This window comes from Euphorbia lathyris, chromosome 5 (assembly GCF_963576675.1).
Source record: "Euphorbia lathyris chromosome 5, ddEupLath1.1, whole genome shotgun sequence".
Taxonomy (NCBI): Eukaryota; Viridiplantae; Streptophyta; class Magnoliopsida; order Malpighiales; family Euphorbiaceae; genus Euphorbia; species Euphorbia lathyris.
Window position 1 is genome coordinate 38187375 of NC_088914.1, and position 72089 is coordinate 38259463.

The 72089-nt window shown below is 40.6% G+C and overlaps 3 protein-coding genes across 6 annotated transcripts; 1 reads left to right on the plus strand and 2 right to left on the minus strand.

The window, feature by feature from the left end:
- Positions 1-9417: 9417 nt before the first annotated feature.
- LOC136229711 (BTB/POZ domain-containing protein At2g04740) lies at positions 9418-14259 on the plus strand. Of its 2 annotated transcripts, none has more exons than XM_066018614.1 (5): positions 9418-10019; positions 11778-12540; positions 12806-12842; positions 12920-13053; positions 13709-14259. In XM_066018614.1, exons 1-5 carry the CDS (start codon positions 9545-9547, stop codon positions 14052-14054), a joined length of 1755 nt encoding a protein of 584 aa, XP_065874686.1. In that variant the 5' UTR covers positions 9418-9544; the 3' UTR covers positions 14055-14259. The 2 variants fall into 2 exon arrangements, with proteins under 2 accessions (XP_065874686.1, XP_065874688.1); XM_066018616.1 differs by having other exon boundaries at positions 11781-12540.
- A 270-nt stretch (positions 14260-14529) lies between these two features.
- On the minus strand, positions 14530-20647 carry LOC136229630 (fimbrin-5). Its single transcript, XM_066018543.1, has 15 exons — positions 20409-20647; positions 20162-20290; positions 19916-20086; positions 19560-19804; positions 19301-19472; positions 19170-19208; positions 18964-19032; positions 18739-18855; positions 18230-18441; positions 17428-17586; positions 17144-17343; positions 16465-16628; positions 16287-16383; positions 15980-16071; positions 14530-14926 (listed from the first exon to the last, which is right to left on the minus strand). The coding sequence occupies exons 2-15, from the start codon at positions 20246-20248 to the stop codon at positions 14753-14755; spliced, it is 1998 nt and encodes a 665-aa protein (XP_065874615.1). The 5' UTR covers positions 20249-20290; positions 20409-20647; the 3' UTR covers positions 14530-14752.
- Positions 20648-31267: 10620 nt separating this feature from the next.
- Positions 31268-33170, minus strand: LOC136231302 (fasciclin-like arabinogalactan protein 7). Of its 3 annotated transcripts, none has more exons than XM_066020637.1 (2): positions 32985-33170; positions 31268-32252 (listed from the first exon to the last, which is right to left on the minus strand). In XM_066020637.1, the coding sequence occupies exon 2, from the start codon at positions 32202-32204 to the stop codon at positions 31419-31421; it is 786 nt and encodes a 261-aa protein (XP_065876709.1). In that variant the 5' UTR covers positions 32205-32252; positions 32985-33170; the 3' UTR covers positions 31268-31418. The 3 variants fall into 3 exon arrangements, with proteins under 3 accessions (XP_065876709.1, XP_065876710.1, XP_065876711.1); XM_066020638.1 differs by lacking the exon at positions 32985-33170 and adding an exon at positions 32651-32784; XM_066020639.1 differs by lacking the exon at positions 32985-33170 and adding an exon at positions 32537-32558.
- Between the last annotated feature and the right edge of the window lie 38919 nt (positions 33171-72089).

Here is a 72089-nt window from a genome sequence, read left to right on the forward strand (position 1 = left end):
CCGGAACTTCCCCCACGTAGATCCTGCACCTCCTGAGTGATGTGTTGCTTCCACTCCTCTTCCTTAGCTTTCTCTTTCTAAAGCTGTTTTCGGATATAGTCCTGATAGTCATCCTCGTTCCCGAAGCGGGGACCAGTGTTCACCTCATTCTCAGCGCGCTTACTACCACTCTTGTTATCCTTCAACGCCAACTCAGCTAGCTGGACCAAAATTGCGGCCAACTGATCATTGATATTGTTCATAGAGTTTTCCAATTCGGCCACTTTTTCGTCGGTCGCAGACATACTGACTGAAGATTGAGTATACTCGGACGAAGATGATTCGGAAGCCACAACTGCCGATTCAGAACTGTCAATCTGTAGCTGATCAAACTGCCTGACTAACCGGTTACTCTCGCGAAACCACAACCGCTTAATGATGAAGTCTGCGCGAACGGTCATCCATTAGTATGTATGCATGATTTTATATGCATGATTCGTGGTGTGTGTGTTTATTTATTTACGGATATATAAGATAAGAAGAACAAACGTTAGTCTAATTACACGTATCACAACATCTCTCTTCCACCCTTATTCCTCCACACACTCGATGGTCCAAGTCTCTTTCCTAGGATTTTGGTTTGGGGCTCACATTGCGGTCCAAGGGACGCGTGATGCCGTCGATTATTGCGGAAAAGTAAATCATTCATCAGACAATACAATTCGTTTTGACGCATCAGCGTTTGGTGACTAAGATATCGACCAAGTTGGATTGTCTTTTCGGAATAACTCGTCTTTTGTCATTTTGCGAGACGCATTAGTTCAGGTTTTGACTCCCTTTGAATGCCTTTCGGATTTTAGACGTGGTACGAGTTATTCTTTCAGTTCAATCGTTCGTTATTGACAATGACTCGTTCCCTTTTATTCGCGTGGGTTCGTGTCTCGATTTTTGGATTACGACGGGATCTTTTGGATCTATCGAGAGACGTAACCACATGTTTATTTAGTGATGAAAGCACTTTTAAGGAACGGACTCATCGCGTAACGGGTTTGTTTTTAGCGTTAAGAATCCATTTGCTCGTTTTTGCTACGTGAAAAGACGGCGAGTCTTATTCGAGCGTACGATAATCTTTCGGCTAATAACAACTCTTTATTTCTTCCAATTTATGGGATATATCACCCTAGCGTGGTTATAGAAAATCAACGTTTCGTTTAATCGCATGCTTATTCGAAGCAGGGATATTACCGTTCTTTTTCATTTAGGCGCGAGTTAAGCAAACACGCAGATCGGGCCATATTTCTTGTAGTTTTGGTAACGGTCGAAATGATCGAGCCATTAGTTAAACCCACAGTCTCGTCCATATGGTGCAATCATGCGGTTTACCTTAATTCGGCTTTATGATTTTAAACGGCGTACATACCGGCTCGAGGCACGTATTTAACGGCATTGGTTTATTTTCTTTAACTACCCTCGAGATGGATATATATCGTAGATACAGAATGATTTTGGTCGTTTGTTTATTTTTGCTTTTCTTTTATTTTCTTAGTCACTTTTTGCGGATACGTCCATTTCTCTTTAGAACAACGCAAGGCATAACGTAAGAGCTCGTCTTTTATTCGGAAGGGACGGGCCACGTTTGCGAAACTCTTTACGTTACAACGGGGTCGTTCAAAATAGAAATGTTCTTCGTTTTCGTTTCGTCATGATTTCGCTTTATCCTAACGTATTTAAAGAATGCGAATGACGGCTATCGCTAATATAGTCTTTTGAGTCGAGATATAACTATCCTTAATATCAAAACGATTCGTACTAATACGTGCTTACGTCATAACGTATTTCCTGAACATGTGCCTTCTTCGGGACATGGAAAGGGACCAGGCGGGTCGCACAAGTTCATTCATACGAGACGACTAAGTCGTCCTTAGTTCAAATTGTTTCGATGTTTCGGGGTAGTTTGTATATCGGTTCAAGAGTATATATTAACGTATCGTTTCATTTTCTTTACATATTTTAGGATTAGACACGTATCATGGCAATTTGAAAATACGAACTGATTCATTTATCACATAAAAAATGGTAACGGGTAATCCTATGGCAACTTCTAAGGCTACTATATGCTGACACGGCTGATCGCGGGACCTCACAGGACCGCACAAATTCGCCCCTAACGAATGGTTGGGGACCCTTTGGCGCCTTACTGTAAGGGGGAACTTACACTAGCCTCTTTCGAGCGACGAATGGACTCTCGCTAGAGGTTTCGCGAAAATTACCCAAAAGGTTTGCAATAATGCTTATGAATGCATACGAAAAGAAATAATACGATTCGTCCCCGTTAAGGGCTTAATACACGCTTTCCGGAATCAAATTTCTCGCTTCCCCAGCAGAGTCGCCACTTGTTAGACAAGGTACCGCGGCCTAATCTCCCGGGCGGACCGGGGGGTGAACACCTCATGGCGACGTAAGCGGTGATTGGCGCCGAAAGCAACCAATCGTGGAATCAAGCTGCTCGGCAGGACCGGAGCTCGGAGTATGGAAGAGTCGCCACACATGAATGGGAAAATGAACACCGATCCCTTGCGGGAGACCGGTGAGGGTTCGGAAAACTTAGGTACGAGCCGAGAAGGCTAGCTCCTTTCCGGAGAAAGGCTACTAGGCACCCCGACATCGCCTGCTTATGAACCACCGGCCTCCTACTCAGCGTGTTAGGCGATAACGGACTAATCGCATATTTCTTTAAGTTTAAAATTCATTTGAAACCTTTTCTTTCTCGTTTTGAAAACTGTTTTGAGCATATATTATTGAAAGCCATTTTGATAAAGAATCACCCATTTACATCAGTTCAAAATATATAGGAGAGAGAGGGGGAGAAGAAAGAATTGATTTGTTTACAATGTGATTTATGCTTCGTATTACACACTAACTCTAAACTAAGCTCACTTCCCAAAAACGAGTTTATTTACATGGTTTGTACCTTAATCGCCGTTGGAACGATTTAGGTACGTTTCAAAACCCCGTTTAATGACGTTCACTCGAATCGCCGTTGGAACGACTCGAGCGTTTGAAAATGTTGAGATAAAAGCTTTAACAAGAAAACGTGATTACGCATACAAGTCAATTTATTTTGTTCAAAAACCATTTAGTTAGGAAAACAATTCAAAAACTCTATTATTTACAATTAAAAGCAATTTTAATTACAAGGTTCACTTAATCCGTCGTTGGAACGAATTAAGGTTTTAAAACGTGATGTTTTAAGAAATGGTTTAAAAATGTCAAGAAAACGTTATTTACACTTTAGGAATATCTAGAAAACTTTAAGTTTAAATAAGCAAATTAAACTCTCTTTTTGTGATTTTACTTTCCCTTTTTCACTCAATTAACCTTTAACATTATCGTAATTACAACAATAAACCAACTAAACCAAAATTCCTCAATTGAAAACCAATTTAAAACCATGTCCCCAAATGCCAAAAAGAATAAGGAAGAATATGTACATATATACATATATATATTTTTAGATAAAAATAATGATATACATATAACTTTGAAAACCAAGCAAAGAATACCCTATAGTATAGCTAAGTATATGTATAGTAATGAAAATAACACTAAGTATGATATATTATGATCAAAACATGTAAAAATGATGAGGCAAGTTCACAAATAAGAAAATAACCTTTGATTCAAAAACAATATTTACATCAGAACCCAAAAACCAATTAATCATCCCAAAAGTCACAAAAACTATACATATATACTTATATAATTTACAAAACCAAATCAATATAAGTTAAATTTCTAACATAACATAAATAGACATATAATATGTTGATAATAATTATATAAACCAAAAATATATTTATCAAGTATTTTACATAATTAAATAGAGATATATTTAAGAAGAAATGTCAAAAAGATAAGAAAAAGACTAAAACATGGGTATTTAAGGTTCCAGCAGCTTTACCGATGGAACATCCGTCGGTAAACAGCTATTAGTGACAGAAAATGTAGAATTACAGAAATAGTCCACAACTTTCCAGATTTATTCAAAAGCGTTAGATTAGATCTATTCTATCGTTTTGGACTTCCGAACTACCAAAAATGGATCATAGTCTATAACGGAGGTTCCTAAAACGACGTTTTTATTTTAAAACGTTATTTTGAAATATTTTTAAAACTTATAATTACAACGTTTTTAATACCCGAACTACCTTTGAATCGTATCACGGTTCGTATTGGGATATTAAAACGAGGTTTTTATTTTAAAACAAAACCGAACGTTTATCTAATACGAGACGAAAATTAAATAAATACGAAAAATTAAGTAAAACGTGATAAATAAATAAATAACTAAATAAATAAAATTATAACATAAAAATAAATAAATAAAGGAAATAAATTAAATAAAATAAAACGAGTCTAGTCCTCGGATAATACCTCAAGATCGGTATCTGACAGTCGAAGTCGGTCGATTCCACGAGTTGTGATTTTCCGGTTTTTTGTGTTTTTCGTCTTTTTAGTAAAAATTTTAACTTTTGGGAAATTTGGACTTTTTGAGAAAAAAAAATATTTTTCTCAAAAAAATTCACTTTCTCTCTCTAAAAATGTCTAGAGTGAGAAAGCTCTCCAAAATTCCTCCTCCCTTCTTGCATGGGGATCCGTGCCTTAAATAGGCAACGGGTCCCGGAAACTTTGGGCGTCGCCCAAAGCCGGTTGGGCGGACGCCCAACTTTCGTTGGGCGAACGCCCAACTATCGTTGGGTGTATGCCCAACTTCAGTTGGGCGCGCGTCCAACCAGCGTTGGGCGCGCGCGCCCAGCTGACGTTGGGCGTTCGCCCAACGAGCGTTGGGCGTCCGCCCAACGTCGCTGGGCGCTCGCCCAGCGGCTGCCGGGCGCGCTCGCCCAGCGGCCGCCGGGCGTGCGTCCCGCGCTGTCAGGCGTGCGTCCAACTGTCGTCGGACACGCGTCGACTGCCGCTAGGCGCTCGCACCACGTCGCTGAGCACTTGCGAGCCGTCCACTTGACGACTGCGACTCCTATTAACTTCTTCCATTTTTATTATATATTTTTGCTTTAAAACCTCCGGAACCAACCGCTTCGACCGTCTTGTTACAGGTTTTCATCATAGGTCCTCCGACTCGGTGTCTACAAAATGAAAACAAACAAAAAGAAGAGGGGAGGAGAAAAGTTTAGAGAAAATTAAGAGAAACGCAAATGTGAAATACTACAAATGTCATCATTGATAAACCTGTGGCAAAAATCAGGAGCGGAAGGCCATCAATTGATCATTGAAGAAGAGACTCCAAATTTTACCAAAGCATCAGCAACTCTATTTCCTTCCCTAAAGATGTGAGAAAACAGAATGTTCATCCTAGAGCAAATACTGAGACAGTGCAACCATTCTTGTCGAATACTCCAAGGAACATCCATGGAATGATGTCTAAGCAGATTAACAACGTACATTGAGTCTTACTCAACCCAAAGCGGATGCCAATTTTTCTCCCAAGCGAGTTCAATTGCGAAAATAGCGGCTCTCAATTCAGCCATATAAGCAAAAGAAGGAGGGGTAGAAAAAGCAAAACAACCCTTGGGAAAACCTCGATAGTTGCGAAAAATACCACCTGCTCCAGCCTCGCCAGGAGTGCCAAAAGCAGAGCCGTCCACATTGACTTTAACCCAGTCCGGAGGAGGTTTAAGCCAGTGGACCGGAATAATGTTGGGAGCAGGGGGCGGCCTAGGAGAAGCAAGAAGGCTGGATAAGATAACGATATCTCTCCGCGAAGAGCAAAAACCTTTAGAAAAGGCAAAGGACTCGCGAATCATTCGAAATAGCTTGATCTTCGAGTGCTAAATAGAAGGAGAAACATCTTTAAAGATTGCTTCATTCCGATAATGCCAGATTAACCAGATGCAAGTGATTGCGGCAACACGCCAGATTGAAGACACCTGGGAGCCAAAATGAATGCAACGGAGATTGCTGAAGAAGTGGATGAATTGGGAATGTCGAGGTAAAGAGCAGGCAAAATGAATCTCAAGGGCCCTCTAAAGAGAATCTGCAAAAGAACAACTAATGAATAAATGATTAATGGACTCAGCATCCCTGCCACAAAGAACACAGCAAGAGGCAATGGAGAATCCCAAGCACCGCAGGAGATCGTGAGTCGGAACCCGTCCATGCAAAACTCTCCAGAAAGTAAAGGAGCGAGAAGGGGGAGTGTGAGCATTCCAAATAAATTTATACCAGTCCACCGAAGAGGAACTGGGACTGATAACCAAATAGTATTCTTTGGCAGAGAAAATACCCTTTGTGGAGGGTTGCCAAGCGCAGAAATCAATAATATCTCTACCCCTGTGAATAGAACGAATACTGACTTGAACAACCGAAGGAAGATTTCCTAAACCAAGCCACTCCAAATTTACCAAAAAGTCATCAACAGAATTATAGCGCAAACGCTTTTCCTGATGATCGAGACCCAATCGGTCCGCTACCGAAGGAATTATCCACCTATCAGTCCAGAAGTTGAGCTTTGAAGATTGGCCAATCCACCAAAAGGCCTGTTCCTAAATGGATGAATAAACAAACTTACAAGAAGACCAAATCGAGGAAGGAGCAATGGTAGCTTTAGGCAAACCAGAGACAGCCAGAAATCTAGATTTCATCAGAGAAATAGCAAGACTGGTTCCTCGAATTAAATCCCAACACATCTTACCCAAGAGAGCCTCATTAAAGATCTTAAAGTCCTTAATGCCCAAACCTCCATTCTCCAAACTTTTGCAACAAGTTTGCCAGGGAACCGTGATTAGCTTCCTCTGATCAATACAACCCGTCCAAAGGAAGTTCCTAACACTTCTATTGAGCTTTTTCAACAATCCTACTGGCCACTTATAGATCAAGAATGAGTGAACCAGAGATCCAGTAATAGCAGACTTAATTAGAGTTAAACGCCCTACAAAGGAGAGAGAGCTTCCTTTCCACTTGCTAAATTGAGAGAGAAATTTGTCTGCAAGGCTGCTGAGATGACGAACCCTAGGAGCACCAATAAATAGAGGGACTCCTAAGTAACTGAAAGGAAGGGACTCCAAACGGATACCAAGACAATGAGCCAGACGAACCCTCCTCGGAGGACTCACCTGAGACCCAAAAAAGACAGCAGATTTATCCCAACTAACATGTTGACCGGAGATCTGACCATAGAGTAGGAAGAAATCCTTGAGAGAATACATGTTGTTTAAGGAAGCTACTCCAAAAATGAGCACGTCATCAGCAAAGAGAAGATGAGAGGGAAAAGAGAATTAGAGAGATTAGTACATAGGAGAATAACTACCCTCCTGTACCATTTTAGCAATCCAACGAGAGAAAAAATCCTCAGCAATGTCAAACAGAAGAGGAGAGAGGGGATCCCCTTGTCTAACCCCTCTAGAACAAGAAAAGTAACCCTTTGGAGAACCATTAATGATCACAGAAATACGAGCTGATGCCAGAATGTTAAGGATCCAATCCCTGAAAGTGAGAGAAAAACCAAAGGAATCCAGCACAGCTAAGAGGAAGTTCCAATCTAAAGTTTCAAAAGTCTTACGAATATCAATTTTTAAAGCCATGTGACCACCAAAACGTTTTCTGTCAAACATATTAACTCCCTCAGAAGATAAGGCAATGCACTGATGAATTAATTTTAATTATATTATTATATTTATCTATAAAAAGATTATTTAAATTAAATGTGAAAATAAAATAATAATATTTACTTTATATACTATATCTAAGAGTTCTACAGAATTTAAATTAATCCCTGAAATCTCTCTAATTCTCTGCATATCTATATATAATATAAAATATAATATAAAACAGTAACGATGGAGCTGATGTGTCACTTCCTCATTTTTTACTGATAAAAAATATAATATATTAACTTTAATTATATTATAATATTTACTTATAAAAAGATTATTTTATCCGTACTATATCTAAGAGTTCTACATAATTTAAATTAATCCCTAAAATCTCTTTAATTCTCTACATATCTATATATACTATAAAACAGTAACGATGGAACTGAGGTGTCACTTCCTACTTTTTTACTGATAAAAAATATAATATAATATATAATATATTAATTTTAATTCTATTATTATATCTATCTATAAAAAGATTATTTAAAGTAAATGTGAAAATAAAATAATAATATTTAATTTATATAGCACCTTTATGTCATTAATTGTAATTATTAGATTATATTTTTATTAATATCTATATATAATATATAATAATATAAAACAATAACGATGGAACTGAGGTGTCACTTCCTCATTTTTCACTGATAAAAAATATAATATAATATATAATATTAATTTTAATTCTATTATTATATTTATCTATAAAAAAATTATTTAAAGTAAATATGAAAATAAAATAATAATATTTAATTTATATAGCACCTTTATGTCATTAATTGTAATTATTAGATTATATTTTTATTAATATTTATATATTAAGATGAATCCGTGCATCGCACGGGCCAAAAACTAGTCTATATCTAAAAGTTATACATAATTTAAATTAATCCCTAAAATCTCTCTAATTCTCTGCATATCTATATATATATATATATATATATATATATATATATATATATATATATATATAATATAAAACAGCAACGATGGAGCTGAAGTGTCACTTCCTCATTTTTTACTGATAAAAAATATATTAAAAAATATAATATATTAACTTTAATTATATTATTATATTTATTTATAAAAAGATTATTTTATCCATACTATATCTAAGAGTTCTACAGAATTTAAATTAATCCCTAAAATCTCTCTAATTCTCTACATATCTATATCTAAAAGTTCTACATAATTTAAATTAATCTATAAAATCTCTTTAATTCTCTACATATCTATCTATATATAATATAAAATAGTAACGATGGAGTTGAAGTATCACTTCATTATTTTTTACTGATAAAAAATATAATATAAAATATAGGGTCCTGATATTTACAGCCCTAAGGGCTGTAAATAAGAACCTTAAAATTCTTATTATTAGTGCTATTTTTATTTTCCAATACCTAAAATTTGTTAATACTTTAATATTTAAATATTTAAATACATTTATCATAATATATTGTTATATTTCCAATACAATTAATTCTCTTTTTTATTGAAAATATAAGAAAACACATGGATAATTAATGCTTATATATAACCCTTAAGGTTGTATATATCATTTACCTAAAATATAATATATTAATTTTAGTTATATTATTATATTTATTTATAAAAAAATTATTTAAATTAAATGTGAAAATAAAATAATAATATTTAATTTATATAATATATTTACGTGATTAATTGTAATTATTAAATTATATTTATTTTCATATTTATATATTAAAATATATTTATATATTAAAATGAATCCTTAGGTTTGAAATTGGTGTTAGTTTTTCTGTGACACAAAAATCGAAGCCGGAGTCTGCAAATCATTCTTCAACTCCAAAAACAAAGATGACATAGTGTTACGTCTCCTTCAAGCTTAAGTACACAAGAAAGGGATAAAAATGCCCCCAACTAACCACCGATGGACCCTTGATGCAGACCTAGACGGAATCGACCTAGACGCGTCCGATTTCTCCTCCTCTCTCCCGCTCAAGAAGGTTCCAAACGGCGACGTTTTTGAGGCTTCCCGTGCCGGCGACATTGACCGCCTCAAATACTTACTGGAGTCGGGCGTGAATGTTAACGCCAGGGACCAGTGGGATTCCGTAGCTTTGTATTATGCCTGCTTGGCCGGCCATCTCGATGCCGCTAGGATGTTATTGGAGAGCGGAGCTATATGCTCCGAGCATACTTTTGACGGGGATAGGTGTCACTATGCTGCCTTGAATTTGAAGGTTCGGAAGCTTTTGAAGGCTTTTGAAGCCAGACCGCCGCCTTTGGGACCGCTTCAGGCGGCGTTAAGAGATACTTTCCTAGCTTGTGCGGCTAATAAGGATTACACAGAACAGGCTGAGCTTGGGGGTTTTCAAGTTTCAGGTGGTGCTTTATCTCCTCTTTTAATATTAGGCTTCTGTTAACTGCATTAGCTGAGGCGAATTTGCATGAATTTCTTAATTTACTCTTATTGGTGCCTTTTTATGTATGGTCAAATCACTAGTAGTTTACTGGTCTGGAGACTAGAGAGTAGAAGTTTGTGCATGCTCGGTGCTAAGAATATTCGAAATTAGAAAAATTTGATAGTTTCGATATTCATGTATACCAAATGGTGATTGTTGGCTTTCACTTTTGTTCCTGCTTTGTGCATAAGTTTCTGCTTTCCTATGTTAGAGTCTTTTTTTTTTTTTTTTTTTTTGAAAGTTAATTTTTTCATAACATATATTACTAGTTCTTTTTTATATTTTAAGGTTTTTCGAAGTATTACTTGTTTTAGTGTACATAAGAGCTTGCCAAAAATGCATAGGTAATATAAAACTTTATATAAAAATGAACAAATTCATAACCTTAAAAGACAATTAAAACCGGAGAGTAGTTCATGGAGGTGATAGCTTCAACTGAATATCTTGTCTTTCAGTGTAATGTTCATACTGGAATGTTTGTATACACAGCATAAAACTACTGTTTCTGTGTACCTTCTCGATATGTTGTATGTAACCTGAGAAAAGAGCAAAATCCTTAAAATGTTCTGATTGAGAAATAAATTTGAGACCATAATATGGACGATTTATACCAAATGGAAGGATCGGTATCAGTAAACAGATGAGGGAACAAATTTAGTTCAGAAATTATGACAGAGATGAAACTAATTGGTGGCTTTATTTGGCTATTAATGAGAATGCTGCCTGTTTAACTTTTAGGAAGAAGATGTGCAATACATTTTTCACCCTCCTTCTTTTATTGTGGGAAATAGAGATGATGGTAAGCTTCATATTTCATATGGAATATGGTTGTTAAAGGCGAGGCTCAAGGTCCTGCGCCTAATAAGTCCTAGGCGAGGCTCTGTTTAAAAGGCTCTCGCATTGTGTGCCTTGCCTGGGCTTAGCAGGCTCTTCTCAGGCGCTCCTCTTCTGTGTTTTGATTAATTATTAGGCTGTTAATATTTTTCAATGCTCACTTATCCTCCCACTTATCCTGTTCAGTAAAATTAAATCTAAATCGTTGATCTAATTAAAGAATAAAAGATACACAAAAATAGAAGGGAGGGAAGAAAAGTAAGAGACGTAAAGGAGAGGAGTTCCTTTTGTAGTGCGACGCAAGAAATCAACAGAGGTCTGCTTCAGTTCTAGCTAGTCTATGTTGTCAACGACACTTAACTTGGTGTTTTTGACGTTTAATATTATGTTTTTATGTGGGTTTGTCCTGTTTGTGTGGTTATAAGTGCCTTTTAGTTCATCATAACTCGTGCCTTAACTACTAATAGAGTATCAGTGACATTAATATCAAGTATTGACAATTAGATTTTGTATCTATTTTTTTTTCTTGTTCTGTGCCTTTTGTTCATTAGGCACGCACCTGAGCCTTGTGCCTAGGCACTAGGACCCCCTAGCGCCTTAGTGCTCCTTGCACCTTTAACAACAATGATATGGAATGCTACTGTCTTGTCAAGCCTCTGTCAAAGTTTTGCTTATGCAAATATATATGTTAAAATAACAACATCCTTCAATTCATATGTTGACGGCATGATCTAGAATGTCTTCGTTGATGCTTTTTAAGTAGCCAGACAACTTATTGTGGTTGTGAATCTCTTTTCTTCTCAGAAAAATATGGATGTGACATTTGATGTGTGACGTTATTCAGTAGGTGTTTCATCCAGTGTGATGTCGAATTCCAACCACTTCTCTCCGGATGTGACATTTTTTGTTCAGGGTAGGGCAATTGAAGCTCACAGAGTCATATTAAGTGCTCGGTCTCCATTTTTTAGGAGGAAGTTTGAAAATGATTGGAGATACCGAAGTGAAGTGAGGTTCGCTAGAGAGAAGTTGTCTTATCCTGCTCTTTACAGCCTCATCCACTTCTTCTATTCTGACAGGCTAGAAATTGCTGTTGATGACATGGAAGATCTTGTAAGAATTTGCAAAGTATGCAAATGTGACTCCCTACAAAGGATCATTGAGAAAGAATTGATTCATCAAAAATATGCAGATTACAAAGCACTGAGAGATTTGGACAACTCTCAGAAACGTTACATCTTACAGGGTGCATCACTTCCCGAGGAAGATCGGCTTCCTGCTGCCCTGCATCGTATCCTTCAGGCTTCTTTAGCTAAATGCACTGTGGACAAGAGCCTGGATGGTAGTGTTGATAGTTTAGCATACTCCTTTGGTTCATTGCAGATGAGAGATTCTGTAAATGATCTTGCTGATGTTTGTATAAGAGTGGGTAAGAAAAATTTTCGCTGCCATCAAGTGATTTTAGCATCAAGATCGGAGTACTTCAGAGCAAGATTGGCCCGAATGAAAGATTTTCATGAAGGGAAGGATGGGTTACCCATTGAAGCTCTTCTGTGTCTTGAAGAGCACGATTTGAGCTTGGAGACGCTGGAGAAAATGGTGGAGTATATGTAAGTGTTTTATGTTTCGTGTAGCATTCTGCTTAATCAAAATTATTTAGGAAGTTATCTTCTGGTTTATATGCACTGGTTGTGATTATGCCTCTCCTTACATTAGAGGTTTTCTAGTCCTAGAAATAGTTGATGCATCAACCAAATATATGTTGCTTAGTTGACTTTAGTTTGAGTTGTTGGAACTGCTATTTATAATTGAATTAGTTACCATAAATCCTGAATTAATTATTGGAGGACTTATTGTGAACCTTGGTTGGTCCAGGTATACTGATAGTTTGAAGGATATAGATCCAGATCAGGTATCCTATATTTTTTTATTTAAATGGCTCGTCCACAAGTTAATTTGTGTTCAATACCCACTGAATTAATTTTGCAGGCAGAGGAGATGTTTGATGCTGCTTCAAGATATCTATTATTTCCTCTCAAGCGTGCTGTAGCTGATGCGATATTGCCACACCTGGAAATGGTTTCACCTGCAGAACTGTGTCATTGGCTTATTTTGTCAGACATGTAAGCTGTCATTTCTTCTTTCCTTTTCGTGCTGAATAATTTTGATTGGTATTTTTATCTGAATATAGCTGAGATAGTTTTAAATTATTCACGACTTAGGAATACAACAGTTTCTGTGACTCTGCCCCGTGACGCTTCTTGTTAGTTATTCAGGTTTAAGTGAGGTTCTTCACTCCATGAGAGTTCTCTCCATGTGTTTATCTTAAAAAAATTCCCATTAATTATATATTCATCTGGGTTGAGTGATTAAATACCAAGGCCTTGTGAAGTGGGAGTATGGGGCCAATTTAGCCTATAAAGTAAAAAAATAAGCTTCCACACTCTGTGAAACTCGTATGAACCAAACCTCTCTTCTTTCCTTTTCATGATTTATGGGGGCAAGTCTGTTTGGCCAATAACCTGGAGAATCATGATGGGCTTTTTGAGACTTTATGGGGCAAATTCTCCTCGAGATTTAGTTTCGCAGGGCAAATTTGTTTTATCCTGACTGAGCTTAAGCTCCTACTCCGAAGTCCTGTACGTCTGTCTTGAGGAGATCAAAGATTCTAAATTCGTTCTTTCATACAGCTGGAAATTTGGACATGTCGACTGAATATTCCTTGTGATTAATGGATTTGTTTCGACCAAGTTATTAATAGCAAAACATCATGTGCAGGTATGGTGTGTGGAAGATCCGAGAGTACTGCCTAGATACGATAGCTTGCAATTTTGAAACATTTGCTGATACTCGTGAGTTCCGAGCAATGCTTCTGACGCTGCCTCCGCCATCTGGAGATTCTTCACTTCGCACTACAGCTCCAAGTGCTCCAGGAGCTGTTATAAATACTGACCAAGCAAATCTGCTTGATGATTTGCGAGAGAAATGGCTTGAGGCTGAGGCTGCTGAGCTCGACAAGAGAGATGAAAGTGCATTACTTTTTGACAAGCGGCTTGAGATGCTTATGGTTGTGGCAGAAAAAGAAAAATCTGATGCACCTACTGATGAAGACTGCTCAGAATGAATATTAATTACACCTTCAAATTTGCACATGAATTAGATGTCCAAGATATAGTGGTTGGACATTGTTTGGTGGTCATATCTATATAGCTTGTATGATTTATATTGTATGCAATTTTGTAAGTATAGTATACATAGTATAAAATGCTGAGTGAGTTGAGTCTTGCAGTGTCTTGGGATTTTTTCTTTTAATAAAAATTCATTTCATAGATAGTCTTATCAACCTTTCGTTATGCACTGTCTGGAAACCATTTATTTTAAAAAACACAATTCGATTAGAATTTCTAAATGATTTATAATTCTGGCAAATGATCTTATTTCTAAAGAAAATTACTAAATTCTCTTGCTTAATTTCTTCCAGACAAGGAAACTTGATGAGGAAATAAGATTGAATTTCTTCAAAATTCATCAAATAAGGGGTCAATGCTCCATTCCATGGATGCCAAACTTTCTAATTGTCGCATTTGCTATAAAGACCATTTCTCTTTCAATCAAAATTTATTTAGTGCAGCTGAGTGAACTTTCAAGTTACAAAAATAGGCCTAAGAAGAACAAGCTATACTTACAAAAAAAAAAAAAAATTAATTTACACGAAAAAATTCTGCTTCTGTTTTGAACTCTTGGTAACTGGATTGTTAGTTCACTCTTTTGTTATTGTAAAGGAAATTGATGGTGCATTTAGGACAGGACAGGACAGGACACTCAGCTTCCTTCAAGGGTTTCTACAGCAGCATCATCCATAGTCATATCATCCACAGGTTGTGAGGACGTATCACCACTATCGTCAATAGCAGATGAATCTGTCTCTGTAGCCTGTTGCTGCAGGCTCCAGTACATTATACTTGCTGTCAAGATAAGCATCATCTTCTGGTTTACCTGTTATAATCATACAATTCAATAAACAACATAAACTGGAACTGTCGATGTTGTTTAATGCTATGGTATCTTTTTCATATGGAAACTATCAAAGAAAATCAGAACTGCACATTGAAAAAGTTGATGGTATATGAAGATGCAGGATCTATGTCAGTGCAAGAAACACACAACTTAAGCAGTAATTTGATGTGTTGTTCCCAACTTGGAAACTACCTTGATCTGGTCAACTAAATGTTATATTGTTTTTCTTCTATTTTTTTTTTTATGCTTATGATGCTAAGAGCTAAGTCCATCTTGAATTGATTTTTCATTTCCTTCATTGCTGTCGATATGAAAATTTCTTTATGCCAATGCCTCAGCCTGACTAAACTAGAAAACGAACGATGCACCCTTAGTTCATTCCCAATGGTTACAACAATCACTCATCTACTAATTGACCTTTTCCACATCTTTGCGACACTCATTTTGTTAAGCATCATCACTGCCCAACATTTCTGTCATAAAGAACTCCCTTGCCGACTTACTTGGGAATTTATGGTCCAGTAAAATTTACAATGCATTTCTGTCTTTTTCACTTCTGAGAAACCTCCATTCCCTTTAACCTAACCCTGCTTCTCTCACTTTCCCTAAAGGACAGCCCGGTGCACTACGCGTCCCCGCTAAGCGAGAGCCCGGGGAGGGGTCCCACCACAAGGGTGTATTGGGAGCAAGCTTTCCCCTGCCAATATATATTTTTTTTGGCAAGAGGCCGCTCTTAAGACTCGAACCCGTGATCTCTCGATCACACAACAACAACGTTTACCGTTGCGCCAAGGCTCGCCCTCCTCTCGGTTTCCCTGCCATGCTAAAATTGCATCGCATGTATGTTCTTAGTTTTACTGGACTTCAAGCCTTATATAGAGCTTTGTTATCGTTCTAGCTTCTAATTAGCTGTATTTTTAAGATCTTTCCATCATAACTAGTATCATCAGCAAAAGTCGTGCATAAAGACATCATTTTCATTTTGTATTTCACTGCATTCATGAGCAAACAAGGTGAGATGAAGAGCCTGACCTCTATGATGTCCTCATGTAATAAGAAAATGGAGCACCCAAGCTTCCTGGCAACACTGATTATATAGGTAGCATTCAATTTCTTGTCTTCCTCTGCAATGTTAGTAACATGAAATGAGAGTTTGCCTTAAAGATTCATTTATATGTTACCAAAATAGCTGTGCAGGTCTCAGTTTAATCCTCTTTTATATGCAAAAACGACCTCAAGGTTAGCACAGTGTCTTGTTTTATATAGGGAGATTTTAAGGTGGGTCACCTCGAGGAAAAAAGAGAGAGAGAGAAAAAATGAAAAAAGAAGAATAACGTACCAGTTTCTCCTTTTGTAACCACAGACCAATTGACTACCCTTGGCTCTACTGAACTAAGAAGCTCAAGAAAGAAAATTCCATTTGATAGGGTTCTATCCTGAATAAGAAAATATGAGATGCTAGAAGGTGGATAATGTGATGGAATTGAATTGTATACAAAAGGGAACTTTTCATTTACCTTGAAGCTATCCATATGAGATTTTCGACCTGCTTTCTTCACTTTGGCGTTTGCCCAATTTAGGATGTCAGCGTCTGTAATTTCTTTACCATGGGAGTGGGAGTGAGATCTCAAGTTTCTCAGGAGTTGAAGCATGTTAAACCTCATTAGCTGCCATAAATATGCTGGGGTGTGAAAGAAGAGGCAGGAGTCAATTCTTTCCAAAATGAAGTCAAAAGCACTTGAATGCAACAAACTGAGAAAAAGAAATTCTAGAAACAAGAAGCTAAGGTGATTGTTAACAAAGTGCATCGCCATTGAAGCAAGTCATTTTTAACCAATCAATATGTTAGCAATGCAAAAGAGTTCCATATAATGATAGAGAAAGCAGATATTCTACTCCTCATGGAAACACAGCCACCCACCTGCTGCATAATCAAGGCATTAAAATATGGATGCATAGTTTGATCCAAGTTGTAGGCACCATTAAAACTAGAGAATTAAAAACAATATTGCAAAGAATTTAAGGGAGCAGGTGACTTCAAATAATAAATTCTAACTAGCAATGCTTTCCATCAGATATCCAAAAACTTGAAGAAGCATAACCAGCGAAAAGCTGTAATTCATTTATAGAACGTTGCAAAATTGTGAGTAGCATAAAGGCATTTTGATAGGATATTTAAAAGAAAGGCGAACTAACCTAATATGAGCTTCTTATTTCCCTGGACTATGTCATTCCCAGCAACATTGACAAGGGAAAAATTCAATTCCTTTCCTATTTTTATAACTTGGTTGCAATTCTCAACTTTTCTGAATGGCATTTTTATAGGAGGTTTAGTTGCCTGTTTCCAATTAACTGATCCAGATGAAACTTTGTCGAGCACTTCTAAAAGAACCCACCTGCATTAAGCAAGTGCTAACTGTCAGCCAAATGTTAACAGGGCATCTGAATAATTGCTCTGAGGAGAAAACTAAAAGGCTCACCCAGTTCTGACATCCTCAAAAACATTATTAACATATGTAACAATGTCAAGACTGTTAATCCACAGCCGGAAGCATCTCTCTTCCCTAGAAGTTTGGGCATCATCCTCCACCATCATCTCAGCAAAGGACATCTTATCATTGTCAACTTTTAATCCATTCCTGCATAAAATATAAAGATCGTATGAGCCAAATTTCATTCATGCATGTTGCAATTAGCGAACATCGACCTAAGTTTTTCATTTTATTTAATTCCCCAAATCTAGCAACTGGAGAAGATCAATCCAAAATAAGAAGACATGAATGACAATTGGTGTAATTTCCAAGAGAACAGCTCATGTAAGTTCTTCAATTGCTCATGGTAGTTCGTCATTTACACTTCCAGTTTGATTCTTCAAGCCTACATGAATGTGTTAACTAGAATATGTGGCCAAGTGCCTCTATTGTGCCACAAACTCTAATAGCCTAATTAGAGCCATTATATGGAATTCATATCGACATAAACTGATGTTAAAAGAAACGGCTCGCTAGAGATGCATGAAATTCTGATAGCACATAATCTGCAGTTTATTGAAAATAAAGTAATTCCTACCATAGAGAGATATTATCTATTGAGATCGAGAGGAGACAGATAAAGTTAAAAATATTAGATGATCTTAATAGATAAACTTATATAGAACTCAAATTTTGTAGCAATAAAGTGAATTCTAGAAGTAAGTATGGCAGAAATGTACACATGAAGAACTTAAAGGTAGTATATATGCAAGGAAAACATGCAATAAATTTTGTTTTTCTTGTCATTTACCTGTGCTGGAATACTTGGGCAACGAATGCAAGATTAAGATTGGCGGAGCCCTCAAGAATGTCTTTAGTAGTGAGGAATCCTTGGCAATCTAGTTTCTCTGCTTGATCAAGAACTAACTTTGCTCTCTCCATGGGAGTAGTAGCACCGGTTGTGGCAGGGCCACTCAGTTCTGGGGCAAGACTTTTAAGCAGGTGAATATAGGCCTCTCCATCCTGCAAGATGCCCACAGCACAGTTTCAACCAGAAAAAGGAAAAGATACAGTTCTAACTAAAGCACAAAATCTGTGCATAGTGCATACTATCGCTAAAAGCTACTGACGTAAACCAGACCTGAAGTTATTTAAATACTAGTAAAAGTGCAAATAATGAATGATTCTCTTTCTTGCTCAATAAGATACTTTGGATGTTCAATAATCTGAAAATGCAGGCAAACGTACTCAAACAAACTGACTTCTTCTGATTGACATCAAGCCACCAAGGCTATATAATAAAATAGTTAGCATCCATACCTTTACATCAGATGTGAAGTTTGTAACTTCTTTAGTGTAACCAGCTTTCTTTAAATGAAAATTCATCCACTTCAGCAAAACTTTTTCAGGGGCTAAATTCATAAGCTCCTCCACTTCCTGAAAGTTTAGTATATAATATGAAAATGGTAGCAGAGATAGATTCAACAATTCATACAAGATTTCTCACGTTTACAGAAAAAAATTCAAAAGAAGGCCAAACTAAACCTTGCTGTCATCTGCCAATTCCAAAAGTTGAGGAGTTTTCTTCAAATTAAGATCTGCTAACAATTGAATCTGAAGTTGCAACCACATTATTATCCCACAAGTTCAAAATATCCAAACTCTTCAGTTCTTATCAGACTATCATGATCACAAGGTTTTCAATCAATAATATGAATCTACATATAAAGGAAGAAACTAGAGTTGAGTACCTTGATAACTTGGGAAATCAATCCAAGTACTAGATGGGGCTGGAGAAAAAGGGAATAGAAGCCTTTAGTACATTGCAAACAGTAAAGATGAATATGGCACGATTCCAATTACTAAAACTAGTCTTGCTTACTCTAGCTTCAACAAGGTCCTGTGTTCCAATATTAACAACTGTACAGCCAATAGCTTTTGCCGAATTAAGGCCAAGGGTGTGGTTCTCATTCCTCTCCCATGGGTTAAGGTCCTTTTTTTTGTTAATAGCTCGTTCATCTATAGTCCCAGGGACGGCCAGATTAATAAGCTTGCTGCATAAAGCATAAAACATCATTAGTACATGCAAACTATGTCTTTCAAAACAGGATATAGGATCACCAAGGGGGCATAAAATATACCAGAGAAGAACACCATCTTTTATGAGATCAAATATAGCATTCGTATTTGGATCTAAAGGAAGATATTCCTTCAAGAATGAATCTTCCTTCAAGTAATTGTTAATGTGTGTAACATAGGAAGTTTTCTCGGATTCGTTAATGTTATGGCGAAAAGTGGTTGTGGATGCCTTGAGAAATGAGGAAGAATATCTTAGTTTTTTACCAACCAATTTTGCAGGTACTCTTGTTTGCACATTTAAATATGCCTGTCCATCAACAAAAAGATAAAAAAAGAAATTCATCAATTGCAAGTACCAAGAGTATCATATCAAGAACAAGACCAAAGCTGTTGCAATCTCTAAGCTTCAAAGACTAACCCGGAGGAAGGTTTCAAAATCAAATTCTTCTTCTGCATTGGTATAAGACTCAGCTAAAATAGCTTTAATCTCGGTCTCATTAAAAACCTCACTGAAAGGCCTCAATTTTACAAAAGCAGAAGGCAAATCCGCCACTTTGACTCGACCCACCTGATTCCTTGCAGATATAAACTACAACAGAGATGCAAAATCCATTCAGAAATTTCTATTTAACATAATTGAAAAGTGAACTCAAATTCCTAATACCTTAGACTTGAGTGTGCGTAACTCGACTTGGGTAAATTGGCCCTGAAGCCATGGATCAGAGACAAGAATACCCACATAACTAGACATCTTTTCCAATCCTTATCCTCGCTCGCTCCAGCTAGAATGAAACTGGTAGGAAACCCACATTGCGTAAACCCATAAGCTTGTTAGAATGCATATCATGGATTAATTGATTGATACTAATAATTGAGAAAATAATTAACCAAAAAAGAAAAAGAGTACAAACCCAATAAAGAAGACAATGATTTAGAGGCGGAATTAGCGTGTACATGCTACATATTAGATGATTCAGGAACGATGATCAGTCAGAAAGCGAGAAAATTACTGAAACCCAGAAGAGAAAATGCAAATACAGAGATGTATTGCAATTTTGGGTATTTGAGCGAAAAGAGGAGCTCAGTGATGTTAGGAAATCCAATGGATGGATGGAGTGAATAAGATGGAGAGAAAACCTCTTTGCCTCTGATACCCGCGAAAACAGGACTCTTATGAAATTAGTAAAATATTACCAACCAAATTTACATTTCTCACCTTTTCATTCTCCTCATTTAATTTCAACTACTTCAATTACTTGTCAATGTCAAAAGAGCACCCGTGGCCCAAGAACTGACAAACCTGTAATATATTAATAAACGAAAAATGAGTGTTTGAACAAGAGAAGAGGAATGAGAACAAACAAAAAGAGGAGTGGGGAGAAAAGTTTAGGAAAGTTAAGAAAAACGCAATTGAGAAATACTACAAGCAGGAGGAGCTGAAGGCCATCAATTGATCACTGAGGAAGAGATTCCAAACTTTGCCAGTGCATCAACAACTCTATTTCCTTCCCTAAAGATGTCTGAATGTTCATCCTAGAGCAAATACTGACACAATGCAACCATTCTTAACGAATACTCCAAGGAACATCCATGGAACGATGTCTAAGCAGATTAACAACATACATTGAGTCTGACTCAACCCAAAGCTGATGCCAATTTTTCTTCCAGGCAAGTTCAATTGCAAAAATAGCGGCTATCAATTCAGCCATATAAGCAAAAGAATGAGTGGAAAAGCAAAACAGCCTTTGGGAAATCCACGATAGTTGTAAAAAATACCTCCCGCTCCTGCCTCGCCTGGAGTGCCAAAAGCAGAGCCGTCCACATTGACTTTAACCCAGCCCGGAGGAGGTTTAAGCTAATGGACCGGAATAATGTTGGGAGGCGGAGGCGGCCTAGGAGAAGCCAGAAGACGGGATAAGATAACATCATCTCTCCGTGAAGAGCAAAAACCTTTAGAAGTGGCAAAGGACTCTCGAATCATTCGAAAGAGGGTGATCTTCGAGTGCTGAATGCCAGATTAACCAGATGCAAGTGACAGCGCCAACATGCCAGATCATCGACACTTGTGAGCCAAAATGAATGCTACGAAGAGAGCTGAAGAAGTGGATGAATTGTGAATAACGAGGCAAAGAGCAGTCAAAGTGAAACTCAAGAGCCCTCCAAAGAGAATATGTAAAAGAACAGCCAATGAATAGGTGGTTAATGGACTCAGCATCCCTACCACATAGAATACAACGAGAGGCAAAGGAGAATCTAAGATGCTGCAGGAGGTTGTGAGTCGGAACCCGGCCATGCAAAACTCTCCAGAAAGTGAAGGAACGAGAAGGGGGAGTGTGAGCATTCCAAACAAATTTATACCAGTCCACCGAAGAGGAACTAGGACTGATAATCGAATAGTACTTTTTGGCAGAGAAAATACCCTTCGTAGAGGGTTGCTAAGCGCAAAAATCAAGATCATCTCTACCCTTGTGAATAGTTCGAATACTGTCTTGAACAATCAAAGGAAGAGTGCCGAAGTCAAGCCACTCTAAATTAACCAAAAAATCATCAACAACAGAATTAAAGCGTGAACGCTTATCCTGATAATCAAGACCCAATTTATCCACCACCGATGGAATGATCCTTCTAACTTTTATATATATATATATATATCAATCTAAAATAATAAAAGTATAACTATTAAAAAATTAAAAAATTTACGGTATCACTTTTGGATTAATTTGACAAAATTTATCAAATTGTGGACTAAATTAGTGTTTAAAATTTATTTTCAACCAAATTGAAACTTATGAGAGAAAAAACGAGGGAGTCAATTTAGTCCCTTTATTTTATGTCATACCACTGGTTTTTTTTATATATAAACAGAAATCTTGTATTACCGAACAAATCAAGTACAATCATTTTAAATATAAGAAGAAGCACACCGAGAAATTTTTTCTACAAGAATTTCCAACGGAAAAAGAGAGCCCGTCCGAGCTGCTAAATAATGTGCTATTAAATTAGCTTGCTGTTTCTTATGAATAAAATCAATTGACAAAAAGGATTTTGTCTCCTCCAAAATATCCTCAATAATTACACCTATAGAATTAGCTACAACTTGGTCACCTCTTATCAATTTGATCGCAGATACAGAGTCAGAAGCCACTAACAGGGGCGGAGATGGGGAGGGGTCCGGGTCCGACCGCCGGAACCACCATGACCACGAGTAGTTTCAGTCCCCCTTGTCTCCATGAAATTTGAGGCGATGGTGGTTCCAGCCCTCTGTTTCCAAGAAATAATGATCGGGTGCTGAATTAGCACCCAAAATTGGCCTAGGTCCCGCTAAGCCTCTCTAAATCCAAAATTCTAATTTTTTTGGTCTATTAGGCTTCTCTAAATCGAAAATTTCAATTTTTTTGGTATGTTAGGTCCTCTCTAGATCCAAGCTTCTAATTTTTTGGTTTGTTAAGCGCTGCTTGAATCTAAATTTCTAATTTTTTTTTGACGTGTTAGATCTTTCTTAAATTCAAATTTCTAATTTTTTTAGCCTATTAGACGGTCTCTAAATCCAATTTTTTCTATTAGACATAATTTTTTTTTGATATGTTAAGAATTTTAAACACAATATAACTTAATTTTGAAAAGTTTTACATTGATACTTAAAAATTAGTTATTGACCACTCCGATTATAATCCATATGCATTTACTAAAAAAATTTGAACAGAAAAAAAAAATACACACCATGTGTAAAATCGGCCTCCCAACCAAACAATCCTGTATTCGCTACTGGCGACTGATATAGCACTAAATCCACAATCACGAGCAATCCGAATTGAATATAGAATCGATATCAACTCAGCGTGTACGGCCGACAAAGTTGTACCAATTGGCCCGTCCCTGACAAATTAACAAGACCATTGCAATCTCTTACAACCATACAAAAAGAACCCACAAAATTTCTGTTTGAAAAAGCGGCGTAACAATTTAGTTTATAATTCCGGAAAAATAGGAGGACGCTACAAATACAAATACATAGCAGCTCCATCAGCAAATGAATTAAATCCAGGATGCACAATATAATCAGCAGTGGCAAGCAAATCTCCTTGGCTATTGGACAAAAGACCCATCACCGCCATCGTCAAACACACGACCATGAACTGCAGCCATTGCATTGACACCTGCAAATTTAAACGACAAGCCTCCATATAAGCCAACATTAGATCACAACTCCAGCATCTCATTAAACCCAGCATTCCCGACCCATCGAGAACCCGACCCAGCAGGAAATGAACGACCAGAACCACCAAGCAACCCGCCACATAGCTAGTCAAAGAATTCTTTAACTGATGCAATTGATTTCAAACCTCCCAAACAAGGTTTTCCATGGATAACCTGATTCCGCATATCAAATGTAATAGATTACACCACAGAAAATCCCAAATTCTTCTTTTGATAAATAATGCAAAACAGCAGCAAACCAATTCAAAAAAATCAAATATTGGACCTTATTACGGTGCAGCATTCGCGTCGCCCACGTCGTGCACCAAGCAACCCCGCCACATAACTAGCCAAAGAATTCTTAACTTATGCAATTGATTTCAAACCTCCCAAACAAGGTTTTCTATGGATAACCTGATTCCGCATACCAAATGTAATAGATTACATCACAGAAAATCCCAAATCCTTCCTTTGATAAATAATGCAAAACAGCAGCAAACCAACTCAAAAAATCCAATATTGGATCTTATTACGGTGCAGCATTCGCGTCGTCCATATCGTGCGGGTGCACCCATAATCCGGTGGTTAATCAATTGCACCCCAGCGTGTGAGAGAGTCTTTTAAAACCCATTTACTTATAAACTAGTTAAATCTCTTCTTTCTTTTCTATGTGAGACGTGAATGCTTAATTTCATTTTATCTTCTTTCAAATCATTTTCGTTCACTTTTCAGCATCAATTTCTCATTCATCATTTGTCCGTTTTGAGTTTATAATATATTTTTAAAAAGACCTTGCGACATAGAATACGTTGATATATTTCAATTTATTCTGAATTTAATTTATTCGTTATATATTTAAGACTGAAATTAACAAAAAAAAAAAATAATAAACCAAAAGTTGTTTATAATTTATTTTGGATATATATAATATATAAAAATAATTTTAAATTAATTATATATATTTAAATATAAATATTATTTATTTATTTATTACGTTATCCAGTTCGACTAATCCGAGCCATCCGGTCCGACCAAGCCAGTGGCGGAGCCAGGATTTAAGACTTGGGGAGCTAATTTTAGTTACGTACTTTGTGGTAATTTTTTAAACTCCAGCCCGTCAGGGTTGGAATTTTTTTTTTTTTTTTGCATCCAGCATGATAATTTTTTTAGTATATGTTCAATGTTGATTTTCTAAACTAAAACACCTAAATTTTTGTAGTTTTTGTGTGTTGAGTGTAAAAAAATTAAAACTTCTAAGCCTAAAAGAAGTAGAAATATTTAATGTTTTATAAATCCAACATTAATTTCTTAAAAATTACATTTCGAAAAAAAAAACTTTAAAAGAGTTGTAGGGAAAAAAAACACTTGGGATAAATAAAAGCGAAAAAATGAGACTCAAAGGGTTTGAACCCATAACATTTTACAACAAAACAAGCCTCTTAACCATCTCAACATTCTGTTATATCAGTATAAACACGTATTAATATACTAAAATTAGGGGGGGCTATGAACTAATGGACATATTTTACTCAAGGGTGGAGTCGGTAGCCGGGGGGCCGGAGCCCCCCCGAGCTCTGGGCTGGCTCCGCCCCTGGACCAAGTAATCCGTGACCCAGTCATCAATCCGGTTTGATATCCGGTAACATTGAAAAAATCTAAGCCTGGTAATTTATAACCAGGATAAACCAAATTCGCATTCTTCCAATATAATCTAGTACCATGACAATCCTTAAAAAGATGAATTTAAGATTCAACATAATAACCACAGAATCGAAAACATCCCTGCAAATTAATACATTTCTTTAAAAGATTTGCAAAACATGGCAAAACATTTTTTTGCTGCACACCACATAGTATGAATAAACTTTGTCCGGACTTTAATCTTCCAAAGAGAACTCCAAAATTGATCCGTACCCACAAAACTACTCGCTTGGTTTGAGTTTAACCTCATAACTTCAATGACTATTTTATATCTCGATTTCACCAAATACTCCCCAATCTTTGAATGGATCCAAAATAGGGAATCAGAACCAATCCTTCTACTCAAAGGAATCCTTAAAATTGCAGTAGCAATATCATGTGTGAAATAATGATTAATCAAATCCTCCTTCCAACAAAAAGGATCAAAGTTAATCAAACAAGAAACCCCAGTTGTTAGAGTTGGATTCAAAAGATATAACGGCCGATTACAAGAAACCTTAATTGTTGGAGTTGGATTCAAAAGATATAACGACCGATTATAAGAAACCTTAATTGTTGGAGTTGGCTTTCCATCAAATTGACCGATCTTCCATCCTCTATTATCCAACGGTTTCTTTCATAAACAACATGTCTAGCCTTTAACATACTTCGTCAGATATGACTAGCACAAAAGCCAATTATGGCATCCATCACTCCATTCCTAGGGAAGTACTTAGGTGCCATTTGGTTCGCGGAATAGAATGGAACGGAATAGAATGGTTATTCCAAAGGAATAGAATAGCAAAGAATGGAATAGAAATTCTTAGGAATTACTATTCCTATGTTTGGTTGGTGGAATAAGGTAGAATGGAATAGATAATTTTTTTATTAAAAAGACAATATTATCCTTAAATGTAATTTCTTATTTCTTTTAAAATTTTAATTTTTTATTATAAATTGTTCAAATATTTAATATATATTATTTTAAAAAATATATAAAAAATAGAAAAGTGGGAAACACGAAAGACGAAAAATACATTAAAAACGAAAAAACAATAAGAACATGAAAACGGAAAAATTGTAAAAACACGAAAAAAGAGAGGTAAAAAAACAAAATGTAAAAGCGCAAAAAAAAAAAAAAAAACACAAAAACAAAAGAAAAAAATGAGATAAAAGTGGAAAAGGGTGAAAACGCGAAAACATATAAACGTGTTAACACAAAAAAAAAAACACACACACGCAAAATATGAAAAAACACAAAAAATGTGCAAACCGTAAAAAACACAAAAACATGTGGAAAACACGAAAATGTGAAAAAAATGAAAAACGTGAAAAAATCGAAAAACACGAAAACATGAAAAAGTGTTAAAAACACGAAAAATGCGTTTATAACGTTTTTTTATGTTTTTTCGTGTTTCCCAAGTTTTCTTGTTTTTTCCGTTTGTTCACGTTTTCGTATTTTTCACGTTTTGTCATGTTATTGTGTTTTATTTTGCATTTTTTCAATTTTTCACGTTTTAGTTTTTTGGTTTTTCCCCTTTTTGTTTTTTTCGCGTTTTTGTATTTTTCGTATTTTGTTACTTTTTCGTGTTATTCACGTTTTTCCATGTTTTTCATATTTTTTCATATTTTTGTGTTTTTAACGTTTTCATGTTTTGTTTGCGTTTTTCGCATTTTCATGTTTTTCACATATTGTCACGTTTTTTAATATTTCGTGTTTTGTCACTTTTTCGCGCTGTGTTTTTCGTGTGTTTGCTTTTTTTTTGCGTCTTCGTGCTTTTCGCATTTGTTCACGTTTTCATGTTTTTCGCGTTTTTTATTTTTTGCATATTCTCGTGTTTGTAACATTTTAACATTTTTCGTGTTTCATATTTTTACATTTTTTAACGTTTTCGTCATTTTTTCATTTTTCACGTTTTATATGATATAAATTATGGATCGACCAAAATTTATAAGATTTGGGAAAGTGATTAGAGAGAAGATTGAGGATTTAATGGAGGATAATTTTGTAAATTACAAAAATATAATATTAGGAATAGGCTATTCCTAACCTAAATTGAAGAATAACTATTCCATGAAATCAAGGAATAGGGATTCCATGGAATAGCTATTCCATAAAAAAATCAACCAAAGGTGGGAATAGCTATTCTATTCACCCTTTATTCCGCGAACCAAACGAGCCCTTAGTGTTTAAAAACCTATGAACAAAGTGAATTAGAGAATTCAACCATCCTCCAAAACAAGCATAGCAAAATTAAAAGAGTAAATATTCCTGAAACCCAAACGACCCTCTTCCTTAAGCAAACACATTTTATCCCAATAAACCCAATGAATCTATCTTTTTCCAGAATCACGATTCCACCAAACCGGGCCGTTATTTGCTGCAATTCATCATAGAAAGACTTAGGCAACAAAAAAACAACTTATTAAATATTGAGGGACCGCATGTGTTACACACTTAATCAAGACCTCTTTTCCCCTATACATTTTATGCCAATAAACCCAATGAATCCGTTTTGTCATACTACTGAATTTTATTTTGTAATAAACTCATACTGTATGGTAACAAGAACAAAAATATCATAATATTTTGATCTTTGTTATTCTTTAACATTTGATATTTTATTTTACTATTGAGTACTTAATTTTTTTTTTTGAAAATATGTACTTAAATATATTTAATACTTTTATTTATTACAAGTTGTACTTTTAATTATTTAAAGAAACTCAATGTATAAATTTAAAAATATCATATGTTTATCAATGGTTTGAGTGGTTAAGGGTCTCAAGTCGCTTAAACTAGATTTCGAGTTTGAATTCTGACATACATAGAAAGCTTTAATTGAAAGATGATTCACCTAAAGGATGACTGGCGAACTTCGAACTAACAAATCATAAAAAACTATAAAAAAATACATTTAGACTTAATGTATAAAATTGTTCAATACTGTTTCACCTATAATTAATTTTGGACTGTTGGGTAATTATATCACATAATTTGGTCCTAATTGGAGAAGACATGAAAGAAGGAGGTGCAAGAGCTATGTTAGAGCATGATGGAGGGCTAATTGTGCAATTTCGATCGAAAAGACAATGGGCCAATATGATAAATCTAACATAAGTTAAGGGGAAAGGTGTTATTTGTCTTTGAAATATGAAGTGGGCTGCCAAAGTAAAAGGAAAAAGAAGTGAGAAAAGAAGTGGCTTAGTGGATAGTTAAGGATCTTATTGGCTAACAATTAGATCTACGTGGAACAGTTACATAACTTCTTTAGTATTTTGGAACTTACAAGGAACGTGGCAGTTATAACATGAAGATAGTGGGCGTAAGCAGTTACGGACTCAAGAGAGAGAAACGGTATAAAAGGGAAAATGTTCGAGGAAGAAGGGACAAATGAATCAAACACACAAACTAAATAGAATTCAAACAATTCTTCAAATGGATTTTAGCTAAATACTTTTTTTCTCATTCTATTGTAAGTTCTAGCTTTAGTTACCTCAATTACTCAATTTCAATCTTTTTCAATTCAAGTTTATTTACATTTCTTGGCATTGTTTTCCGTTTATTAGTCTTCTAGATTCGGCTACTATTTTCAAACTTTTTTCATGCCTTTTAAGCTTTTTGCACATTCATCTGATTAAAAGTAAGATCTAATATAGGTTTTGTAGTTTTTTCACAAAATTACTGGTACACTCGTACATCAATCACAAAAGGCGTTAAACAAATACGTTTAACATTATGCAAATGAATTAATTTTGGACCAAATCAAAAATACAATAAATAAAAAACATTTCTTGTCAACTTCTATTTGTTGTGTGGTTAGTTAGAGTCTAAAATTGTTCTAGCTATACAATATTAAGTCTAACATTGAGCATTTTTATGTTATATTTAAATTTATTTTTCTCTAATAAACATAAACAACAAACGCTTTGTGAATCTTACTATTCATCGCTTTTCCTCACATTGTGTGTATTTTTATGATTATTCAACCTGATGGTGTCCAATGGTGGGGTCGTGGGGTATATGGATGGCTCAAAAACTGCAGAAGTACCTGACTTGAGAACTAATGAAATTCTTTGTTGGGCTTTTCTGACCCATGAGGAGTCCAATTAGAGTTAGGTCCATGCTTTAACCCTAGGAGTATATAAAGGTAAGTTTAAGATAGTTTTTGTAACCTAATTTTCGGCCACCACAAAGAAAGGAGAAAGTGAAAATCCATTATTCTTCCATTCCGTCCAGCCACACGAAATTGCCCATAGCCGGAGATTGAACCGTTGGATCATTGTGAATTTTGGACAGGAGCTTCCTAACACCTGTTCGCTTGTTTTCACCGGAGCGATCGTCGTTCAGAGGCTTGTAAGACCAGTTCGTATCAGGGGAAGATTGTAGACAGATTTGTGACTTCTTTGAGGTTCTTCATTTCTTTCGTGTTGTGATTGATTTCATACTTCTTGAGGGAAAATTCCAAGATTGTATGTTGATTGTGTATGCCTCTAGTGTTATCCAGTGATGAACTTGTGTATTGCCCATTATTATTTGATATAGTGGAAGGTTTAAGCGGACTACGGTCCCGTGGTTTTTACTCCTTGCATTGAGGGGGTTTTCCACGTAAAAATCGTGCTTGTTCTTTGTGTTTGTGTGACTGCCATTTTACTATCGTTGTTGCTTCGTTTGTGTTTGGTTGTTGCTCTACTAATTAGTTTCCTCATAGATTCATTCAAGTCGGGAAAGGATTAATAACGGAGGTTAATTCCGCATTATTGTTGTTACCGTTGTTAATCCGTTTTTCCCATCATTCTTGACTCTTGAGGATCCACAACCTATGTTATGTTTCAGAGATTTCAATGAGATCATATGTCAGTCCGAGAAACAAGGCGAAAGAATTCGAAATGATAAGGAAATGGAACCTTTTCAGGTGTGTTTGGAGGAATGCAATCTCAACTCAAAGATTTAGGGGCGGATGGTAATGGCTTCACTTGGTATAATCGACGTGCAGGGTTAGAGGCTATATGGGAACGGCTCGACCGCTTCCTTACTAATCCTGACTGGACGGACCTATTCCCCCTGCGACTAGAATTTCTCCTCTCCCCCAGATATCTTCAGATCAACCCGATCCTGATTAACTTATATAAATAAAAGCGAACAATGGCAAGGGGAAAAACCCGAAACACAAATAAAATGAAGTAAACAAGTTGCAAAAGCATTCAAGTGCATGAGAGAGTTCTAGCAACGGCAACACTTTGTAAATTGTTGCAATTCTTGTAATTCTTATTTGCTTGTTTAATACAATTGCTATTCTCCCAATTCTCTCAATCTTCCCAAGTGCTTTCGATTCTAACTTCCACAACTCAAAAAGGCTTACTCAGCCGATTTTGATAGCAAGCGACTAAGTGCCGGGCGGGTTGGAAAAATAGCCCCGTGACAGGTGGTATCAAAAGGGAAAGCTTTTAAAACCCTTCGAAATATAACTTTAGAGCTATTATCCAGTTTTGAGAATGATAAACTCACAAACATGAAATTCCCGAGAACCGAGCGGTAACCCGAACTCGTGTGTTTATGATCAAAATGACTCCGGAAAGTTAGAAAGATGATTCTAAATATGTTTAGAACCAACCTGTAGTAGAAATAGTTGAATTTGGAACCCGAAAACATTTTCTGAAAGTTTACAGTGACTTCAGAAATTTGAAATTCAGATGCACTAAATTCAATTCTTCTGTAATTTACAGGTGTTTATGTGTTTGGTGTTGTGTTTAAATCACTCAAAACATAAATTCAAATCCAAAATCCTCTTTTTCTTCCTTTTCTTTCTCTATTTTCTCAAAATCTTCTGTAAAAAGCATTGACCATAACCAAATACAAGCAATATAGCAAAGGAAAAAAAAAGAGATTGGATTGAGTAGAAACAGCAATAATAAATTCCATTACATAAATTTAGTGACATATAATCAAAAAATGGTTTAAAATCAAAGTAAATATACCAAATCTGGACATATCCTCTCAAAATAAATTAAGAATAATCACCAACGAATCACTTTTAATACTTTCACAAGAACAAGACCAGCACACCTGAAACTGCCAACACCAATTGACTCCAAATACCGGCATTCATGATTCTATATGAAGAGTTTGGAGTGGAAACACCCGGGGCATGGGAGTCTCCGGTCAGATCAGATGACGGAGCATCTGCAGCTGGGCTAATTTCAGGAGCTGGTGCAGGTGCAGGCATTGGAGGAATATCAGTACCAAAAATAGCTTCAGGCAACAACACCTTATCAACCTGATAAATTGCCACAGGTTCAGTCGAAAATACACTGCTGCTAACTTTAGTGCTAGTCCATCCTGAATCAAGATGCACAGTTCCGGACACATCTGTGAAATTCAAAGCGAATTCATTTGCTCCTGCAAATGTACTAACCGGGCTTATTTGGCTAAGGTTCTTGAAGTCAGACAATGAGTAATAATGGGGTAAGGCATGATAAAGCATGACTTGCTTGAGCTGTTCTTGAGTTAGGTTTGATAAAGATGGCTTCTTTAGAGATGAAAAGGCAGAGTTTTTCGGCACGAAAAGAGTAAGCCCTTCTTCTGTGTTGTTGGCTTGATTTTGGAAGGTGTCAATTACTTTTGTGGATTCAAGGTAGTTCAAGAAGGTGCCAAATGGGCCTGCTACTGACAGTAAACTGGTGAGGTTCACATATCCAGGTGTCGGTGCTGGTGCTGGTGCTGGAGCCGGAGTTGGAGGCAGGATTGGTGCTAGAGGACTAGCAGATTCAACATATGCTGGTGAAGTCAAGCAAAACAATACTGCAGTACTTAACATAAACAGCTCCATATTCTCAAAAGGCTTAAACACCAAATGTTTTTATAACTCTCCAAATTCCTGCAAGAATCAAATGCCATATTTGGTAATTAATGTCCAAGCAATACAATCTCTTAACCCATTGATAAACAAACAATTAAAAGTCCCTACTTTGAATTGACAGATTTATCAATTAGCAAAACAAAGATGGCAAATCTCCAAATTTAAGATCATACAACCAAAATAAGCAAAATTTGGGGAGGATCAAAGAGAGCCTAAACAGAAGCATCCATTTTATAGCTTCCAAAACCAGATCTTGTTGAACTCATCAATCAAAATTAAAAATTAAACACAGAATAACATACTAATTAGTTAAATTCAGAAAGCTTGGAAGGGCATCGAAAGAAAGCAATGGCAGAAAAAAATGTGAATGTGGAAAGTGGAGTGCATACAAGCAGGAAAAGACATCATTTTCATACCCTAATTAAGGTCCAATCTAATGCCCTAGCTTAAGATCCCCAATTGAAGTTCAGTGCTTCCTCTGTAGAGTGTGATAAAGAAAACAAATTCATATTGTCCTAAATATTAAAAGAAATAAATAAAGACAGCACACAATGTGCATGAAGACAAAGCAATAAAACAGATCTAGACCAGCTCATCCTACAACAACAGCTCCCACATGTTAAAGTAACAGTAAAGAGAAATAGCTATGAAGAAAGAAGATTAATTTAATTAAGAAAAGAAAATCTGAAGACAATTGAAAAAATGACATTATGATCGAGTTCATGAATAGAAAGATAGAATTGCAGTTACCTGAGTAAGAGGAATTCAGAGGTTGAGAAATTGCAATGGAGAGGGGGACAAAAGCGGCAGGCAAGGTTTATATAAAGATAGAAGAATTATGAATGCTAAAGATGAAAAGAATAAAAACTGAAACCAGCTGGAAAATCCTAAAGGTGTTAATTATATGAAAATACAATAATTATAGCATGGGATGTTGTTTTCAGTTTACCAGACTAAGGAAGGTTCTTTCTTACAAGGGAAAAGTGAAGTATGCTTTATTAGAAATCCTTCCTAATATTTATATATACCATAAATGCACTGTTTTCATAATGTTGGGTTGGGTGCCCTTTCTTAATCAATTTCTACAGAATTAGTTTTTAAATCCTTGATTCCCATCCTTGCACTCTACCCTAAACATTAGCTACCATTTTCTCAATTTCTCCCTTAATTATTATGAGAATTTAGTCTTGCAAATTTACTATATATTTTGCTTCATAGGATTTTATTTGTGGCATTAACTAACTTATGATCAACATATCCAACCTCATTCCCAGATACTCATAAAAGAAATACAAATAATAACCTCCTAAGTAGAAATAAAAAAAAGATCAACAACCAAAGAACATTCATTTCTAAATGAACACGAGTAATATGAAGTTGTTGAAGCCATTTAACGTCTACCAACAACTCAGCCTCAACAAACTTTGTATCATAAAAAATGATAATTCCACATATTGGAAGAAATTGATTTAAAAGGATAAAAAAATCCAAGTAAACGGGCACACGTGTAAATTTTCATGACAAAATTGAGGGAAAAAATGTTTTAGAGATCTTGAAAGTCAATCAACTGCCTGCGAATCAAAAAACTTTTTGATGAATTTCAAATTGGGTCCCATAACATTCACAAGACATGTAATGTTGATTAAGAGCGATTAATAAATGCTTCTCTAATGTTAGTCATTAGAAGGATGAAGATGATTTTAAACCTCAAACAAGATGCCTGTTTATATCGAATGAGACTCCATTAGCTAGAAGAATTCTAAGCAAGCTACCGTACCAGACTCTACGGTCGAATCAAAGAGGCGATTTGAATGAGGAAGTTCATTACTAAGTTATGAGTGGTGTCTAACATTGTTAATCCTATTACCATGTGATTCGGAAGATCACTCGGCCCAAGGACTAAAGAGCGAGAAGCCTCAAAGGTCCAAGGCAACTCACTATAAATAGAAGGAACCAAGAGAGGCAAAGGGATCGGGTAACATACTCTCTATCTCATTTTCAATAAATTAACAATACTCTCGAGCGACTAACTATCTTGATCGTCGGAGTGTTCCCAGGGACCGCTCCCCGCACAGAGACGACCCCCAAAAGCTCGGAACTCCCCGAAGAGAGCTCGGATCACTGTTCCGCATATCCTAATTATTTGGTGCGGTGAGCGTGGAATACAAGTGACCTCGGAGCCTCCAGCAAGATGCAAACGCCGACTGGGCCCGCCCCAACGGAGCAACTAGTTCTATGACGAACGTGGAACGAGACAAGGTTCCCACGAGACTGGAAGGCTCCTCGCCTATCACAATATTCGGGAACCGAAGACCCGAACGACCACGTGGCCTCCTTCATGAGAACTATCAACCTATATTCAAAAGACGAGGACATCATGTGCAAAGTTTTTCCCACCACACTCTCATCCAGTGCCCAAGAGTGGTATCGAGGACTGGCTCCCGAATCAATTTACTCGTTCGACCTACTAAAAGACCTTTTCCTCTCCCGTTTCGCCGCGGCAGCGAAGGTAAGAAAGATCAGCTTGGACCTCAATGGACTCAAGCAGCGGGCAACCGAGCCACTGCGCAACTTTCTTTCCAGGTTCCACTACATGGCCTCTCAGGTAAAGGGCCTCAACCTAAAGGTAGCTCATGATGCCCTAGCAAAGGGAACCTCGTGCGAGCCCCTAAAGTAAAAGTGCTTCAGAAAGATGCCGCGATCCTTCGAGGAGCTTATGACCATGGCACAGACGTTCGTCCGATATGACGACTGCGATCGGCCGGCAGGGTACGAGGAATCAGAAAGGGACAAGGCCAGAGGAGATGTGCGCAAAGAGGAAAAGAGCAGACCGACCGCAGAAGCACGAGACGAAGGCCGGGCACGCAGGGAGGCCCCCATACCTTTCCCAGCGCGGGTCGAGCGGGCAAACCTTGAGCGCAGGGGGACCGATCCCGTGGAAAGGAAGTACATTATGCTACTCAAAACCAGCCCCGCCGTTACGCACACCTGACTCCACCGGCAGACAAAGGCAAGACCCATGTCGAGAAGGAATACTGCAAATACCACAAATCCTCTGGACACTCTACGGAAAACTGCTATCAACTACAAAAAGAAATCAAGCGGATCACAAAGCAAGGTGCGCCACCAAAAACCATCAGGCAGAGGGAACAGAGCCCGAAGCAACGCGACACCGGCCGAACAGATGAGGTAAAGCGACCAAGATTCCACGGAGAAATCCATGTCATAAGAGAGGGAGCACCGGCACTCTGTCCGCATCTGGAGAACTCCCGAAAGAGGAAAGCAGCTGATCAGAACGCTACAGCCACCACTCCGGACCAGCCATTCGGAGGCCCTCGTGGTCACCATCAACATCGCCGGCTTTAAGATGCATCAGGTACTGGTGGACACAGGAAGCTCGGTTAACCTGCTTACCTGGAGAGTGCTCCGTACTATGAAGAATACTCACACGGCCCTCCGTGCCGAAACTTTTCCCCTGGTTGGTTTGTCAGAAATAGAAGTCCACGTGAAGGGAGTCATCTCTCTGTCAACAATCTTTGCCGAAAGCGACCAACAAATAGAGGACACCGTTGAATGGGTGGTAGTGGACATCCCCTTGGCCTATAACGCCATTATCGGAAGACCTCTGCTGGCTAGCCTCAAAGCTACAATTGATATCTCCGACCTATGCTTAACTTTACCGCATCGAAGCGGCAGAATCACCATCCAAGGAGATCGCATCCTAGCCAAGAAACTGCAATGGGAGGCGACTCAACCTCGGACGACACTCTACCTTGAGGACGGTCTGATGGATATGAGGGGGTACAATCCCACACCGATTGAACCGGTCAGCGACTGCCCCATCGGGGAGAACAAGACACTAAAGATTGGGACCAAGCTTCCACCTCCTCTGGCCAGCGAGATAAAGGCCGTCCTATCGGAGCATTCAGATGTATTCGCATGGTGCACCGAAGACATCACAAGAGTCTCACCTGAACAAGCAACTCACAGATTGAACATCGACCCTTCCGTCGAACCCCTAAAGAAGAAGAAACGGGTACAGGCGAAGGACAAGAAAGCTGCCGTCAAGGCAGAGATCGAGAAGCTATTAGCTGTAAAGTTTATTCGTGAGGTCCACTATCCGGATTGGCTTTCTAATGTTGTACTTGTAAAGAAAGCCAGCGGAAAGTACCGCATGTGTGTAGATTATACGGATGTTAATAAAGCATGCCCCAAGGATTCCTACCCGCTGCCCAACATAGATCAGCTTCTAGACCAGACAACCGGTCGCAAAATCTTGTCCCAGTTTGATGCCATCGCTGGTTTTTAGCAAATCCCTCTGGACCTGGCCGATGCCGAAAAGACCTCCTTCATAACGCATGAAGGCATGTATTGCTACAACGTGATGCCTTTCGGGTTGAAGAATGCAGGAGCAACATATCAGCGACTAATAGACAAGATGTTCACTCACCTCATCAGTAAAACGGTTGTTAGACGAGGTGTCGCGGCCTAATCTCCCGGGCGGACCAGGGGGTGGACAACCTCATGGCGACGTAAGCGGTGATTGGCGCCGAAAGCAACCAATCGTGGAATCAAGCTGCTCGGCAGGACCGGAGCTCGGAGATATGGAAGAGTCGCCACCCACGAATGGGAAAATGAACACCGATCCCTTGCGGGAGACCGGTGTGGGTTCGGGAAACTTAGGTACGAGCCGAGAAGGCTAGCTCCTTTTCGGAGAAAGGCTACTAGGCACCCCGACATCGCCCGGTTATGAACCACCGGCCTCCTACTCAGCATGTTAGGCGATAACGGACTAATCGTATACTTCTTTAAGTTTAAAATTCATTTGAAACCATTTTCTTTCTCTTTTTAGAAACCATTTTGAGCATATGATATTGAAAAGCCACCTCAGTAAAGAATCACCCATTTATGTTTATACATACACAGAGAGGGAAGAAAGAAATGATTTATTTACAACCGTATTTAAATGTTATGTTGTGTGTCTATTCTACACTAACTTATTTCCTCAAAACGAGTTTTATTTACATGGTTCGCACCTTAATCGCCGTTGGAACGATTTAGGAGCGTTTTAAAACCTCGTTTGATGAAGCTTACCCGAATCGCCGTTGGAACGACTTGAGTATTTGAAAACGTTTGAGATAAAGAACATTTTAATAAGAAAACGTGGTTAAACATACAAGTCAATTTCATTTTGTACAAATCCTTTAAGAAAATGATTCAAAAATCTATTATTTGCAAAGAAAACGATTTTAATTACAATGATCCTTTAATCCGCCTTTGGAACGGATTAAGGTTTTAAAACGTGGTGTTTTGAAGACGATTTGGAATATTAACAAGAATGACTCTATTTATTTACATTAGAAAAAAAACTCATTAGTTTAAATAATTCAATTGAAAACTCTCTTTTCGTGATTTATTTTCCCCACTTATTTAATGGACTCTCTAATTGTTATAATTACAACAATAAACTTATTTTAACTAATATTTACACTTAAATAAAGCCCATTTGAAATATGGACCCATGAATTGGCTCAAAGGGTAAAGAAAATAATTTGTACATACGTATATACATTTAAATCAAAAATAGAATATAAAATAAGAGTTAATACAAAAGAAGCTATATGTATATATAAAAATAATAGGTACAATATATCTATACTTTGAAAATGTGAAAATAATAAGTAAATCCTAATAACTAAGAAAATAATTCTTATCCAAAAATAATTTTATTCAATAATCACTAAAATAACCCAAATGTTCCAAAAACTATACATATACATAACTACTATAGTTTTAAATACCAAAAATACCATATGCTAATATATATTAATTATTTCTCAAAATACCAAATAACTAACATTTAAAACATAATCCAAATTAATAAAAAGGAATACATATATATACTTATACTTATATTGTAAAATGGAATAAATAATAATATACAAATATTCTAGAATGATTATATATGCTAAAGTTCTAAAATAATTTGAAAAACATATATTACATATTTATATATATGTACTAAGGATTAAAAGTTTAAAAGTTAAGAAAAAGGGACTAAAATGACATTTTTTACATTTTGGCAGATTTACCGACGGAAAATCCGTCGGTAAACAACATTTAGTGACAGAATAGGTAAATTACAGCAGCACTCCTAAATGTTTCCAGATTTATTCAAAAGCTTTAAATTAAATCTAATTCAATCGTTTTGGGTTTCCGAACTACCAAAGATGGATCATAGTCGAAAACGGAAATTCCTAAATGACGTTTTTTATTTCAAAACATTATTTGAAAAGTCTTTTTAAATTAAAAACTTGTAATTACAACGTTTTCGATACCCGAACTACCTTTTATCGGATCACGGTTCGTATTGGGACATCAAAACGAGGTTTTTTATTTTAAAACAAAACCGAATTTTATTTAACACGAAACGAAAATTAAATAAATACGCTAATTAAATAAAATGTGACAAAATAAATAAATGACTAAATGAATAAAAACTATAGCATAAAAATAGAAGAAGAGAATAAATTAAATAAAATAAAGAGTCTAGTCCTCGGATAATACCTTGGATTCGGTATCTGACAGTTGAAGCCGATTGATTCCACGAACCACGAGCTCCCGTTTTTTTATAAAAAATTTAGTAAAAATTGAACTTAGGAAATTTAGAGATTTTCAATTTTTAGGAAAAAAAATGTTTTTTCCTAAAAAAATCAACTTCCTCTCTCTAGAAAAATATCTAGTGTGAGAAGCTCTCTAAGGATTCCTCCTCTCTCCCCCCCTTTTTTGCATGGGGATCCGTGCCTTTTATAGGCAAACGGGTCCCCGGACCAATGGGCGACGCCCAAAAGAAATTGGGCGTCGCCCATTGGGGTTGGGCGGCCGCCCAACAAGAGTTGGGCGGCCGCCCAACATTTGTTGGGCGATCGCCCAACAATCGTTGGGCGATCGCCCAACGGCGTTGGGCGCCCGCGCCCAACCTCCATCGGGCGTTCGCCCGACGTGGTTGGGCGCCCGCCCGACGACCCTCGGGGCGTGCCTCGAGCCATCGGGCGTGCGCACCCCGCGGCCGCCGAGCGCGCGTCCCGCGCCGCCGGACGCTCACACGTCGCGGCCGCCGAACGCGCGCTTCGCGCTACCGGGCACGTGCGCTCAGCGGCCCACGAGAGCGCGCCCCGTGCCACTGGACCCGGGCATTGCTCGGACGTCGAGAGCGTGCCACTTGCGGTGCATCCGACGGACGCCGAGCGCACGTCCCGCGCCGCCGAGCGGGCATTCGACCATTGTCGTCCGCGTGCCGGATGCCGCTAAGCACCCGCGCCGTGCCGCTAATTTTCCTTCGCTTATTATTCTTTATATATTTTTCAAAACTTCCGGAATCAATCGCTTCAACCGTCTTGTTTTCAGGTTTTCGTCACAGGTCCTCCGACTCGGTGTCTACAGTTGCCCCTACTTTTCTATTTTGACAGTGATGTGTGTGTTTCGAAAACGTTTTTTTGCTAACGCAACACATGCAATGTAAAACATATAAAAGTAAAAGACACGTAAAGAGTAGGAGGGAGCATACCTGACCTTTGCGCTGCGCGCTCCGGCGTTGTTCTCTGATTTCTTCAGACTCTGCTTTGGGTTGCACCGTGCTGCCTCTGAATCGGCTGCTGGCGAATGTCCCCCTTTTCGACTCCGGCCTACGTTGGCTGACTGCGATGAGAACGGCTCTAAAGCGATTTGGTCTACGGCGGTGGGGATGATGGCTCAATAGCTACCCTAGTCTACAATCTTCGGTAAAAAAAAACGGCTCAAAAGCTACCCTAGTCTGCGACTGCGAGGATGATGGCTCAATAGCTACCTTAGTCTACAATCTTCGGTAAAAACGGCTCAAAAGCTACCCTAGTCTGCGACTGCGAGGATGATGGCTCAATAGCTACCTTAGTCTACAATCTTAGATAAATATGGCTCAAAAGCAACTCCGGTCTGCGACCATGAGTCAGATGGCCCAAAAGCAACTCCGATCTGCGACCGTGAGTCAGATGGCTCAAAAGCAACTCCGGTCTGCGACCACGAGTCAGATGGCTCAAAAGCAACTCCGGTCTGCGACCGCGAGTCAGATGGCTCAAAAGCAACTCCGGTCTGCGACCGCGAGTCAGATGGCTCAAATGCAACTCCGGTCTGCGACCGCGAGTCAGATGGCTCAAAAGCAACTCCGGTCTGCGACCGCGAGTCAGATGGCTCAAAAGCAACTCCGGTCTGCGACCGCGAGTCAGATGGCTCAAAAGCAACTTCGGTCTGCGACCGTGAGTCAGATGGCTCAAAAGCAACTCCGGTCTGCGACCGCGAGTTAGATGGCTCAAAAGCAACTCCGGTCTGCGACCGTGAGTCAGATGGCTCAAAAGCAGGGATTGTTTCTGGATTTTCTTACAACACTGTTGTCTGTATTTTCTCACTGGAGCTTTCATCTCGGAGGTTCAATGGGAACGTGTTTTAGTCTGAAATGATATAGACTAATGATTTGTTCTTCTGTTGACTGTCGTCTGTATTTTGACTGGTGTCGCTGTTTTGTAAAAAATGACTGTGGTCTAGAGTTCATATCTTGACAATGTTGGTCGCTGTCTGGGAAAAATGCAGGCTGAAATGGACTGCAAATCGGAGGTCTGTGCACCTAGTAATTAATTATTTACTTTACCTTTATGTCAAATCGTACTTTTTTCACTATTTACGGGAATGTCATTCCCTTTTCCTATATAAGGTGGTGGGGTTTCATTTCAACCCCACACCTTCTCTCTCCTCTTTCTCTCACTAGACTTCAATTTGGATTATTCTCGGGATGGATTTAGATGAATGGGATGACACTAGAGGCATGGACGAGGTTTACGTAAACCTGGATAGAGTGGATACCTTTCACGACCCTACGACGCATTTGAGCAGGACACGCTGCAACGAGGTAAGTAATTTCTCACTTTTATTCGATTCGAACTCTAGGCTTTAGCATTCCTATACGAACATGATTTGCATGCTAACCCTTAGACTGCCTTAGAGGACTTTAGTTAGAAAACGTGAATTCCTTTATTTACAAGTAACACATGTTTATTTTTGTAAGAATGCGCGCTATATGCATGTGAATAGTGACACTACGAATTTATGCATGCTAACAGTAAAAACGACGTGAATAGTGCACGTGAATAGTGCAAATGAATAGTAAAAACGTGAATAGTAAAGACTTAGCTAATGCACGTGAATAGTAAAAAACGTGAATAGTGCACGTGAATAGTAAAACGTGAATAGTAAAAACATGAATAGTAAAAACTTAGCTAATGCACGTGAATAGTGAAAACGTGAATAGTAAAAACTTAGCTAATGCACATGAATAGTAAAAACGTGAATAGTGCACGTGAATAGTGAAAATGTGAATAGTAAGAACTTAACTAATGCACGTGAATAGTAAAGCCTAATCTATGCTCCTCATCACCGCAGACGAGGGTGGATTAAAGAATTGACTAAACCTTACATGAATGACCCTACAGGAGAGATTTTTACAGAAAATTGGTCCTAACTGACCGGATGTCTCTAGGTTAGAAAATGAAAGAATATCTAGTCTTAACACGTTCTTATCAATTGCATGCTTTAGGAGCTGTATTTAAATTTTCTTATCTTGTTCCTTTTTAGTTCATTGAGATTTCGGGGACCACCGCCGAGGTTCACTCGTGGTATGATAGGCTAGGCGCCGCGGCGAGAGCCCGCGTGCGTGAGTTGGGCTTCGAGCCCTTTATTGCAGCGCTGCCCCGCACCAACGGGGTATGCGATCCTTTTGGCCTACGGGCCTTGTGTGAGCGGTGGGTTGATTCGACTCACACCTTCCACCTTTCCTTTGGGGAGATGACTATCTCGCCTCGAGATTTTTCGCTATTGACCGGATTGCGAGGGAGCAACACTCCCGTCCCTTTCCATTTTGGTATGATGCGACCGCGGGTCGACCCTGCTAGGCTTGCTGCCTTGATTGGACCGGGAGTTCGTCTATGCGCCAAGTCTACTCCGGCGAAGTTTGTTTCCACCGCGAGCCTCTTGAGTAGACGAGATTTTTGCGAGACTGACGGTACTGACTTGGCGGTTCGTAGCTTCTTGGTATATGCTCTGAGTGAGATGATTTTCCGCACGAAGGGCGGGAAGGTACATGCGGGCCTCATTCAGGCGCTCAGCGATTTGGATGCAGCGGCTTCCTACGATTGGGCGGGGGCATGCTTAGCCTTTCTTTACAAGTTTTTGGATCTGACTTGCCGGAAGCGCAAGGACTTCGGTGGTTATACCTTTGCTCTGCTGGTACGTGACGCCTTCTTGACTTATCCGTCTTATCTTCTTCGCATTTTTCACACTCCTAGTCCTTATTTTTACCGCAGGTGTGGGCGTATGAGAGACACATCCTTCCCAGCCGATCTCGATCTCGACCGAGAGTACTGAGGCCGCCTTTCATGACTCAGTGGAGGGATTTTGACTTGAGCGCCGAGAGGAGTCGGACAGTGTCGCGGCTTCTGGATCGGATCGACTCGCTGACCCTCACACAGGTAGATTTTGCCTAATCATGCTTGGTTTTTTTTTGTTTGAGTCTTTCTGACTTTCTCTTTGTGCACTTCTTTAGATTAAGTTCCGATGGGATGACCTCGACTTCGGCCCTGGTTATACATATGTATCGATGATCCAGGAGCAGCAGTATGTGCTCACCGGCCCCTGCGTGCGGGCGTGGTATTTAGGGGATCGAGGCATCACCGGAGTTAGGGACGCTCACTGGACGCCGGACGAGATCCCCGTCTCTATGTTCGTGGTGCGGACCCTGCCACTATCGGTCATTCGTCGGGACCTGACCCGTCGGTATGTTGGTAGAGCGGTGTGGATTCACGCCGGGGGCCGTGAGGCTTACTTGTCTACTTTGCTGAGCGCGAGGGATGCCCCGGCGGTGGCGATGGAGGTGGATCCGGTGGTAGATGTATTTTCGAGGGAGGCTATCGCGGCAGTCTTTAGTCAGGAGGAGGTCCCGGTAAGTGATTCCATTCCCTTTTTATTTTACCCCTTTTATTCATGAGATGTTCAGAGGTTTTATGGTGTGTTTTGTTTGCAGGAGGGATCCTGGAGGAGTGCCCACTTATCTGATTTCTTCGCCGGCACTCGGGCTCAGACGCCAGTGTGCGAGCAGCCCTACTATGTTGGCGAGTCCTCCAGCGCTGCCCGACCGGAGAGGTCTTCCCTAGGCGTGCCTATACCAGACTATGGGAGAGATTATACTACGATCTGCTATGACGAGTCCGGGGCACCTTACGCGGGATTTGAGGCGGCCCCTCCTATCTTCTCCTCGAGGGTCCCGTTTGATCCCTCGGACGCTTCTCTGACCACGAGAGAGACTTGTACAGATTACGTGGGGCTGTCTGGTTATCTCCGAGACCGCCTCAGCTTGCGCTGCACCGATCACCTGGTATGTATCATTACCGTACTTTAGTGTAGTGAAATGTATGCATGTATGTATGATTTATGTTTTTGCCTATGTTGCCTTTTATCTGTTCTTTTTTTTTTCTTTTTCTGTAGAGTGATCTGCATGCCCACGAGCGGAGACAGAGCGAGCTAGTGCGGGAAGCTGATGCCCGAGTTGGTCATGTGTATCAAGAGAGGAACGACCACTGGTCGGAGATGATGCGACGAGAGACTGAGGGTCGCCTTACCATCGAGGAGAGGGCGCGTGATGAGTCGATCAGACGCCTTACTGCAGAGGAGAGAGCACGAGCTGCTGATGAGAGAGCACGAGTTTCTGATGAGAGAGCGCGAGTTTCTGATGAGAGAGCGCGTGCTGCCGAGGAGGCACTATCTGTGGAGCGGGCATCACACCTGAGAGATTTTGAGAACTATTGGGACTTTCCTCCGTATTAGGCTCGTTATGTATTGCTTTGTAGCTTTCATTATTGCTTTGTAGCTTTCATTGTTGCTTTGTAGCTTTTATTAGGGTTTCTCCGATGTATAGCTGATGTATAGGGAGTGGGGTGGATAGTAGGTAGGCTTTTTGTGAAAAGTAGGACAAGAAATGTATAACCCGTGATTCATATTACCATGCATTCGGTAGATTATAATGATTCCAATCATTCTCGTCAAATATATTCATGCCTCTATTTATTTACAAACAACAGAAATACTTAGTCTCTTATACATTGTTTTTGTAATTGCTCAAGTTATAACTATTGTTACCAGGACCCGCCTTTCGGTTTTCGGATCCCGGCGATTTTTCTCCTCCCCTTTTACTATCCCGGAATTTTTAAATGAGTGCCCTTTCGGGTTTTCACCCATTGGGATTTCCCTTATTGTTGTATAGGTCGCCCTTTGCAGGTTTTCAACCCATCGGGAATTTTTCTTTATTTTTCTTTTTTTTTTTTACGAAAAGTATTTCTTAAGCCTATCCAGGTTGGTAGGTTCGGAGAATTCCATGTCGTCCATTATGGTTAACTTCACCGCTCCTTTGCTTAGTATCTTTTTTACGACGAATGGTCCTTCCCAGTTAGGCCTGAACTTCCCCCTTGGGTCGGTGTGCGTCACACGAATCTGTTTCAGCACCAAATCTCCTTCTTTGATATAATTGTACGTGGTAAAGGGCTTCCATCCTTTTCTCATCAACTAAAGCCAACTGCTCATATCGCCTCTTCACCCATTCCGTTTCGGGAATTTCTGCTTCCACTGCGATTCTCAACGATCGCTTTTCGATCTCAATCGGCAGGACTGCTTCTGTTCCGTATACCAAGGAGAATGGCGTTGCCCCAGTCGAGGTTCTGATTGTCGTGCGATAAGCCCACAACGCGAGTGGGAGGTGCTCATGCCAGTTCTGATGTGATTCCACCGTCTTTACGAGAATCCTTTTAAGGTTCTTATTAGCTGCTTCTACTGCCCCATTAGCCTGTGGACGGTACGGAGAAGACCTGTGATGTTCAATGCCATATTCTCGAAAAAGATTCCTTACTTCCCCCTGAAACTGGACTCCGTTATCCGTGATCATGTGATGAGGCACTCCGAACCTGGTGATCAAGTGTTTTTTAATGAACTTTCTCATCTGCTTGGATCCCAGTTTGCTAAACGACTCTGCTTCTACCCATTTGGTGAAATAATCGATGGCGACTGCAATAAACTTATGTCCATTTGAAGCATTAGGCCTTACTTCGCCGATGATGTCAATGCCCCAGGCAGCGAATGGCCAAATAGGTGCTAGCACATGTAGTTCCATGGCCGAAAGATGACTGCAATCGCCGTGGATTTGACAATCGTGACATTTCTTTGCATACTCGTTACAATCTCTTTCCATGGTGAGCCAATAGAAGCCTTGTCTGATAATTTTCTTAGCTAGTACTGCTCCTCCCATATGGGCTCCACAAATTCCCCAATGTACTGATTCCATTGCCTCGCGGGCTTCTCCCGCATCCAAGCATCTGAGTTGTAATCCATCAACGTGCCTTTTGTAAAGCAAGTCGTTGTGGATGACGAACTGACGAGCTAGCCTTCTAATCACAGCTTGATCCTTAGGTTCTGACTCTGCCGGATATGTCCCATCTTTCATGAAGTTCACGATATCGAAATACCATGGTTTTTCATCTGTCCCTAACAGCATTACGTCCTCGTAACATGGTTTGTGAGATCTTCTCAATACCAACGGCTTCGAAGCAAGGTTCCGGGGGTTGTCCCAAACTGACACCAAAGTAGCCAAGGCATCCGCCGCCTGGTTCTGTGCTCGAGGAATATGATAGAAATGACATTCCTTGAATCTTTGTGCCAACCCTTCTAGCTGATCTAGATATGGACGTAGTCTTTCTTCTCTTACCTCCCAGTTTCCTTGTGCCTGTTCAATGATCAACTTTGAGTCCCCCCAGATTTCGACATATGACGCTCCCAGTGCCGCTAATGACTCTAAGCCATAAATGCACACTTCATACTCAGCCATATTATTGGTGAGAGGGAAGGATAACTTCTTGGCCATCGGGATCCTTTCTCCTTCCGGTGAGGTAAGTAGTACTCCTACTCCAGCTCCATTCGAATTAACTGCTCCGTCGAAGAACATTTTCCACGGTATAACTTCGATTGCGTTCAAGTGCTCATCGGGGAAATCATAACTTATCTCTTCTTCCTCTGCATTCAGGGGCTGGTTGGCCAGAAATTCTGCCACGGCCCTCCCTTTGCTAACCTTCTTCGTCACATATTCTATGTCAAACTCGGACAAAAGTAACAACCATCTGGCTAACTTCCCCATCAAGGATGGAGTTCGGTACAAATACTTCACGGGGTCCATCCGAGAAATAATGATCACTTTATACGATTGAAGATAATGCCGTAGTTTCTTTGTCAACCATACTACTGCCACACATGTCTTTTCGATCATGTTGTACTTGAGCTCGTACTCCAGGAACTTCTTACTCAAATAATACACCGCGTGCTCCACACCGGTGTCTCCCTCTTGAGCCAACATTGCCCCAATAGATCGCTCCTTAATCGCTATATAGAGGAGAAGCGGCTTTCCTAGTTTAGGCGGTCTCAGCACTGGCGGATTAGACAAATAGCTCCGGACGCTCTCCAAAGCTTGCTGACACTTATCATTCCAAACAGCGGGTTGGTCTTTCCTTAGCAACTTAAAGATTGGCTCGCAGATTGCGGTGAGTCTTGCTATGAACCGACTGATATACTGAACCTGCCCCAGAAACCCTCTCACTTCCCTCTCATTTCTCGGCGCCGGCATCTCCTGTATGGCCTTCACTTTATCAGGATCCACCTCGATTCCCTTATTTCCGATTACATAGCCTAAGATTTTCCCTGACAAAACGCCGAAAAAGCACTTCTTCGGGTTTAGCCTTAGCTTGAATTCTGCGATTCGGGCCAAAAACTTCTCGAGCGCGGCAAAATGCCCTTCTCTTGTCTCTGATTTGCCCATCATATCATCCACGTAGACTTCTACCTCCTTGTGTATCATATCATGGAACAGTGCTGTGGCCATTCTCTGGTAAGTTGCCCCGGCGTTTTTCAAACCAAACGGCATTACCCTGTAACAGTATGTCCCCCACTCAGTTGTGAATGAGGTTTTCGCTTTGTGCTTTTCGGCCATCTGAACTTGCATGTAGCCCATGAAACCGTCCACATTCGTGTGTAATACACTTGACGCTGCGCTGTCGATCAATACGTCGATATGAGCTAATGCGAACTCATCCTTGGGGCATGCCTTGTTAAGATCTCTATAATCAACGCACATTCTCACTTTGCCGTCCTTTTTTGCGATGGGCACCACATTTGCGACCCAAGGGGGATAGTCGATTACTTCGATGAATCCTGCTTCTAACTGTTTCTTCACCTCCTCTCTGATCTTATCTGCCCATTCTGGTCTCATACGTCGGAGCTTCCACTTTACGGGCTTCGCTTCGGGGTAAGTTGGAATGCGGTGGGTTACGATTGATTGATCAATTCCAGGCATGTCTTCGTATGTCCAAGTGAATACAATTTCGTATTTTTTAATTATTCTCTCAAATTCTTTTCTCTCCTCAATAGTTAATGCTTGAGCAATTTGTATAAGTTTAGGATTTTCATCCGTACCAAGATTGAAAGTTGACATTTCTATTGTATTGATTTCAAATGCAGGCATGTTATATGAATGAGAATGCATGGAATGATCATGATCGACATCAAGCAAGTAAGCAAAATCAGAATTCATTTCATTGATAGCATGGGTGATTACATCATCTGACTCAAATAAAGCAGTAATACAATTTTCATCATTAGGGTCCTCGGGTTTCTCATGAACTTTGGAGGTACTAGGCTCGTCCACCGCTCCCGCAGCTGCTTCAATAGTAACGACCTGCTCCTCGGCATTCAAGTCTAACATCATAATCTCCTCGACAAAGCAGCTCGCTTTTCCACTGCCCCAGTCGGCCACATCATTGAAGATTTCGAATCCCGGCAGAATCTTTCCTTCTGTGCTAGTCCATGCCTCGGGGGTCCCTGAATACGCCTTTCCATGCCCCTCGTTCACGAAGTACTTCCTTAGGCCCACTTTTCCTTCACCACTTACATTGGACGGACCTCCCTGCTCATAACCCAAACCCCTCCGGGTTTTCTGACTCTTAAAATCCGGAAATTCTGGCAACCCCTGATGGTGTGCTCCTAAACCCATTCCTGGGATGAAACCTCCCTTCATCATCTTTACCACATCGGTGGTCATGCTGGACTCATAAATCCCGGAGGCTTGGAATCCGGAGAAAAGTTGAGGCTCAATTCCCAATGCTGCCACCGAGCTCAATTTCTCAGCTCTGATTGTCACTATCTCCTCCCCGAAGGGGAATTTAATCATTTGGTGGAGCGTGGAGGGCACACCTCCCAGCTTATGGAACCAAGGGCGTCCCAACAGTACAGCAAAGGTTACCGGTATATCCAGCACGGTGAACTCAGTTTCTTCTTCATGTGGCCCTACTTTCAACTTGGCCTTGAAGACTCCCTCAATGTGCCTACGGTTGTCATCATACGCTCTAACCATAGTTTCAGAGGCTGTCAGGTCTCCTCTCTCCACTCCCAACTTCGACAAGAGTTTCAAAGGACAAACATTAATGGCTGATCCATCATCGACCATCACGCAACTAGTCTTCTTTCCGTTAATTTCTGCTCGGATATACAAAGGCTTATTGTGAGCCTTCCCCTCTTCTGGGAGATCCTCGTCAGTAAATGTGATCTCAGTCTTCTTTCGGGCCATAATTGCCCCTACTAGCGCTGCCGGCTCAGTATCGGTGGAAATAACCAGATTCTGCAATTCTTTCATCAAGTTCTCACGATGGTACTTAGAATGGCATAGAACTTCCCAGACTGTAGACTTAGCTTGTGTCTTCTTCAACTGCTCAAGAACTTGGTCATCGGGCTTAGGAGCCGACCCTTCCCCTATCTCAGTCTCTACCATTGGTGCCTTTCCCTCGGCCACACGACCTGATCTCGTTATTACCGCAATTTCCGGCTCATCATCCGATTCGTCCCAAATGTTAATAGGAACCCTTCGATTGGCATCCTCCTCGTCCGAGGAACTCTCCCAAATGTCCACGACCATTAAATCCATGACGTGAGGAACACTCGGATTCAGGAAAAAGGGATCCGCCGATCCGTACAAAGCCCAACCTATCAACTCATCATAGTCACGGAGGGACACCCGGCTCATCCTCCTTGCGGCCAACGGAATAGCACCTCGTCGTATGCACATAAGCTGCACCTTATCGCTCATTGTCTCATTACACTGCTCATAACGGTGCCTCCACCTTCTAGCATAATCCACAAAATGTTCCTCGGGGAATTGCCTAATCCTATCCAGATCATCCAGGGATCCCGTCCATGGAATGTACATTTCATATCTCGCCACAAAGGCACTTCGGAGCGGTATCCAATGACCCATCTCCTCCTCTGATAGACCCTGATGCCACAATAAGGCTTCACCCATCAAGGTTTCCGGAAAATGTTCATGCAACTCACACTGCGGAAATCCGGCGTCATACATATGATTGCGAAATATCCTCGCATGCTCCACAGGATCCTGGTATCCACCATACCTAGGCATTGCTAACACCGCATCAGGTGTTTGGTAAGACGGGGAGTCAGGGGTTTGCTCTGCCAGCATCCATACTGTATACTCCTTGATAAATCTTTTCGTCATTGCTGCCCAATCGGTCTTAACATACATCGGCAGCGACATGTACCACATTAACGGTTCACCCATCAACGAATTACAAAACAAGCTAGTGATCTCTTCTTCTTTAAAACCCAAGGGTGCCATAGCCGACAAGTAAAAATGAAGGTGTTCCATAGGATCCTTATTGCCATTATACTTGCTAACCCTCGGTAGCGGACGCTTGATAGGTCCAATCTGCATTGCGAAGCGCTCTGCGGCCCTGTCCTCGGCTCTTTGGTACTTTTCTAAGAATAAATCTGATAATTGATCCCAATCATGCTTGCAAGAGTCGGGTAATGAGTGGAACCATTCCAAAGGCTCGCCTACCAGCGAATGATGAAACCACTGAGCAATCTCATCTACTCCGAAGGATTCAATAAACATGTTGTGCATATATTCACGCAAGTGCACCTCGGGATCTCTTCCTCCACTAAACAAACTCAAATCTGGCACAATAGTCCGAGACGACCCTTCTCCGGTCTCTTCAGCACTATCCTTATCATATGGTGCTCCACCATCTGACCCTTCTTCCATCGGTTCATCCTCTCGTTCCTCACCCAAGAAGGACACATACAGACCTTTTCCCACATTGCTTTTTTCGACGGAGTCCAACAACTCCTCTACATCTTCCTCAAAGGATTCCATCACTACAGTTTCTGTCAAACCAGCTCCGATCACGCTCACCCTATGATTAGGCAATGGATTGCGCCTAACGGAAGGGTTTGCTGATGAAGGATCAGCTATCTTCTTCTCCTCAATCAAATCTTGGATTTCGTGTTTCAGCCTCTCGCAATTCTCAATCGTATGACCATCACTGCTGTGGAACTCACAGTACCCTCTAGCCTGAATCTGTGGAGTAGGTTGAGCTTTGTTATACGGGGTAAGAGCTTTCAACAATCTCTTTTTCTGCAGACGCTCGAAAACTTTAGCATAGGTCTGATCGAACTTGGCGAACCGCCTCTTTTCAATAGCATTAAGATCAACCACTTTCACTGCTGCGGATTCCGTACTCGCGCTAGGCCCTCCGGCACTATATCCAGACTTCGTCCACTTGGTATAAGCTTTCTTCGGCTCCCCATCACCTTCGATAGTCAAGGCACAACTATACATCTGATTGAAATCCGTAAACGGCATATACCGTAACTCATTCTTGATATACGGCAACGTGTTGCCAACCACCATTCGGATCTGATCCTGCTCGAGCGGCTTTTGTTTCATCACTGCGGCCTTAGCCCTCCATCTTTTCACAAAATCGGAAAAGGATTCCCCAGCCTGTTGCTTAGTGCTCTCTAGCTCTTTCAAAGTGACCTCCATCATGGTGTTAAAGCTATACTGAGCGATGAATGACTTCGCTAACTCCTTCCAATCCCTCTTTGTCACCATTGGTAACGCATGAAACCATGTGAGGGCAGCCCCCTCTAGGTAGGTGTTAAACAGCCCTAGGACCTGATCCTCCGTCAGGATCATGTGCTTCATCACTGCAACATACTGATTCATGTGAGCGGTGGGATCTCCAGTTCCATCGAACTTTTTCATGTCAGGGAGACGAAATTTCAGAGGCAAAGCTGTTGCCGACAAACAATTCTTCAAGTTATAGAAGTCCTGACTTCCGGAACTTCCTCCACGCAAGTCCTGCACTTCCTGTGTGATGTGTTGCTTCCACTCCTCTTCCTTAGCTTTCTCTTTCTCTAACTGTTTTCGGATATAATCCTGATAATCCTCCTCATTCCTAAAGCGAGGACCATCGTTCACCTCATTCTCAGCACGCTTACTACCACTCTTGTTGTCCTTCAGTGCTAACTCAGCTAGCTGGGCCAAGATCGCGGCCAGCTGATCATTGATATTGTTCACAGAATTCTCCAATTCAGCCACTTTCTCGTCGGTTGCAGACATACTGACGGAAGACTGAGTATACCCAGACGAAGATGATTCAGAAGCCGCAACTACTGATTCTGAACTGTCTACTCATAGCTGATCAAACTGTCTGACAAGCCGATTACTCTCGTGAAACCACAACCGCTTAATGATGACGTCTGCGCGAACGGAATCCATTAGTATGTATGCATGATTTTATATGCATGATTCATGGTGTGTGCGTTTATTTATTTTACGGATATATAAGATAAGAAGAACAAATGTTAGTCTAATTACACGTATCACAACATCTCTCTTCCACCCTTATTCCTCCACACACTCGTTGGTCCAGGTCTCTTTTCTAGGATTTCGGTTTGGGGCTCACATTGCGGTCCAGGGGACGCGTGATGCCGTCGATTATTGCGGAAAAATAAATCATTCACCATACAACACAGTTCGTTTTGACGTATCAACGTTCAGTGACTAAGATATCGACCAAGCGGATTGTCCTTTCGGAATAACTCGTCTTTTGTCCTTTCGCGAGATGCATTAATTCGGGTTTTGACTCCCTTTGAGCGCATCTTAGTTTTTAGACGTGGTACGAGTTATTCTTCTAGTCCAATGATTCGTTCCCTTTTGTTCGCGTGGGTTCGTGTCTCGATTTTTGGATTACAACGGGATCTTTTAGATCTATCGAGAGACGTAACCACGTGTTTATTTAGTGATGGAATCACTTTTGGATTTTATTTTAGGGAACAGACTCATCGCGTAACGCGTTTGTTCTTAGCGTCGAGGATCCGTTTGCTCATTTTAGCTACGTGAAAAGACGGCGAGTCTTATTTTGAGCGCACGGTAACCTTTCGGCTAGCAACAGTTCGTTGTTCTTCTCAATCCTACGGGATATATCATCTTAGTGTGGTTATAGAAAACCCACCTTTCGTTAAATCGCGTGTTTGTTCGAAGCGAGGATACCACCGTTTTCTTTCCTTTAGGCGCGAATTTAAGCAAACACGTATATCGGGCCATATTTCTTGCAGTTTTGGTAACGGTCGAAATGATCGAGTCGTTAGTCAAAACCCGCAGTCTCGTCCATATGGCGCAATTATATGGTTTGGCTTAATTCGGCTTCGAGATTTTAAACGGGGTATACACTCGTCCGAGGCACATATTCAACGACATTGGTTTATTTTCTTTAACTACCCTCGGGATTGATATATATCGTAGTCTCGGAATGATTTTGGTCGATTAGTTCATTTTTCTTTTCTTTTATTTTCTTAGTCACCTTTGCGAACACATCCATTTCTCTTAAGAACGACCCGAGGCATAACGTAAAAGCTCGTCTTTTATTTGGAAGGGATGGGCTACTTGTGCGAAACTTTTTACATTACGACAGGGTCGTTCAAGACAGAAATGTTCTTCGTTTTCGTTTCGTCGTGATCTCGTTTTATCCCAATTTATCTAAAGATTTGTGAATAACGGCTACTGTTAATATAGTCTTTTGTATCGAAATGTAACTATCCTTAACACCGAACCGATTCATACTAATACGTGCTTACGTCATAACGTATTTCCTGAACACGTGCCTTCGTCGGGACACCGAAAGGGACAAGGCGGGTCGCACATGTTCATTCATACGAGATAACTAAGTCGTCTTTAGTTCAAATTGTTTCGATGTTTTTAGGGTAATTAGTATATCGATTCATAAGTATATATTAACGCATCGTCTCATTTTCTTTACATACTTTAGGATTAGACACGTATCATGGCGGTTTGAAGACACGAACTGATTCATTTATCACATCAAAAATAGTAACGGGTAATCCTATGGAAACTTCTAAGGCTACTATATGCTGACACGGCTGACCGCGGGACCTCACAGGACCGCACAGATTCGCCCCTAACGAATGGATGGGGACCCTCTGGCGCCTTACTGTAAGGGGGAACTTACACTAGCCTCTTTCGAGCGACGAATGGACTCTCGCTAGAGGTTTCGTGGAAATTACCCAAAGGGTTTGCAATAATGCACATGAATGCATACGAAAAGAAGTAAAACGATCCGTCCCCGTTAAGGGCTTAATACACGCCTTCCGGAATCAAATTTCTCGCTTCCCCAGCAGAGTCGCCACTTGTTAGACGAGGTGCCACGGCCTAATCTCCCGGGCGGACCGGGGGGTGGACAACCTCATGGCGACGTAAGCGGTGATTGGCGCCGAAAGCAACCAATCTTGGAATCAAGCTGCTCGGTAGGACCGGAGCTCGGAGATATGGAAGAGTCGCCACCCATGAATGGGAAAATGAACACCGATCCCTTGCGGGAGACCGATGTGGGTTCGGGAAACTTAGGTACGAGCCGAGAAGGCTAGCTCCTTTCCGGAGAAAGGCTACTAGGCACCCCGACATCGCCCGGTTATGAACCACCGGCCTCCTACTCAGCATGTTAGGCGATAACGGACTAATCGTATACTTCTTTAAGTTTAAAATTCATTTGAAACCCTTTTCTTTCTCTTTTTAGAAACCATTTTGAGCATATGATATTGAAAAGCCACCTCAGTAAAGAATCACCCATTTATGTTTATACATACACAGAGAGGGAAGAAAGAAATGATTTATTTACAACCGTATTTAAATGTTATGTTGTGTGTCTATTCTACACTAACTTATTTCCCCAAAACGAGTTTTATTTACATGGTTCGCACCTTAATCGCCGTTGGAACGATTTAGGAGCGTTTTAAAACCTCGTTTGATGAAGCTTACCCGAATCGCCGTTGGAACGACTCGAGTATTTGAAAACGTTTGAGATAAAGAACCTTTTAATAAGAAAACGTGGTTAAACATACAAGTCAATTTCATTTTGTACAAATCCTTTAAGAAAATGATTCAAAAATCTATTATTTGCAAAGAAAACGATTTTAATTACAATGATCCTTTAATCCGCCTTTGGAACGGATTAAGGTTTTAAAACGTGGTGTTTTGAAGACGATTTGGAATATTAACAAGAATGACTCTATTTATTTACATTAAAAAAAAAACTCATTAGTTTAAATAATTCAATTGAAAACTCTCTTTTCGTGATTTATTTTCCCCACTTATTTAATGGACTCTCTAATTGTTATAATTACAACAATAAACTTATTTTAACTAATATTTACACTTAAATAAACCCCATTTGAAATATGGACCCATGAATGGGCTCAAAGGGTAAAGAAAATAATTTGTACATACGTATATACATTTAAATCAAAAATAGAATATAAAATAAGAGTTAATACAAAAGAAGCTATATGTATATATAAAAATAATAGGTATAATATATCTATACTTTGAAAATGTGAAAATAATAAGTAAATCCTATAACTAAGAAAATAATTCTTATCCAAAAATAATTTTATTCAATAATCACTAAAATAACCCAAATGTTCCAAAAACTATACATATACATAACTACTATAGTTTTAAATACCAAAAATACCATATGCTAATATATATTAATTATTTCTCAAAATACCAAATAACTAACATTTAAAACATAATCCAAATTAATAAAAAGGAATACATATATATACTTATACTTATTATGTAAAATGGAATAAATAATAATATACAAATATTCTAGAATGATTATATATGCTAAAGTTCTAAAATAATTTGAAAAACATATATTACATATTTATATATATGTACTAAGGATTAAAAGTTTAAAAGTTAAGAAAAATGGACTGAAATGGCATTTTTTATATTTTGGCAGATTTACCGACGGAAAATCCGTCGGTAAACAGCATTTAGTGACAGAATAGGTAAATTACAGCAGCACTCCTAAATGTTTCCAGATTTATTCAAAAGCTTTAACTTAAATCTAATTCAATCGTTTTGGGTTTCCGAACTACCAAAGATGGATCATAGTCGAAAACGGAAATTCCTAAACGACGTTTTTTATTTCAAAACATTATTTGGAAATTCCTTTTAAATTAAAAACTTGTAATTACAACGTTTTCGATACCCGAACTACCTTTTATCGGATCACGGTTCGTATTGGGACATCAAAACGAGGTTTTTTATTTTAAAACAAAACCGAATTTTATTTAACACGAAACGAAAATTAAATAAATACGCTAATTAAATAAAATGTGACAAAATAAATAAATGACTAAATGAATAAAAACTATAGCATAAAACTAGAAGAAGAGAATAAATTAAATAAAATAAAGAGTCAAGTCCTCGGATAATACCTTGAATTCGGTATCTGACAGTTGAAGCCGATTGATTCCACGAACCACGAGCTCCCGTTTTTTATAAAAAATTTAGTAAAAATTGAACTTAGAAAATTTAGAGATTTTCAATTTTTAGGAAAAAAAATGTTTTTTCCTAAAAAAATCAACTTCCTCTCTCTAGAAAAATATCTAGTGTGAGAAGCTCTCTAAGGATTCCTCCTCTCCCCCCCCCCTTTTTTGCATGGGGATCTGTGCCTTTTTTATAGGCAAACGGGTCCCCGGACCAATGTGCGACGCCCAAAAGAAATTGGGCGTCGCCCATTGGGGTTGGGCGGCCGCCCAACCTAGTGTTGGGCGATCGCCCAACAATCGTTGGGCGATCGCCCAACGGCGTTGGGCGAGCGCCCAACCTCCATCGGGCGTTCACCCGACGTGGTTGGGCGCCCGCCCGACGACCCTCGGGGCGTGCCTCGAGCCATCGGGCGTGCGCACCCCGCGGCCGTCGAGCGCGCATCCCGCGCCGCCGGACGCTCACACGTCGCGGCCGCCGAACGCGCGCTTCACGCTACCGGACACGTGCGCTCAGCGGCCCACGAGAGCGCGCCCCGTGCCACCGGACCCGGGCATTGCTCGGACGTCGAGAGCGTGCCACTTGCGGTGCGTCCGATGGACGCCGAGCGCACGTCCCGTGCCGCCGAGCGGGCGTTCGACCATTGTCGTCCGCGTGCCGGATGCCGCTAAGCACCCGCGCCGTGCCGCTAATTTTCCTTCGCTTATTATTCTTTATATATTTTTCAAAACTTCCGGAATCAATCGCTTCAACCGTCTTGTTTTCAGGTTTTCGTCACAGGTCCTCCGACTCGGTGTCTACAACGGTACAAGTATACATCGACGACATGGTCGTCCTGAGCACTGATGAGAGCGAACACCTGCGTGACTTGGCGGAGGTGTTTAAGATTTTCAGGGATTACAACCTCAAGCTGAACCCGGAGAAATGTTTCTTCGGTATTCGTAGCAGCAAGTTCCTTGGTTGCGTGGTTTCGGAAAAGGGTATCGAGCCTAATCCCACAAAGATCGAGGCGATCTTAGAAATGGAAGCACCACACAATTTACAGGGAGTTCAGAGGATCAACGGGAGGGTTATCGCCTTGGGACGATTCATTTCCTGCTCGACACAATGTTGTTTGCCTTTTTACAAAGCAATCAAGAAGGAGCATCCCTTCAAATGGTCTACGGACTGTCAGGCGGCATTCAACGCCATTAAAACTTTCCTCGCCACGCCGCCACTGCTATTGGTACCAAAGCAGGGACGGGACATCCAACTGTACTTCACTATCACCGATGAAACTGTGGCAGTGGTCTTAACTCAAGAAGAGGGTACGAAGCTCTATCCGATTTACTTTTTGAGCAAGGTCTTGAAGGGTGCAGAAGTCTGATACTCCGAGGTTGAGAAGGCTCTGTTCTCCATAACGCAAGCATCCGAGCGTCTTCGGCCATATTTCCAAGCACATACGGTTGTGGTCAAGACCAATTATCCTCTCAAGAAGGCAGTCCAGAAACCGGAAGTCTCCGATCGAATCACCAACTGGTCGGTTCGACTGTCACAGTTTGACATATGTTATGAACCTCGCACGACAATCAAAGCTCAAGTGCTGGCCGATTTCATTATCGAATTCACCGGGTCATCTACTAGCGACCTCACAATGGCAAAAGCTCACAACAGCGACCTATGGACCATGAGTGTGGACGGATCCTGCGGCCCGGGACGGGCAGGCGCAGGCATTGCCATTCAGGGACCTAATAACCTCCGACTACGGTACGCTGTGCGACTCGACTTTCCAACCACGAACAATCAAGCAGAATATAAGGCCCTGATCGTGGCTCTTCGGTTAGCCAAAACAATGGTAACCGGACACCTAACAATGTATTTAAACTCCAAACTCGTCGTCAGCCACGTCAGCGGTACTTACAGAGCAAAAGACCCGATGATGTGTCAATACTTAGCCCTCGCCAAATCCCTGCTCGAGGATCTCAAGAACAAAGGAGTAACCTTTACCCTTACGCTCGTACCGCGAGAGGAGAATGAAGAGGCAGATGCCATTGCCTCTCTCGCAGCAGGCGAGCAGTCCCGTGACCCGCATACCCTTATAGAAACTGCTGTGGCCCCAGCCATCAGCACAGAATGCTCGTTGCAGATCGACACGGCAGATGCAGCAGCAAGCGGCTGGAGAAGTTCGATAATCAGATATCTAGAAGATGGAACACTACCGGAGGATTGGACGCAGGCATCCCTCGTGGTTCGATGTTCCTGGCAGTATGCAATGCACGATGGCCTACTCTATCGAAAGTCCTCCAAACACCCTTGGTTGCATTGCATATCCGAGGAGGAGGGAGATCACTGTCTAAAAGAGATACATCAGGGCGTGTGCAGCTCGCATCAGGGCGCTCGGTCCATCGCAAAGAAGGCCCGATTACAGGGACTTTACTGGCAGACCATGGACTCCGATGCAGTCAGTCTAGTGCGCAGATGCCAAGCATGTCAAGTCCACGCAAATACTCATCACGCGTCGGCGGCTTCCCTCAAGGGCATCGTCACACCCTGGCCTTTTGCAGTATGGGGAGTTGATCTACTTGGCCATTTTCCAATTGCCTTGGCACAAAAACGCTTCATAGTAGTCGCAGTCAATCATTTCACAAAATGGATTGAGGCGGAGGCTATCGCCAAGATAACCACCGACAATGTTATAAGCTTCCTGAAACGAACAATAATATACCGATTTGGAGTCCCTCATTCATTTATCACAGACAACGAGCGACAGATTGACTGCACTCAATTTCACGATTTCTGCAACGAGTGGGGCATAAGAGGTCGTTACACCTCAGTTGCGCATCCTCAGAGAAATGGGCTCACTGAAGTAAGCAATCGCACGATCCTACACGGTATAAAAGCACGCCTCTTTGACAAAGGACAAGCATGGCCCGACCACATTCCAGAGGTATTATGGTCATATCGCATAACCCCGCACTCCGGCACAGGGCGAACCCCTTTTTTCTTAACCTACGGAGCGGAGGCAATGGCACCCTCCGAGATCATCCTTCGATCTCCTCGACAGATAACTTTCGAACAAGTTGGCAACGACGCAGAACTTGCTGAAGCCGGAGAGCGATTGGAGGAAGAGCGCCTTAACGCACTGCTCCATATCACGACCCATAAGCAAAACTTGGCACGATATCACAACAAGCGGGTACGACCCCGCACTTTCCAAGTAGGGGACCTAGTGCTCCGAGATGCAGCCGCCGCTCAATCTCTACTCGCCAAAGGAAAGCTAGGGCAGACATGGGAAGGGCCCTATGTAGTCGACACGGTCCTACACAACGGGGCCTACAAAATCGCCTCCCTGGACGGGACGGTCTTTGACAATAGCTGGAACATCCAGACACTGAAGAAATATTATCAATAAGCTCCTGTAACCTGCATCATGAATAAAAATACATGTTTACAGAACAAAACGTTGTTCCAAGGCTTCTCAATCATCTCGAAACGCCTCTTCGCAAATCGTGTAGACAACCCCATGTTGTTACCGATTAACCAGAACGTGAGCTACCCAATGAGGTCCTTGCAACGAATAACTCAAAACGTTGTTCTGAGGCTTTTCGATCATCTTGAAATGCCTCTTCGCAAATCGCGTAGACAACCCCATGTTGTTACCGATTAACCAGAACGCGAGCTACCCAATGCGGTCCTCACAATGAATAACTCAAAACGTTGTTCCAAGGCTTCTCGATCATCTCGAAATGCCTCTTCGCAAATCGTGTAGACAACCCCATGTTGTTATCGATTAACCAGAACGCGAGCTACCCAATGCGGTCCTCGCAATGAATAACTCAAAACGTTATTCCTAGGCTTCTCGATCATCTCAAAATGCCTCTTCACAAATCGCGTAGATAACCCCATATTGTTACCGATTAACCAAAGCGCGAGCTACCCAATGAGGTCCTCGCAACGAATAACTCAAAACGTTATTCCTAGGCTTCTCGATCATCTCGAACGCCTCTTGGCAAATCGCGTAAACAACTCAATGTTGTTAGCAAGCTACCCGACGAGGTCCTCGCCACGAATAACCCAAAACGTTATTTCAAATTTTCTCAAGCATCTTGACCGCCACATGAAAACGCGGGATCAACCCGATTTTTCTTTCCGAATAGAAATTGATAAACGAGTATACATTTGGAGAAACAAGCAAGAGGCATCGTAAGATTCATGAAATCATAAGTAGTTACAACATATCAAAGGAAAGCACAAATACAGAAATTTAAGAACACATTCATGCGAGCTGCACGTTTACACGGTCTGGGTTGGGGATAGCCTCGCCATCCATCAAGTCCTGATACACTGCTCGCTAGTCAACACATTCATCAGTATTATGACCATTCCACCTATGATACAAACATGCCTTGCTGACATGGGTCACGCGGTGGTTAGGGTTAGCCGGAACCGGTCCAAGACAGCCTTCCCTAGCAAACTCGAGAAACACCATGCTTCGAGGCTTCAAAGGATCGACAAATGTCGGACCATACGGACGAGTCGGTGAAGCATGACGCCCCACTCGTCGATACTCCATTTCATGAGGAAGATTAGTTACCCTCTCCAGCTCGTCGGCAAGAAGTCTCTTAATCCAGGAAGGATGAGGATTTAAAACAGGAGCAACTGTCTCATCAGGATTAAGGTAGCCGATCCCTTCTTGCGACCAGATTTTCTTCTCAGTTGAAGAAAACGCACTTACAGCTACCTCGCAGGAATCTGTCACCGACCCAGTATAAGGCATGGAGCTCTCACTTTCCACAGTCCTTTTTTGAGAGCTTGTACTCCGCCTCATCCACACCGGGGAGTCATATTGCACCTTTTTGTCCAAATCATGATCATCCTTCGGCGGACAATACACATAAGGGTGAGGCATCGCCGAGATCGCTTTCTGCACCTCAAGCACCTTAGCGGAATCTACAATATCCCGAAGCGACATCGCACGAAATTTGGGGTAAACAAACACCTAGAAATACAAACGAGCAAAGCAAGAAGCACACCCCATGATGAAGAACACAAGCAAAAACCGACTCCTATTTATAGCAAGAATGGACAAGACATGACAAATACATCACACAACCTCAGATCAAATCAACATACAAGATAGATGATGTTTAAAAATAGCTGCCAAAAGATCACAAAAGATTCAAACCGTACGAAAAATTATTACATCTTTGAACCAAAAAGCACACAAAAAAGGAGTAGGCTATCTCCATCTACCACTATTTTTTCTTAAATCGGCCACAAAACTCAACGGCTTTCGCCTGGGTAGCTTTATCGTACACATCGGGCGAGAATATGACCTCTGGAGGAACCTCATATCCGGTAGAGTGAGCAGCGGCAATAAGCATCATTCGGTTCATTTTTATCAGTTTGTCCTCGCGCTGTCCCGCGAAGGCACACAGATCAGCAACTTCCTTTCGAGCCACCTCAAGTTCCCGCTTGAGCCTCTCGTTCTCCTCGAACAACAGAACAGCTTGCCTAGCTCTCTCCTCGACCTTCTCCTTCACTCAACGAGTCCATAAGATGGCCACCTTAAGCAAAACCTTTTGAGAATGGAGCTCCTCAGCATTGCGTGCCAACCTCTTCGACAGCTCCACTCGGCCCCTTCTCCACTTTCAACTACTCGGTTAGCACTGCGATCTCGCCCTCACGACATTCCAACAACTCTCCGACGGTAACTAACTTTCCATTCGCCACTTCCAGCTCGTTCACAGCATTCCTTAAACCTTGCTCCATGTCCTAAAACAGTTGCTCATCGTTAACACACATGTCAAAAACCGTGTTAGCATTTTGAATGGCCTGCATTTAATTGCACAAGTCAGGGTACGATCATTAAGAACAAACCTAAACGAGCATATCAGAAGAACTTACCACACCAAGCGCCGACAGAGTTTCCACACCCAGGTTCATTTTGGACACGCCTTCCATTCGGTGAACTTCCCTGGGCACCCTAGCAACACGAGCCATTGCACGCGCCAGCTCCGACGATGCATATCAGAGTGCACCGACAAACCCATAACATACTCCCGAAACTTGGCGATCTTTATGTCCATTCTTTTTACCATCTCTGGGTGATCACCCACCCGATCCATGATATCCACTGAAAGCTCGGCCCCGCCATTAGTACACGCTCGCTTAGAGCCCTCACTTGCCCCAACAACATCGTCACCAGCGCACATCTTTTCACCCTTAGCTCCAGCAACTCACTTGCCTTTATCTTTATTATGCTTCCGAGTAAGCACCCCCTGCATCTGGTTCTCGCCCTTTTCCTGTTCGGCAGCAATCACCTCCGCACCTTTCGCATTCTCCTTCTCCTCACTTTCCAGCACGGGCATACATTGCGATATGACAGCAGACACATCAGTATCCTCGTGCGTAGAGAGCACCCCGCCCATGCTCTGAACCACTTGGTTCGTATCTTCTAGAGAAGAGAAAGAGGCCAAGGAACCCGATGCACCGGCAAACGCTTCCTCAGCAGTCTCCAGGCCAACACCAAACTCATTCGGGTCAAAGTCCATACTCACACGAGGATCACCTGGACCTACATAAGAAGCAAAACGATCAATATATTTCCAACAAACACACAAGACACATGCAAAATAAAACCCACAACCCGGACCCCTCACCTACGACAGCGACATTCACAGTTATCGCCTCTAGCTCCGCCAGCTCTCCGGCTGAAAATTTGTACCCACGTTTCCACTTCTCGAAATCTGCTGGCGACTAGCCAGATAGCTGAGCCATTCGCCACTGGTTCCAGATATAATACATGTGGCGAGAAAATGACCAACGAGCTCATCCACATCCTTCTTACATTCTTTGTCCGACGACAGCCCCTTTAAGTACTTCACAAGATGCTCCTCAGATGGCAACATTGGGGGGGATTTTAGCCACCGACTAGAATCCATGGGATCCTCATTCCATACCACCCGAAAGGGGAAATCGCCGTCCAACTTCCGCACCAGGAAATAGTGATGCCTATATTCGGGAACCTTATCTTTCAACACGCCAAGAACCTTAAACTTTTGGGTCGAGAAAGTCACATGTTGTGATCGGGGTCCCTTGTTCGGATGAAAGAACTCACGAAACACCAATCCAGTGGCTCGAAATCCAGCCGACCGGCACAGCGAGTAGAACGCCACCATCATCCTCCACCCGTTTGGATGAATCTGACCAGGACACTAATCGTACTCCTTCAATACCTCCATAAAAAAGGGAAGAAGAGGTAGCCGCATCCCTGATTCCAACTGCTCCTCGTACACCACTAGCTCATTAGCACCACCCGTATGATGAGCACGATCGTCTTCTTCAAGCGCAACCAACTCGTATGGCTGCCCTAATCGGTACACTGTAGAGATGGCGGCTAAGTCCGTGGACACTATAATACTATACGCATCATCCACCGAAAAAGACTCCGGTCTCTTCGGGCGCTGCGCCCTCTCAAAGCGTTTGCCATCGACACTAGTAACACCCGATGACCGCATCCACACCCTCTCACGCATTTCTTCGTAAATCAAAGCTAAGGGTCGATCTTCGGTAATCACACCCTCTGGTACAACCACAGTCATGTCAAGAACGCCGGCAGCAACTCCTCCTAACGGCCGCTCAACACTAGGTAGCACACGCACGACGACAGTTTTCTTCTTTTTTCCAACAGCGGCACCACTCTCCCCTTCCGTCTCTACTCGTCTTTTTCTTTTCGCAGAACGCGTTCGCGAGGTGTCACGAAGCGTAAAATCACCCGGTGTCACTGGCGGTAGTCGTTTTAAGGCTCCCCGAGAAGAACCCTCTGACATACTCTCCCTCCCAAGATAAACAAACGAAATAGCAACGAAAGGAAAAAGCTAAAAAAGAGGTACAACTGACCTTAACAACGTCACGAAAATAATGAGAACTTGCCCTCAAACGACCGCCGCAAATAGATAAACCCGGTACTCAGCAAATTCTGACAACCGACGGAACACCGACCGCAATGCTAGCAAGGAAGCAAGAGCTCCAAAGAAAGAAGTGGATTAAGAAGACACACCGAGAGAGAATTTACAAAAGGAAGATGATGTGCGTAAAGTCTAGGTGTAGAGCTTTTCTAATGACGATTAAATGTGTATTGCGGTGAATGTGCTACGTCTATGGATTTGGTCTTTATAAATTGCTCTTAACTCTACTAGACGCTACGACTAATTAGGGGCAAGTGTACCCCGTCGTATCAAGTAATAATCCGGTTAAGACCGGGTATCGAATCCACGGGATTTATAAGTACAAGTATTAGACGACTCGGTTTCGTATGTTATTTAAGCGGTGATTACTTTGGGGGTAAAGTAAGACACAACTACAAACTACTCCTAACCTATTGGTGACACAGATTTATGTAATGGAAAACTCCACGGAGTGATATGGGTGACGATAAGTTATAAATATAATATGCAATAACTCCGAATATATTCGGTTGACGGTTTACTCTTGCAAAGAAGACTACGCGTAGTTCGACCGACCCGTGAAGTGCTTAGACTACGTGGTTCCTAGTCAAGGCGTGTCTAATGCTGGGGACCAGAAACTAGGGCCTGTAAGTTCCGTGGTGTGTCAATTCCTACGGTTTCCGGTTTGTCACTTTCGGTAAGGCAACACCTATATGAATCCCTAAAGATAGCCCGAATGGCGTCGGAAATCGCGTTCCCCTATACAATAGTCAATTATGAGTATCAAAACAAGCAATAAACATCAACACGTATATAGAAACGGAAATTGCAAATCATGTATTATAAATATGGAAAGCATAAATGAGGAATACAACCAAGCCTAGTACATAGGAAGAGTGCAAGCTAGTTAGCAAGTGAAGAGGGAAGAATTGGCCCTCAGAACAAGCTAACCGGACTCAAGGCCGTCTCTTAGGACTCGGAGGTGGAACTCTCGAGCTTGGTGACGAATGATGGAGCGGAACGTTGATGGAACGTCGGAATAACCGAACAAGCTCTCGAGGTGGGAGAGTTTTATTACATAAACCGAATCTAAAACCAAAACTATACAACAACTATCTAGGTGGTAGAGGTAGAAGATAGAAAGTAGAAGGTTGAAGGTTGAAAGTTGAAAAGTGCCTAAATGAGTGCTAGTCACTCTTATTTATACATCAAGCTAAGGGTAGAATTGTAACTTCATAAGGTACACGTATGGAGCAACATCATTTGGTGCAGAAATCCCATAATACGCCCCGCATATGGTGATATACGCCCCGCGTATATGCCCATTCTGTCAGAAATCTCCTGCATGTGGACCAATTCTATGTCTAATTGTCTCAAATACGCCCTGCGTAGTCTGACGTACGCCCCGCGTAAATGAGTCTCTGAAGTTTTACTACTTGAATTGGTGCTTTTACGCCCTGCGTAAATGACGATACGCCCCGCGTAAAGGATGATACGCCCCGCGTAAAGGATGATACGCCCCGCGTATGGATAGTTGACTCCGGGAGACAATGCAGTCTGACTTTCAGGATTAGGCCAATCATTTCCGACATGTGTCATACGCCCCGCGTAAGGTGTCATACGCCCCGCGTATGCTGAGTCATTTCCACATGGTGCCTGCGGATAAGGCAATTATTTCTGACACCATGTTTTACGCCCCGCGTAAATGACGATACGCCCCGCGTAAATGATGATACGCCCCGCATATTTGAGTAGATTTTCACTCCTTCCTCGTACCTGAAATACAAATCTTGAGAGCCAAGTTAGCTTGACGTTTTATTCTCTAAATTCAACTAAAAATAAAGGAAATTAACCGAAAGTAAGGAATTTATTTTTATTTTGTTATTTTATTAAAACACTCTATTTTTGTAATTAAACTTATTTATTTCTTCTAAAATTAAACCGTAAATCACGCTAAAAGATAGGGACGAAACGCCCCTATCAAACCTCCTCGGACTTTAAAGTTTTACTTGTCCTCAAGTAAAAGAAATCGAAAGACAAGGGATTGAGATAATTGAGAAACAAACCGAAGGTTGGTTTTACCAAGTGCGTGATTTCAAAGTTACGGTTTTATGCAAAGGTTTCGGTGAGTACCTACACAAGCAATTGAGTACAAAAACTTATTCGAGACCTCCATGATCAAATTTAATAGGCAATATTAACGGGGGTCGATTATCTTTTGAGAACCCGGTAGTACCTCACTAAGGGATTTCACTCTTACGCTCAATTTTTGGTGGGTCGGTGTTTTTGCACTCTTCTCTGCACTTACTCGAGATCATGTTGAATTTGCATTTTCATGCGGGTTTTTCCTCCTACATAATGGTTAGGCAATATTAAAAATGAACCCGGAGGGGGGTTGTAATGTGGGTGGCTTCTTTAGTGGTTAGTTTAAAGAAACTCGAGCTCAAAAATACCGTTTTGTGATTGTACCGTATTTTTTGTTTATTTCGGCCTTGGCGAATTTCACAAAATATACTTCAAAATTGCTCGGGTGGAGCTTGAGAATGCCTTTTTATTTTTATCGTATCCTTTGTTTTGATAGAGGCACAAAAACAATATTTTGAAAACTTATGGTGCTCATTTGCTAAGGCCATGACTTATTTCGGGTAATTCGGGTGCAACTTGATTATGTCGGTATTTGAACAAGAGGAAAAAGGGTTAAATGTTAAAAAGGGGTATTAACAAAAAATTTGGTTAATAGGCTCGAAGGGGTTTCCTAGTGGTAAATGAAAACGACGAAAATAAATTAAGAAAAATTAGCCTAAGTGGGTTCGGTTTATCATCTATTGCCTTTTTTACCAAAAATAAGTGTACTTAACCCGGTATTGGATGCAAATTCTATGAGTCGAGTGAAGTCAAAGCTCTCAAAAAATTGTGAAAGAATTAGAGTTCTCGTACGAACTCTTTTAGGCTCAAAAATACCTCACAGAGATTCGGGTTTAAATTGTGTACTATCAAGTCTTCGCTAAATTCTCAACTATCCCGTTTTTATTGCCTTTTTGAAATTCATTATGGAGATGACATGTGGGTTAAGACTCAATGCTTTTGTTTAGTACCAACCTAGGCTTTTCATAAATTCCCTAACTTCAAAACCAAGACTAAAATTTCTCAACTAAACCATTCCTTTATGTTCCGATGCTTTTATTTTTAACGACAAATAACGAAACTTTTATCAAATTCCGAAGGAGGTAGTGTGTCGGAATAAATTTAAGAGTCAAGAAATTAGTTTAATTATTTTGTTGTTTATTTAATTTTTATTTTTGTTTTTGTTTAGTGCAAAACAAACTGAAAGTGCGGGGTTGCACAGCCCTCCGCGTTATTAAAATGACGTTTATTCCAAAAACGTCGCAAAAGAAAAGAAAGAAAAACAAAAACAAAAATAAAGGTAAAGTTAACTTTAAAGAAGGGCCCAGATGGTCTGGTCCCCACGCGGGGCGTACCCGAGAGGGCGTCCCGCGCAAAAGGTGCTTTTTAAGCACGTTGGGGCCAGAGACATAAACACGCGGGGCGCACTTAGGGAGGCGCCTCGCATGTTCCTGTCTCTGGACAATTTATTTATTTAGCAGGTGGGGCACGCGGGGCGTACTGACGGGAGCGTCCCGCGTAAAAGATGCAAACTAGGGCATCTGCGGCCAGAGACACGGGTACGCGGGGCGTGGTAGGAGGGACGCCCCGCGTACCTATCTTTTATTGCGAAAATGGGGGCAGACATGCAGACGTGCAGGACGTGAAAGGCATGGCACCCCGCGTGGCTTATTTTTGGATTATAGGTGGGATTTGTTTTTCTTTGATTTTTATTTAAAAGAAACGAGACTGAAAAAGAAGAATGCGGGAAATAAAATTAGGGAAGAAAACTCCCTTATTCGGGCTTGGGTTGCCTCCCAAGAAGCGCTACTTTATAGTCGGTGAGTTCGACTTAGAATTTCCTCCTAGGTGTATGCCTCCATTCGCGTTAGGAATTCAAATTCTTGAATAAACAACCCGTACCTGCAAAACGGGTTATTAGTTTCAAAGAAATTTAACAAAAACCAAAAACTATATTTACAGAAATTATTGAAGAGTTTAGTTTGCTCCCTCTTTGACTCCTTGGGTAGCTCAAAGAGAGTGAAATAACCCGAGGTAGAAGGAACCTCAAACTCTTCTAGTTGTGGAGTCATTTCCATGGGTCCGCACATAACCGGCTCATCGATTAGGATTTCCGGCTCCTCGCAGTTGAGACAACCTGCATGATTTGGGGATTCCTCTTGAGAGGGCTCAATTAACTCAACCTCTACATCTTGACCACCCGGATTGGCATCTCTAATTGATTCGTCCGCAGTTGAATCGATACGAGATGCCAATCCAGTGATTTGATTTCCTAAATCCCTGCAATATGTCTCATTGTTAGATAATCTCACTTGAATATCTTTAAGCATAGAGATTACCACATCGAATTGCGAGGCTGAATGTTGGTGCGAACATTCGTCGTCCATGAGGTCGCCCCATAGATGACGACTATGAGACATCATACCACGGAAAAGATCATTAGTAACAACATGAAATAAATAAATTATTCACAAAAAGAAAATGATATTTACAAATGCTTAAACTAACAATGAAACGTTTTTGTCTAATATTGTAGGAGATTATAAATCCCTGGCAACGGCGCCAAAAACTTGATGGGGCGTAAAGTCTAGGTGTAGAGCTTTTCTAATGACGATTAAATGTGTATTGCGGTGAATGTGCTACGTCTATGGATTTGGTCTTTATAAATTGCTCTTAACTCTACTAGACGCTACGACTACTTAGGGGCAAGTGTACCCCGTCGTATCAAGTAATAATCCGGTTAAGACCGGGTATCGAATCCACGGGATTTATAAGTACAAGTATTAGACGACTCGGTTTCGTATGTTATTTAAGCGGTGATTACTTTGGGGGTAAAGTAAGACACAACTACAAACTACTCCTAACCTATTGGTGACACAGATTTATGTAATGGAAAACTCCACGGAGTGATATGGGTGACGATAAGTTATAAATATAATATGCAATAACTCCGAATATATTCGGTTGACGGTTTACTCTTGCAAAGACGACTACGTGTAGTTCGACCGACCCGTGAAGTGCTTAGACTACGTGGTTCCTAGTCAAGGCGTGTCTAATGCTGGGGACCAGAAACTAGGGCTTGTAAGTTCCGTGGTGTGTCAATTCCTACGGTTTCCGGTTTGTCACTTCCGGTAAGGCAACACCTATATGAATCCTTAAAGATAGCCCGAATGGCGTCGGAAATCGCGTTGCCCTACACAATAGTCAATTATGAGTATCAAAACAAGCAATGAACATCAACACGTATATAGAAACGGAAATTGCAAATCATGTATTATAAATATGGAAAGCATAAATGAGGAATACAACCAAGCCTAGTACATAGGAAGAGTGCAAGCTAGTTATCAAGTGAAGAGGGAAGAATTGGCCCTCAGAACAAGCTAACCGGACTCAAGGCCGTCTCTTAGGACTCGGAGGTGGAACTCTCGAGCTTGGTGACGAATGATGGAGCGGAACGTTGATGGAATGTCGGAATAACCGAACAAGCTCTCGAGGTGGGAGAGTTTTATTACATAAACCGAATCTAAAACCAAAACTACACAACAACTATCTAGGTGGTAGAGGTAGAAGATAGAAAGTAGAAGGTTGAAGGTTGAAAGTTGAAAAGTGCCTAAATGAGTGCTAGTCACTCTTATTTATACATCAAGTTAAGGGTAGAATTGTAACTTCATAAGGTACACGTATGGAGCAACATTATTTGGTGCAGAAATCCCATAATACGCCCCGCGTATGGTGATATACGCCCCACGTATATGCCCATTCCGTCAGAAATCTCCTGCATGTGGACCAATTCTATGTCTAATTGTCTCAAATACGCCCTGCGTAGTCTGACGTACGCCCCGCGTAAATGAGTCTCTGAAGTTTTACTACTTGAATTGGTGCTTTTACGCCCCGCGTAAATGACGATACGCCCCGCGTAAAGGATGATACGCCCCGCGTATGGATAGTTGACTCCGGGAGACAATGCAGTCTGACTTTCAGGATTAGGCCAATCATTTCCGACATGTGTCATACGCCCCGCGTAAGGTGTCATACGCCCCGCGTATGCTGAGTCATTTCCACATGGTGCCTGCGGATAAGACAATTATTTCTGACACCATGTTTTACGCCCCGCGTAAATGACGATACGCCCCGCGTAAATGATGATACGCCCCGCGTATTTGAGTAGATTTTCACTCCTTCCTCGTACCTGAAATACAAATCTTGAGAGCCGAGTTAGCTTGACGTTTTATTCTCTAAATTCAACTAAAAATAAAGGAAATTAACCGAAAGTAAGGAATTTATTTTTATTTTGTTATTTTATTAAAACACTCTATTTTTGTAATTAAACTTATTTATTTCTTCTAAAATTAAACCGTAAATCACGCTAAAAGATAGGGACGAAACGCCCCTATCAGAAGACGAAAATGAAACCCCTTTCCTAAAGCTGCCCACCGCTCACTAGGCGAACAAACGCTCCCAGATTCCCAACTACACCTCGCATGCAATACTCGATATACATAGCTGGGGGGGGACTACATGATTCAGAAGATCACTCGGGCCCAATAAGCCCAACCGGCCCAAGGGCTAAAGAGCGAGAAGCCTCAAAGGCCCAAGGCAACTCACTATAAATAGAAGGAACCAAGAGAGGCAAAGGGATCGGGTAACATACTCTCTATCTCATTTTCAATAGATTAACAATACTCTCGAGCGACTAACTATCTTGATCGTCGGAGTGTTCCCAGGGACCGCTCCCCGCATAGAGACGACCCCCAAAAGCTCGGAACTCCCCAAAGAGAGCTCGGATCACTGTTCCGCATATCCTAATTACCATGTATTGTGATAACAATGGAGCCATTGCACAAGCAAAGACTCACGATCTCATCATGCGTCCAAATATTACCTCATATGCTACCATCTTATTAGAGAAATAATAGCTAGGAGAGATGTGAGAATAGAAAGATTACACACCGAGGACAACATACCAGGTCCATTAACAAAGACCTCATTCCAGAAATTCAGGATGGTCATGCGAGCTCTTATGGGATTAGTTTCAAGAACAATTGACTTTAGTCCAAGTAGAAGAATGTTAGTGTTATATCCTAAAGGCAATTGTTTTAGATATTTTATTGATAAATGAAAGTGTTAATTTCAAATAAAATCTTGTGGTTTCACGTTTTTTTTTTTGTAGATTAGTATCTTTGGTTGGCAAAATTTTTATTTTTCCAAATTTGACCGATAACGAACTCAAAATGAAAATTTTCAAGAATTAAAGTTGTTTAGTATCATATTTACTATGGAACCATATTTTTTATTTTTCAAAATCATCAATTTTAGAATTTTTTTTCTCTCTAAACATGAACTTTCTCTCTCTTATAAAACAACACCTAAATAACATCAAACCTAAAAAGTTAAAGAATTAAAGTTGCTTAAAATATTATTTAACTTTTTAAAATTTTCATTTCGAGATCGTTACCAGCCAAATTTGAAAAAATGAAAATTTGCCAACCACATTTACCAAACAACAACAACAACAACAACAACAAAGCCTTAGTGCCGAAATGATTCGGGGTCGGCTAACATGAATCATCATATAAAACCGTGAAATCAAGTCGTGTCAGCGACATAAATTCTCTCTTTCCACTCCGTCCTATCCACTATCATATTTTCCTCAATCCCCAATAAACTCATATCACTCTCGATCACCATCTTCCAAGTTTGCTTATGTCTTCCTCTACCCCCCACCATTACATCCCTTTGCCACTCTTCAATCCTCCTAACCGACACATCAAGCGCGTCTTACATGGCGAAACCACCTTAGTCGATTTTCCCTCATTTTATTCTCAATAGATGTAACCCCTATTTTTGTCCTAATTATTTCATTACTCACTCGGTTGTAGACACCGAGTCGGAGGACCTGTGACAAAAACCCATAACAAGACGGTTGAAGCGGTTGGTTCCGATAATTTAAAGCAAAAATAATAATAAAAATCACGAGAG

Coding starts and splice junctions, on each gene's coding strand:
- LOC136231302 (XM_066020637.1), bottom strand. CDS start 32,204: ATGGAGCTGTTTATGTTAAGTACTGCAGTATTGTTTTGCTTGACTTCA.
- LOC136229711 (XM_066018614.1), top strand. CDS start 9,545: ATGCCCCCAACTAACCACCGATGGACCCTTGATGCAGACCTAGACGGA. Junction 12,843..12,919: donor AGGATATAGATCCAGATCAG/GTATCCTATATT, acceptor TTAATTTTGCAG/GCAGAGGAGATGTTTGATGC. Junction 13,054..13,708: donor TGGCTTATTTTGTCAGACAT/GTAAGCTGTCAT, acceptor CATCATGTGCAG/GTATGGTGTGTGGAAGATCC.
- LOC136229630 (XM_066018543.1), bottom strand. CDS start 20,248: ATGTCTAGTTATGTGGGTATTCTTGTCTCTGATCCATGGCTTCAGGGC. Junction 19,209..19,300: donor AGGACCTTGTTGAAGCTAGA/GTAAGCAAGACT, acceptor CTTTTTCTCCAG/CCCCATCTAGTACTTGGATT. Junction 18,442..18,738: donor ACTTCACATCTGATGTAAAG/GTATGGATGCTA, acceptor GGCATCTTGCAG/GATGGAGAGGCCTATATTCA.